Below are 72,089 nucleotides of genomic sequence, written 5' to 3'. Positions count from 1 at the left end.
GCAGTTCCCTAAATACGATGGAGGGGCTTCTTACAGAGTCGCCTGATGGTCCAAGTGAGTTAAGGAAGCCACTTAGATACCCAAGACCGAGGACAGGCCAGAGGATCACCTGGACTAGTGTCTCTTTCCACAAGCTGACAGGTGGGGTCAGATGAGAAAAGTGGAAGGATCTGTCCAACAACTGACACCTCCGCCCCCACAACAAATATTTGTTGATGGATTAGAATGAAATGTATGAGATTTTTAAAATGAATATTGCCTGTACAAGACAAGATGTTGGTTAAATTCTGGAAAGGCAATAACATCAAAGGTATATGAAATCCAGCCCCAGTTCTGAACCCTGAGTTGTTACTTCTAAGAAGACCATTGTGATGTCATCAACCAATAATGGAATAATAAGTGAGTGTCCACTGGGTGCTGAGCACTTGCCAGATGTCATGGGTCCCATAGAAACAAAAGAGAAATTTTCTGCCTAGTGCTGCTGCTGCTGCTGCTGCTAAGTTGCTTCAGTCGTAACCTAGTCTCAATAAGGGAGTAATATAACAAGGGTATATTTGATAGGTTTATAAATGATAAGAATGATTCCACCAGCCAAGACATCCATTACCAAATGGTGGGGAACCAGCTAAAAGTAGTAGCAGGAAGCAGAGATGAGAGGCATAGTTAAGAACTTCTTAGAGGTATTAGATCTTACACCAGGTCATATGGGTAGATTTCATATGAGTATCACAGATGAGATATAATAAATATAATATAATACAGTACAATACAATATAGGTGATAGTATTCTGAAGCCAGATGGACCAGGAATCAATCCTAACTCCTAAACACACTCGCTGTGCCTGTAACCTTGACTAAATTACTTAACTTCTCTCCTGAGCCCTAGAGTTCTCATATAGAAAACAAGGGTAATATAAACAGCAGAATCTATATAATAGGATTTTGTGAAGATTAAATGAGACAAAACACATAAGGTACTTAACTTACAGTAATGCTACTGGATCTTAGGTCTTGTCATGTAGTAACGATGTAATAACAAGCCTTAAGCTAAAGGTTGTAGCAAATACATGTTCAATTAATCATTGATTCACTCAACAACTATTTATTGAGTACCAACTTTGGGGCCAGGCCCTGGGAATACAGTGATGAGTGGAAAAGGATGAAGGATCTGCTCTCACCAGGCTTATAGCGTAAAGGAGAGACACACACCAATCAACAATGACACTAATGGATGCATAAGCATAAACGGAGAGAATACTTTAAAGGAAAGAACCAGTTTTGTGAGAGCTACAGCCAAGGAACCTGACCACAAGAGGGGGTATCCAGGAAGGCTTCCCAGGTGAAGTGAGGATTGAGCTACTATCTGAAGAATGAGAGGAAGTTTGCAAGCAGAGCGGAGAAGAGAGCAAGTTGCAAAGGTAGAAAGACAGGCAGGAGGAAGACAGGTGGGAAGGTGAGGTACAGTCCAGGGAGGGGGCAGGTAGTGGGAGGAGAGTTACAACTAGGGCTGGGAGGTGAGGAGGTGTCCAAGGGATAGTCAGAGAGTGGGATCAGCAGAAGGGCTCTTGAAGGTAGAGATGGGGTTGGCAGGAAGGAGATGTCCAAGCCACACTGATTGTTGGAAACCACATTAGGGATGTCGATCTTTTTTTATATATAATTTTTATTCATTTATTTTTGGCTATACTGGGTCTTCTTTGCTGTGCAGGCTGTTCTCTAGTTGCAGCAAGGGGGTCTACTCTCTAGTTTCAGTGTACAGGCTTCTCATTGCAGTGGCTTCTCTTGTTGCAGAGCATGGGCTCTAGGGCACGTGGGCTTCAGTAACTGCAGCACGTGAGCTCAACAGTTGCGGTTCCCGGACTCTAGAACACAGGCTCAATAGCTCTGGTGCATGGGCTTCATAGCTCCGTGGCATGTGGGATCTTATCAGATCAGGGATCCAACCTGTGTCTCCTGCAATAGAAGGCAGATTCTTCACCACTGAGTCACCAGGGAAGCCCTGGGGATGTCGATCTTTAATCCTGAGTAGGGCACACACATCTGATTGTGAGTTTCAAGAAGTTCATCTGGAAGCATCTCTCAAAGATCATCCTGCCTCCTCCTCCCAGCACATCATCTGAACCACTTACCTGGAGCCAAATCACACTGAGTTATGTGGAAGCTGCTTCTCCTGCTTCTGTCTGATTTTCCCACAGAGATCATAAGCTCTTGGGGACCAGAAACATGTGCTCCAAGTGTTATTCTGACTCACACAGAGTCTTAAAAACAGTAAATGCTTCAACTGAGTATATGTCTGAGGATAAGGCTAGTGATAAAGAACTTGCCTCCCAATGCAGGAGCCTCAGGAGATGTAGGTTTGATCCCTGGGTCAGGAAGATCCCCTGGAGAAGAGCATGGCAACCCACTCCAGTATTCATGTCTGGAGAATCCCATGGACAGAGGAATGTGGTGGACTACAGTTTATAGGGTCACACAGAGTTGGACATGACTGAAGCAACTTAGCATGCATGGAATACAGGGCAAGTTCAGTTCAGTTCAGTCACTCAGTCTTGTCTGACTCTTTGCGACCCCATGAACCATAGCACGCCAGGCCTCCCTGTCCATCACCAACTCCTGGAGTCTACCCAAACCCGTGTCCATTGAGTCGGTGATGCCATCCAACCATCTCATCCTCTGTCGTCCCCTTCTTCTCTTGCCCTCAATCTTTCCCAGCATCAGGGTCTTTTCCAATGAGTCAGCTCTTCCCATCAGGTAGCCAAAATATTGGAGTTTCAGCTTCAACATCAGTCCTTCCAATGAACATCCAGGACTGATCTCCTTTAGGATGGACTGGTTGGATCTCCTTGTGGTCCAAGGGACTCTCAAGAGTCTTCTCCAACACCACAGTTCAAAAGCATCAATTCTTCAGCGCTCAGCTTTCTTTATAGGCCAACTCTCATATCTATACATGATCACTGGAAAAACCATAGCCTTGACTAGATGGGCCTTTGTTGACAAAGTAATGTCTCTGCTTTTTAATATGCTGTCTAGGTTGGTCACAGAGAAGGCAACGGCACCCCACTCCAGTACTCTTGACTGGAAAATCCCGTGGATGGAGGAGCCTGGTTGGCTACAGTCCATGGGGTCGCTAAGAGTCAGACACGACTGAGCGACTTCACTTTCACTTTTCCCTTTCATGCACTGGAAAAGGAAATGGCAACCCACTCCAGTATTCTTGCCTGGAGAATCCCAGGGACGGCGGAGCCTGGTGGGCTGCCATCTATGGGGTAGCACAGACTCGGACACGACTGAAGTGACTTAGCAGCAGCAGCAGCAGCAGCTAGGTTGGTCATAACTTTCCTTCCAAGGAGTAAGCATCTTTTAATTTCATGGCTGCAATCACCATCTTCAGTCATTTTTGAGCCAAGAAAAATAAAGTCAGCCACTGTTTCCACTGTTTCCCCATCTATTTCCCATGAAGTGATGGGACTGGATGCCATGATCTTAGTTTTCTGAATGTTGAGCTTTAAGCCAACTTTTTCACTCTCCTCTTTCACTTTCATCAAGAGGCTCTTTAGTTCTTCTTCACCTTCTGCCATAAGGGTGGTGTCATCTGCATATCTGAGGTTATTGGTATTTCTCCCGGCAATCTTGATTCCAGCTTGTGCTTCATCCAGCCCAGCATTTCTCATGATGTACTCTGCATATAAGTTAAATAAGCAGGGTGACAATATACAGCCTTGATGTACTCCTTTTTCTATTTGGAACCAGTCTGTTGTTCCATGTCCAGTTCTAACTGTTGCTTCCTGACCTGCATACAGGTTTCTCAAGAGGCAGGTCAGGTGGTCTGGTATTCCCATCTCTTTCAGAATTTTCCACAGTTTATTGTGATCCACACAGTCAAAGGCTTTGGCCTAATCAATAAAGCAGAAATAGATGGTTTTCTGGTACTCTCTTGCTTTTTCGATGATCCAGTGGATGTTGGCAATTTGATCTCTGGTTCCTCTGCCTTTTCTAAAACCAGCTTGAACATCTGGAAGTTCACGGTTCACGTATTGTTGAAGCCTGGCTTGGAGAATTTTAAGCATTACTTTATTAGCGTGTGAGATGAGCCCAACTGTATGGTAGTTTGAGCATTCTTTGGCATTGCCTTTCTTTGGGATTGGAATGAAAACTGACCTTTTCCAGTTCTATGGCCACTGCTGAGTTTTCCAAATTTGCTGGTATATAGAGTCCATAGGGTTACAAAAAGTTGGACATGACTGAAGTGACTTAGCACGCAATACAGAGCAGCGCCTCTCTGTCCAAAGAGAGAACCAACCCTACTATACAAACTTCTAGGAAACAGTAAGATGTTTGCTTCCATACTTCATTGATCACTTTATTTGCATCTGTGTCATATTACATAAGGAGAAGGCAATGGCACCCCACTCCCTACTCTTGCCTGGAGAATCCCAGGGACGGGGGAGCCTGGTGGACTGCTGTCTATGGAGTCGCACAGAGTCGGACACGACTGAAGCAACTTAGCAGCATATTACATAAAATAGTGAAAACACTGAGAAATATGTCCCCCGATCTTTAAAATAAAGTTAAGGCCATCGAATAATCGTATTCGGATTCTTCCTGTGCACCTTTGTCATTTGTCTTCACCACCACCAAAGCCGCTTTTGAATCATTGAACATAATTCCCTATCACACATCACCTGCACTTCAAGTTGTTCAAAAAAGAGCACTTTGAATCCATCTAAGATGCTGTTACTGAAAATTTTATTTTAATCCCTAAGAGGTTTTCTCACTTGTTCTCTGGGTGGATATTTATGATACCTAGATGGTTACCACTTAAAATATGCCCTTTTTTTTGATAAAACGAATGTTGAAAGACTTGCTTTAAATACCTTCAATATTTTTTAATGATGAAGTCATATCTTCAAAAATAAACCCCATATCTGTGTTATGTATTTTTACCTCTCTTTCTTCCCCTGGTGTTATCAGATGCCATCTCTAAGCCTCCCCCATCATCACCAAGATCATCATCATTGGTTGAGGTCCTTTGGGGCTAATGTCTTCCCCCCAAAACTTTCTTTTTTAATTTTTTTGGGGGGCCATACTATGTGGCTTGCAGGATCTTTGTTCCCTAACCAGGGATGGAACCAGAGACCCCTGCAGGGGAAGTATGGAGTCTTAACCACTGAACCACCAGGGAAGTCGCCCCCAAACACTTCCTTGATATTCAAAATAAGGTAACTGAGAAAACATCAGGAATGAGAAACTTCGTAAGGACTTACATTAGAGACCAGTTTAGGGGGAAATACGTTGCGTTACAATCAGCTTTGTACAGTAATTACTTGTCAAATGAAGATACCTGCTTATCTCACCTTGTGGCCATGGCCAAGGGACACAGGACAGTGTGGAAACTTTTGCTGAGAGAAGTATTCTACAACTTTTGAGAATACATTTCATTTAGCTTATGCCAGTGATTCTCGAATGGACATTTTTGCCTCCCAGGGGACATCTGGCAGTGTCTGGAGACATTCTCGGTTGTCACAACGAGGGGAAGGGTGCCACTGGCATCTGGTGGGTAGAAGTCGGGGAGTATTGGTGTATGGTCCTAGGTCAGGTGGTCTGCATTAGGCTCACCTGAGGAAGATTTCTGGGTTTCACCCATGCGTGTACCTGTGTGTTTCTCCAGTTTAGGTTGCTGCTTAACCAATTGAGAGACCCATTTTTTGTCACAGCAACTCATCACAGAACACTTCTTGGCTGGGATTAGGAGAAGATAGTAGCATATTGTGAGGGCCAACTAGTCACCAGGCATAGTGTCATGATGGATTCCTGAAAGCCCAGCAACCCATGAAAGTAGATACTCTCATGCTAATTTTTGCTCGGAGGAAACTGAGGTACAGAGAGATCTAGAAATTGGTAGTGATGGAACTGGCACAGACTTCATTCAACCTCACTGATTCCAGAACTCATACCCTTGAAGCCACCCCATGCTGCCTGGATAACGATGGATTATGAGTGTCTTGGATCATTTCCAGTAACTCTTCGATTGACCGGGCCATTGCATTGTGCAGTAACCCCTTCCCTCAAAACCCCTCATGAATTTTTGGTCTTTAGAATTTCGAACTTCTAAGATCAAAGTTTTGCCTGACTGCAGGTCTTAAGGTACAAGGTGAGAAGAAAAAGTAAGGGAGCTTACGGGAAGACAGATCATGATCACTCCATCAACCTCCTCCAAAAGGTGAACCAAGGAGCCCACCCTACAAATCCCACCGCAGGCATCATTTCACTGTTTGCTATTTTGGTTGCTCTTCACTGACAATCAACAATCCAGGGCTGTTCAGCCAGTGCTTAGAGCTAGCTGGGGAATACTCAAATAGTCATTTAAAGTTCGTCATCCTAGACTTCTCAAAGTCCCAAGAAACATATCCTCATGCCATAAAAAACTATGTAGTGCTAAACTCCCCATCCCTCCCCTGCCCTCCATGTTGTGGATAAACATACAACCTGTCACCGTGAAGGTTGGAATACTCTGCAGGTGTGGTTGCTTGCTTCCCACCACGCAGGCTTATGTGAGCTTCCAGCCGGCCTGTCCTCTACCATGAATGGACGGGGAAGCAGAGAGATCTATCCATCATCAGACTCGAGTTAACCCCCCTTTCATGTCAACATTGGTCTCAGACAATTTGAACACACTTTTAGGAAAAACTGCCTCTCTCTTTCCACAGTGATCCTGATGGATACTGATGTTTTTATGATTATTAATAAAATCTCTGAGACAGAATTTTATGGGCACAGAGAGACTCTAAAAAGTCATTCTTTGTCTCGGAAAATTGTATATGTTAAGGATGAAGGAAATTTTTAACAAGAATATTTAAGTGACCAGGGTGTGAAAGACAGAATTTTAAGTATCTGCTGTCTCCTTTTGACGCTGAACTTGCTTCCTTGCCTTCATGGGATGTGTTTCCTGGAGGCAGTCCCCCCCCAAAAAGTGACTGCCTCGAGAATGTCCCAGCGATGGTTTCTGTTTACCTGGGAGGCCAGGTGGCTCTTTGGGAAAATGCATCATGGTTAACAATTCTCTGGCTTGGTTTTATATCAAGCTTTGCTTTCTCTGCTATCTGCTTTGCTTTCTCCCTCCGCTCCTTCCTTACCTCTCCACTTGTTCTGTCAACATTCTCTTTGGAGGTGCATGGATCTGTTCACCCAAACTGTGTAAAATCAGAGTGACTTACAAAGAAACCCCCACTCCTTTTGACCCTCCTAATGAGAACGGGTTGAAAAGGAGGCAAACACGAGGAGCATGCAACATGATGAGCAAATATCAATACACCCTGGATGAACAGAAAGGACAGAGCGCCCAGCATCTGGTTGGAAGTCAGCTTCATAATTCATGCAGAAGAAAATTCCTCGGCCAAGCCCAGAAAATGTAGCTTTGCTCAATGCAAAGGAAAAACCTGGCACTGTTCCTATGTGTTGTCTTTGCTGAAGCCAGGAGAGGAGCCAGAGCAAGCCTGAGTGCTACCTGCAAATTCTCCAAACATTTCTGCTGCGTCCACCTTCCCCTCAGCTCCCAGCTTTAGGACTCCTATCAACACTGGATTTAAAAACGAGAATCCTGGAAAATTCGGCCATCCCCAGCACATAATGACTGCTTGGTTAATGAAAGGTGTGCCTTCAAAAATGGGAGCTGGATGGATAAGGCAGTTAATTTTGATGAGGAGGAGATTCGAAGCAACCACACAACAGGGTCCTTTGCCTATAGTTCCACACTGGCCGTGTTTTTGTTTGCATTCTGTGTTAATTTTAGAAACTGGAAAACACAACACGCCAAATGGGTTGATTGAAATAGTACTGCTTCCCAGAGGCTGACAATCTGTTGTCTCTTACAGGAAGTTGTCCAGTGAGTGTTTGCTCTGTTGTAGGCGGGAGTTTCGTGGAGAACTGAGTTAACTAGAAGCTTTGAGTACTGTGATTCTGCTTCACGTCTGCCTGGGTATCCCTCTGTTCATGCGTTCCTGCTTCTATTCACTATTTACTGGCTCTAGTTTCCTTGCCATTGTAGAGCTGGACTATATTTTGATCTGGAACATTGCTTTTTTAGCCAGTTAATATAGAGTATTCTCTCTAAAGACCTGTCAAGGAAGTTGGTCATTTCTTTTTTTTTTTTAAATAAATTTATTTATTTTAGTTGGGGGCTAATTACTTTACAATATTGTAGTAGTTTTTGCCATACATTGACATGAATCAGCCATGGGTTTACATGTGTTCCCCTTCCTGGACCCCCCTCCCACCTCCCTCCCCATCCCATCCCTCTGGGTCATCCCATTGCCCCAGTCCTGAGCATTTGTCTCATGCATCGAACCTGGAATGGTGTTCTGTTTCACATATGATAATATACATGTTTCAGTGCTATTCTCCCAGAACGTCCCACCCTCACCTTCTCCCTGAGTCCATAAGACTGTTCTATGCATCTGTGTCTCTTATTCTGTCTTGCATATAGGGTTATCGTTACGGAAGTTGGTCATTTCAACTAATCTTGAAGAGAAGTTGAATTTTTTATGGAACATTTAGACCCAACAACATTCAGTTACTGGGTTTTAAAATGAATGTATCGAAGGAAGGAAAGGAGGGAGGAAGCAAGGAAAAGAGGGAAGGAAGAAGGGAGGAAGGGAGGGAAGAAAAAGAATGAAGAAGGGAAGAGAGATGGTTTGGCTTATGATTTTAAATTTAGACAAACTCTGAAGAAACACTTACCCTTTCTTTAAATAAATAAATACTGACTGCTAAGTTATATTGTTGAATTTTAAATCATATGATAAAGAGGTACTTAACAGGGCCATAAACAATAAAGATAAACATTTTTGCTCTCATGGGACTTCTATTTAAAAATAGGAAAGATGATTTTTAACAGAGCATGATACAATAGCAAATATGATAGCTGGCCTATTATAAAATGATAAATGTTAATTTTTGAATCACATTTACAAAAGTTGCCACTGAGCATGGTTATATTTGTCAATTTTTTATTGTCACTGTCGCTAAAAGAAGCCATTCACTAGTAACAGACTCAACACTGACCAATATTTAATGGGAACTGAAACAAGTCTCTGTTTTCAGGGGAGCTTTTGCTTGAGAGAAAAGTCCCCTTAGAGTATGAGTGAGATAATTCAGATAAACATTTAGATTTATCTCTAGCAAAGCAAGCAAGCTGTGGGGGGACGGGAGGGAGGGGAAAAAAAGAAAGAATGTAAAAACCCTAAACCAGGACCCCCATGGCCAGTAGGAAGAACTTGGAAAGGCTAATAATTTGGGTTTTTAGCTGTTTTGCTAGGTTTTTAGTATTTGATTTTATTCAAGAGCAATTCTGGGTTTTAAGGCATCCTTCCTTGCTGCAAAATAAACAGAAATTCAGACATTCAAGGAAACTGGACTTTGATTTCCTTCTTCATTAGAACCTGTTTGGACCCCCCACTCCCTTTACTTTTTCCTGCCTTTCCTTTTTGTTTCATGCTAACTCTTTTAGAAAGAAAATGAGGCACAAATCAAACAGCAGTGAGAACCTTGGGTGTGGGTTTTCTGCAACTGTTTTTAGAAATACAACATAACTCTTTCTTTCCCCTTCATGAGCAGTTTGGAGGCCCTATTATCAGGCCATCAGTAATGAGAAAGAGGCACGATGTTGATTTACTATTGTAGTTTAAATAGAGTTAGAACCCGGGGACATTGTTTTGTTCTAATTGTTCTCTCTCTCTTTTTTTCTCAGTTCACCGACTTCTCAAAGAAAGACTTTCCCAAAGTATCTGACAGTTTACAGTGCAATAAGGTAAAGTGAGGAGAAAGTTTTGTTGTGGTTTTCTTTGTCCTGTGTTTTCCCCACCTCAAGAATCTGAGGCCCCATGGAAATCCTTGGAGTATGCTTGGCGAGTATGAGCCATTGTAAATGAAACACCAATCCAAAGCATCATTCCACCGGCTCCTTCAGGTTCTAAAGCAGAAGAATGTTCTGATCACTGAAGCCATTTCAGGGCTCAAAATTAGAAAGTAATAAAAAATATCACACTCTCCCTGGTGGGTAGTACATTTAATTGGTTCCCCAGCAGGAGGCCAGCCTGAAGTCAGAAACGCTTACTCTCTAGAACTCTGCTTTGGAAGGGCTGCCTGCAAACACAACCAAAGAAGTAAGCAATTGAGCGAGCAAAGGGAAACTAGGAAACCAGAGCCAAATGCACAAACAAATAGCTTGGGGTTAGAAAGAATAAAGAAAAAATTGCACTAGCTCCAAATTTCCTTAAACACAAAAATTTAGGTGTCACCACACCAGACCAGATGGCACTTTATGTGTTTAGATCAGCTTGGAGCAACGTCCCTGTTTAGGACTGAAGTTATTCTTGGGATTAAATTCTGGCTGCAGGACCTACTTTGGGAGAAAAAGGACCGTGCTCACAGAATCCTGACTGTTTGGGATTTGACTTAAAAGACTGGGCAGAGCCTTGATTCCAGCTTACTCTTGGCTAAAGTGCAGCTTTCTCGGCCAGTCCCATTAAACGTGCCCTCCGAGTGAGAATGTTGGGACTTGAGTTATCCGGAAGGACCGCTCGGCCCACGGAGCCTGATACTCTGCTGCCACCTTCTGTCCCAGCCGTCACGTCAGGAGGCTGTTAAACTTTGGAAAACCCGGTGACTGTCCCCTCTGCCTTTAAGAGTCAGGCCCTCGGTACCCTGCACGTTTCCGAGGCATTAACGATCCCTCATGTCCACCTGGAGGCTCAAGACTTTGGGTCTGGCCTTTGGAAATGAGCTCATCCAGAATGAACATCAGCTTGATTGCCTCCCCTTTTCCCAGATCTCCACGTTGCCATAGGTAGAGGGGTCTGGAAAACGAAGTTGAAGGCAAAGACAGGGCTTTTTGTTTTCAGACGTCAGCACACTCTTGTCTAAATCATTGCCAAAGACAAATGGGATGAAGTGGAGAAAAGGAAGAGTGAGATTGAATAGCAGGAAAAAAGCCCTGACAGCAAGATCTATCGCCCGTGGAGAGGTGTCCCCAGGGGCGAGCTATCGGTAGAGATATTTAAAACCTGAGTGGACAAAACATTAGACCCTTCACTGCAGGGAATAATTCGACAGCAGCTCCTGGGACCTGACCCTTGTGAGCACAGAGGTCCTTCCCAACTGTAATTTTTTGTGATTTCTCAATTGACTTCCCTTTCTATAAAAAGTATTCAGTTGCTGCTGAGGAATCCAACTGCTCTAACATTCGGTTTGAGGTGAGGATGTTTTCAGTATACTTTCATTTTTGTGCAGCATGAAAAATGCCTCTACACCCACTCTCTTTGAGCCAAAGGAAAGCAAAATTCAGATGATTAAGCCTATAAATACGTATTTTAGGCAGGGGATGGAGGAATCTGCCCTTAACAACCAGCCAAGACACGATCAGAGCAGCTGTGGCTTTGCTGTACAGCCTTTAGCAAATGCTCATCCTTTCCAAGTCTCCAATTTTGTTGCTTGTCTCGTAGGTCAGGATAATGATATCTGATGCCAGCGGTGAACATTTTGGAAGGACCATGAGGCAGAAGAAATGGCTTAGCCTTGCCTCTCATTGCTAACCATCCCATTGTGTGGATTTTATATTTCTCAGCTTGCAGGCTTGGACTGGGGGAGACAAAAGGGAGGAGAGAGGCGGGCTGCCTAGTTGTGTGCTTTGCTTGCAGTCTCTTCTTCTTTAGGGTGACTTGGTTCAGCCATCTAGCCAGTAATAATTAGGCTCCCATTAATGCCAAGGTGCTGAGAGCCTGGAGCTGGTGTGTCAGAGTGGAGGTGAACAAAGGGAAGAAGAGCAATGGAGACTTGGTGTAAGTCTCTCAGTGGTTTGTAACTGTTCTTAGGGGAAGGTGAACATCCCATATTTTGCAAAGCATCACACGATCTGGCCCCTGCCTGCTTCTTGGATCTCGTCTTAGCCCTTCCGCTGGGTCAACTTCTCCTTTCATGGGTGAGCTCTGTTCCCTCTCATTGCAGTGCCGGCTTGAGTGCTCAGCCCAACACTCAACTCATCTTCCTCCCACCCTTTCACCTAGTTAATACTTCTCATCTCTTAGTTCCCAGCTGTAAGGTCACTTGGACAGAGAAAGCCTGGTCACTTTCTCAGGCTTCCTGGGTCATGCCAGGTCTCTAGAGTGTATGCTACTTTGGCCCTGTCCCTTCTCCATCAGAGCTCACAACACAAGGACAGCTAAAGAATCCAGGGCTGGCCAGGGGAGGAAGGCGGGGGCGAGGAGGGTGTCACTGTCCATCTTCCCCATCAAAGCAAGCTCTGACAAGAAGGCACCTGGCCTGTCTTACTGACCTTAACTCCTCAGAGCCTCCCCCAGGACCTTATTCATAGAGCAGCTGTTGAATAGGTGAACAGATGAAAGGCTGAATTAATGAAGTGTCAGAATGCTGGTGGGCTTCCCTGGTGGCTCAGATGGTGAGGAATCCACCTGCAATGCAGGAGCCCTGGTTCTATCCCTGGGTCCGGCAGATCCCCTGGAGGAAGAAATGGGAACCCACTCCAGTATTCTTGCCTGGAGAATTCCATGGACAGAAAAGTCTGGTGGGCTACAGTCCATGGGGTTGCAAAGATTTGGACATGACTGAGTGACTAATACTTTCATGTCTGTACTTTTCTAGAACACCGGTGGCACAAAGTACTATTGGATCACAGAAGAAAGAATGAATTTCACCTGGAATGGCTTCCTAGAGGAACTAACGGTTGAGCTAGGTACTTTTTAACCTTCTGTTTCATGGAGATATTATCGACGCATAACATTGTTCAAGGTGTACAGCAGAATGACTTGGCTTACATATATTGTGATACAACAACCACAGTAAGTTTACTTCACATCTATCATCTCATATAAATATAAAAGAAAAGGAAAAAAAGATTTTTTTTTTCCTTTGTGATAGAACTTATGATTTGTCCCCTCAATACCTTGCATGCATGTGTGCCAAGTCACTTCAGTCGTATCTGGCTCTTCTCAACCCTATGGACGTTAGCGCACCAGGCTCCTCTGTCCATGGGACTCTCCAGGCAAGAATATTGGAAGGGGTTGCCATGCTCTCCTCCAGGGGATCTTCCCGACCCAGGGATTGCAATCTGTGTCTGAAACATCTCTTGACTTGGCAGGTGGGTTCTTTAGCACTAGCTCCACCTAGGAAGCCCCTTAATACCTTGAATGTCATCTTAAGGATAAACTTAAGAGTTTCCTTGTTGAGAAGGGCCTAGGGCCAGTTCCTACAGGGTTCCTCTAGCCAGCCTAGGAAAAAGCCACCTTTTAATTTTTTATTACAAAAGAATGCCTATTGGCGGTAAGAAATCCAAACACTGCTGAATGTACAAATGCTACAAATTACCATCCTAACTTTCTGTCCACTTGCTCCAGGCTTCACTACCAGTCACACCAGATGTTCCCTTCTTCTTGTCCAAACTTTTTTTAAAAAAACACCTTCCTTCCTCTCCCGTATGAAATTTTTTTAAATAAAGTTTTATTCCACCAAAAAAGGTATATCTGTGTTGTCCCAGGGAAGAGCTTGACTCCTTCTTTCACTTAATTAGCATCTTGGGCAAGCCTGGAGGAGTGTAGACTGCGGCTTATTTCCTCCAAGCTATGGTGAACGCCTTGGAAGAGATTTTTACATTATTGCAATAAAGCAGGTCTGGCCCGGATGTCCGACCTCTAAGAAACAGAGATTTTGGTCTGGAGAGAACTTTTCATAGGTACCGTCACTATTGGGTTCTATTACAAAGATAATTGAAAAACAAGATGTATCAGGAAATCTGAATAGAATGCATTACTCTTAATAATCCCCCAGTTCAGGGATCTGATATACGCTGAGTGTCTGGCATTAGGCTAAGTGCTTTACCTGTGTTGTTTCATTGAATCCCCATGAGAACCTTGCAAAGGGGATCTTATTATTATCATTCCTATTTTACAGATAAGGGAGTTGAGAGTGAGAGAATTTCTGTATCTTTCCCTAGGGTCAGCAAAACAAGCATCAGATCTGGGACTTGAACCAGACAACCTGGGAGGAGAGCCTGCAAGCTTCCCTACTGGGCTCCTTTGACTTCTGCTAAGTCTAAGAATGGGAGACGTGGACTTGGAAGGTTTAGCTCTAGTTCTTGTTGTTTTTGTCACTAAGTTGTGTCCGACTCTTTTGCGGCCCTGTGGACTGTAGCCCACCAGGCTCCTCTGTCAATGGGATTTCCCAGGCAAGAATATTGGAGTGGGTTGCCATTTCTCCCAAGGATCTTCCTGACTTAGGGATCAGACCCTTATTTCTTGCTTGACAGGAGATTCTACCACTGAGCCACCTGGGAAAGAGATCAAACCAGTTAATCCTAAAGGAAATCAGCTCTGAATATGCACTGGAAGGACTGATGCTGAAGCTCCAATACTTTGGCCACCTGACGCAAAAAGACCTCGATGCTGGGAAAGACAGAAGGCAAATGGAGAAGAGGGCAGCAGAGGATGAGATGGTCAGATAACATCAACAACTCAATGGACATGAATTTGAGCAAACGCCAGGAGATAGTGAACTCAGGGAAGCCTGGCATGCTATAGTCCACGGGATCACAAAGAGTTGGAGACGGCTTAGTGACTGAACAGCGACCACAACAGGGTTGCTTGGGATGTAAATGGAATCATTTGTGGAGGTATTTGGTCAACTCTAGGACATTCTAGCCTGGTGGGCTGCTGTCTATGGGGTCACACAGAGTCGGACACGACTGAAGTGACATAGCAGCAGCAGCAGCAGCAGCACATTCTAGCGTCTTAATGAATGCCTCTTAGCTGATTTCACGTGGCACTCTTCAAGACAGTTAAAGTTGGCTCAGAATGATGCTGAATGAGAGGAATCACCCATATCAAAGTTGGAGGTAGGTGGAAGTGAGAGTTCTCCTTCCTGCCACGCTATCCACTCCAGCTCTCGTCCCCATCGCCCCCATCTCCAGCTGCATACTGATGTAGATTGTGCCCATTTTTTAAAAAACAATTATCTTACTGTCTTTGACAAGTAATTTATGGTTATTGTGAAAAGTCCAGAAGTTCAGAAAAGTAAAAATGGCCCTATTTTTTAAATGTTCACCTCTGTGTTTTCAAGGTACTTAATCTTTCGGTTCTTGGCATATGGGTAACAGAATCTGTATTACCCAGAACAGGTTTTTTAAATAGCAGATGAATCTTATCCTACTCCTGAGTCTTGTGGAGGAAAGTCTCATTGTGAAATGTTAGTAAGCAGAATAAATATGGCAAGAGAACTCCTTTTTTTAAAAAAAAAACAAACTTTTTATTTTGTATTGGAGTATAGCCAATTAACAACGCTGTGATAGTTTCCAAAGTACTCAGCCATACATGTACATGGATCCATTCTCCCTCAAACTCCCCTCCCATCCAGGCTGGCACATAACATTGACCAAAGTTCCCTGTGCTATACAGTAGGTTCTTGTTGGTTATCTATTTTAAATATAGCAGTCTGTACCTGTCCATCCCCAACTCCCTAACTAACTATCCCTTCCCCTCATCCTTCCCTCCAGTAACCATAAGAAAAAGAACTTCTTGAATGAACCAGGTGGTCATTCCAAGCCGTAGTAGCTCAGAGTCAGATTTTTCTCCTGCTTGTTCATGTCTCTTCAATATCATGCAGGGGGAAAGCTGACATTGGTTTATAACATGCCCTGTGAAATGTCTATTTTTTTTCTTTAAAAATCCAAACACTCGCAGAGAATGTAAATATGCCTCCTCTCCTGCACCATGGCCCCTCTCCTCCAGTGAACATGTGTGAAATCTCACACGTATTCTTGCGCACCCAGGCCGACTGTCTGATTCAAGACGACAAGGCTGTTCTGCATGTGTCTGTCAGAGGTGCCAAACCCCAAAAGCCCAACGAGACCAGATGGGAAACCACAAGACCGGCCCCTTGCCCTCCACAGCGTGTTGTCACCTCATTTGAGTGTGCATCAAGTGAGAAGGCTGAGGGGGTCAACCTCATTTGTGAGCTGAGCTTAGCCAAGTAGACGGCTTTCCACACCTCGCTTGTCCTGCCGTCCTCACACTCCCCTTAGTCTGACCACCTGAAAGCCACTAGCTCTCTCCCTCCCCCACAGCTCACTGCTTCAACGTTTCTGAAACAGAACAGACCCTGGAAGAGAGTTCAGGGGCATGGTGGGGGGCAGGCAGGAGAGGCTGGTGGCAATGCTTCACCATGGGCTCGTGAGCTGCCTTCCTAGTTGCAGCTGAGGGAGGCCAGTAGAGACCGTGGAGTCTTTATACATGGGCTGTTTCGACATCTGGGTGGATGCCTTGTCTCCATGGAGACAGGGGTGTCGTCCTAGCAACACGCAGAACGTCTTCAGGGCTTTCAAGCTGTTTCCCATCTGTGATCTCCGCTACCCTCTCAACCATGGTAAGGAGAGCAAGGCAGAGACCGTCCCAAACTCCCAGAGGAAGATATTGGGGTCAGAAAGGTTGAGGGATTTGTCCATGTAGTGATGGGGTGAGCCTGCTACTTCTGTTCCCTCCTCAAAGCATGTCTTGAGAGTTCCCCAAAATGTGCCATTCTTAGAGCAGAAGATGAACTTGGAAGGATGACCTGAGATGGCTGGGCCCCCTGCATCCTTCATGTCCCCCTCCTCTTGTGGCCCCCTGATCAGTCCACTCCTGGGATCTGTGCGGGATGCTGTACCCAGTGCCTAGCTTGGCCGCGTGGCCTTCTTTCCATGCAATAGTCTGTCACTGTCTAAGCAGGAAGTTGACAGTGACTGGCGGCTGATGTGTCTCTTTGTAGAGCAGTCGGCCTGGCATTCTTTTACCAGCTGTCCCAAGTGATATTTTTCAAACTTGTTTTTGAAAAACCGAAAAATCAGATCTGGTTATGGTCTGGCTGTTCCAGAAGGGGTGGCTGTAGGTAGCATCAGACAAGGTGATTCTGAATTGCCCCAGGGTAGAAACTATCGCTGAGACAGAAACGTGGTTTTTGACCTGCAGGAATTTGAAGAAGTGACACGCAAGAGTGGTGCTGGCCCTTGGTGCCAGCACTCGGGGCTGATCAAAGACCCTGGTGTTTGCGGTGACCCTGGCCACTCATTTCCACTTGAATTTGTTAGTGGACTACAATCAAGTGCATAATATCTTGCTATGAAGGCCAGCCACTTGGTTGTAATTTGCATGAAATACTACCAACCCGTATCTGCCTTATTTAAACAGTCTTCTGTTTCTGGGAGAATCTCACCCTCTTTTTCCACAGCAGGCTTTTTTCCAGCCCCTTCTGGTCATCACTGTCTGCATCTATCAGAGGCAGCAGGCTGAGGGCCAGAAGATTGCTGGGCTAGAGGGTGACAGCAAGTTTATTCGTTTGCTTGTTGACTGAATTTGAAAATATATACATATTCCTTTCATATGAGTAATAATAATGACCCAAGCATTATGCTAAAAACTTTATAATGTGATCTCATTTAATTCTAAGGCTAATTAATTAGGTAGAGAGGTACAACTAACTCAACCCATAGGTGAGAAAATAGAAACACAAGAAAGTTCATTAATTTGTCTAGAATCGTACAATAGCGGGGAGAGCTGAGAGTCACACCCAGAACTATCACACTCTAGAATCTTGTACTCTGAGCCACTGCCCAACTTAAGCTGTGTGTGTGATCAGTCACTCAGTCGTGTCTGACTCTTTGTGACCCCATGGTCTGTAGCCCACCAGGCTCCTCTGTCCATGGGATTTTCCAGGCAAGAATACTGGAGTGGGTTGCCATTTCCTTCTCCAGAGGATCTTCCTGACCCAGGGATCAAACCATCTCTTGCGTCTCCTGCATCAGCAGGAGGATTCTTTACCACTGAGCCACCTGAGAAGCCTGCCCGTTATAGGCTAGTGATTCTCAGATTCTGGATGCAGGCTGGCAGTGGTATTTATATTTTGACCTCCTTTATGCGTCTGCAAATGAAATGTTACTAACAAGCCCCCATCAGTGACAGAGCCTGGGAAGTAGGACTTTTCTCCCAGTTAATTCTGGATTAGTTCTGCAGTCAGTGACTCAGCTACATTAGAGGTTCAGCCAGGACTATATGATGGCTTCATGCTAGCACAACAGGAAATTAAAGCCTTTGAGTACAGAAATCCTATTTCCTGAAACAAGGGTTGTCAGATAAAACACAAGTTCCCAGTTACTTTTGCATTTCAGATAAGCAGTGAATACATGTTTAGGGTAAGTATGTCTCAGGATATATTTGGGATATACTCACCCTTTAAAAATGATTCACTGTGTATCTGAGATACAAATTTAGTTGGGCAGCATGTATTTTTATTTGTTAAATCTGACAATTCTCCAAGAATTCAAACCAAATATATCTGAACCAGCCAAAAGATATGACATGAGTTTGGTATCCAAGTACATCTCAGAGACATAGTTAATATGGTTAAAATAATAATAATAGTAGGTAAGGACTGGAACATCAAAATTTTTGATAGGCTTCCATGGTTTACGTGGGATCAACTTGACAGATACTTGAATTTGAATATCTGGGGAAAATGCTTGCTGTGTGTATAGGAGGTGACTTTTGATCAGTGATTTTCAGTCCTAGCTATACTTTGGAATCATCTAGTAAGATTTTTAAAAAAGTACTCATGTCTGGGCCCCTCCCTAGATTCTGAGGCAAGTGGTCAGGAGTGTGGCCTAGGCATGGAGATGGCATGCTGAGGATAAAAGATCCCTAAGATCCCCTGACTTCATGAACGGTGTGTATACACTGTGGTGCAGGCGTTCAGGAGGGGGGGAATAGTCTGTGATTGGAAGGGACCCAGCAGCTTCCTGGAGGGGAAGGAAACCCAACCGAATGAAGGATAGGAAAGTTTAGGATAAGCAAGCAGGAAGAGCAAGCAGAGTATGCCAGGGAAGGGAATGATTTGTAACAGAAGATTTGCAAAAAAAAAAAAGTTCAAGCCAGGTACAGAGAACAGACCAGTCAGATAAAAATGGAGTGAATGTTTTTAGTTGAATAGGTTTTGTTTCTACGTATGAAAATTATACATGAAGTTGTAGGAATTTTAGAAAATACAGTAAAACTAGAGGAATAAAAGCCATTACCTATCAATCTACCATTAAAAGGAAATCACTTTTAAACTGTGGTTACTTTTCTGTGCCTTTTGGATGTTAATGAGAACATACATATGATAATTTTGTATCCTACATCTTTGATTTAGCATTATATCATAAGCATTTCCTCATGGTGTTAGAAATTGTTCATGAATATTTATACTGGCTGCAATTATTGCCATGAGACTGATGCAACATAAGCCTCTCAACCTTTCTTCTGGCGCTGGACATTCAGTTAGTGTCCAAGTTCTTCCATATTTAGAGGGTTGGTTTTAGACTTGTAAGACATAAATGGGAGAGCCTGAATACAGGGCTCTTCCTAGTAGTCCATGGACTGAAAGAATTTGCGGGACTCTTCTTCACCCTGTGCTCTCATGAACACTGAAGAAGAGATTTGAAGTCTTCAACACCCAAACCTGACATCAAGTTCATCCTCAAAGTTAAGATGATGCCCACCTTGGGGCATGCGAAGCAACGTGCCCCAAATCACAACTCCTAGCAAAGAGAGATGCTGCTTCTTCCCATTACAGACTGCCGTCTGGCCAAGGAACTACTGTTGGGGTCTAAGTTTTTTAACACCCAATTAAATTGGTGTAATTGGATAGAGTTGTAACTTCTTTGCCTCCAGCTGTGCACCATAATCTGTTCCACACCTGGGTGCTGTTTTGCCTGATTCTTGTACTGTTCCTACAGTTGTGGAGATGGGGTAGGAGAGAGTCTTTTCCCACTTTCTGATGTAGAGATGATTTTTCCTTTCTTGTGAAGGAGACACTGGCAGTTGGCTATCACTGTTAACCTCCCTTGGGCTAAGACTTTACTCTGACCCCGAGATTTTAGCATCCCACTTTCTCTGGGGTCTGCTATTTAAAATTTCTCAGCAATACAGAAATAGTCCAACCAAGAAAGAACAGTTGGTCAAGTTCAAGACTCAGCACATGTACCGGCTATGAACAAAATGGAATTTTGTTCATGTCTCTTTTGACCCATACCCAAGGCTATGGGAATGACAAGTAGATCATGCTACAATTCTGATAAGTTTTAAAAACATGAGCCAGATACATATTATGCAGGTCAGAAGATGAATTTCACTGAGCAAGACCAAAGAAGGCTGAAAAACACTCTTAATATTTAATGATTTTTTTTCAGAGTTCCACAGTTGAATAAAAGGGTACAAAAGGAAGAGTATTTGGTTTCAACCCAATTCTATTACCTGGACTCCTTTCACCCTTGGGACTGCCCCCCGCCCCCCAGCCCATCTCTCATGAAGAACCTGTGCTCATTCCTGACCTCAGCTGATAATCATCAATTTTATAGATGACTTGGATGTTGGATCAAAGGTGCTCACAATCTGAGTATGCACCAGAATCATCTGAAGAGTGGGAATTGGGCCAGATGAGGCTTAACAAAATTCCATTAAATTCCATGGTTAACTTCAGATTTCTGGAACCTACTTCTGACTCTGTGGGTGTGGGTTGCAGTCCAAGAACTTGGACCTCTAACAAATTCCTAGGTGATGCTAATCCTGCTGGCTAGGAGACCAACTTCGAGAATGCCTGTGTTGGACTTGGAAGATTCTTTAAGAACCATCTTGTCTGAGTATTGTCTTTTCACAGCCATTTAACATTTCCTTTATTTCTTTAGCAGGCATCACTATTCAGTCCTGCTGTTCTTTCCTCATGGGTCCAGACTATTCTCCAAATGTTTCCAACACAGAAGTTTAGAACCTTGCTCCCAAGGCATGCACCATGGACCAACAGCATCAGCATCACCTGGAAGTTTGAAAGAAATTTGGAATCTCAAATCCCACCCCAGGACTATTGAGCTGAAATATGCATTTAATGAGATCCTTAGATGAACTGTATACACAATAAAGTTTGAGAAGCATGGGTCTAAGCAACCAGAGATATTCAGTTAAGTTCAGTCACTCAGTTGTGTCCGACTCTTTGTGACCCCATGGACTGCAGCACGCCAGGCCTCCCTGTCCATCACCAACTCCTGGAGCTTACTCAAACTCATCTCCATTGAGTTGGTGATGCCATCCGATGATCTCATCCTCTGTTGTCCCCTTCTCCTCCCACCTTCAATCTTTCCCAGCATCAGGGTCTTTTCAAATGAGTCAGCTCTTGGCATCAGGTGGCCAAAGTATTGGAGTCAAAGTATTGGAGTTTCAGCTTCAGCATCAGTCCTTCCAATGAATATTCAGGAATGATTTCCTTTAGGATGGGTTGGTTGGATCTCCTTGCTGTCCAAGGGACTCTCAAGAATCTTTTCCAACACCACAGTTCAAAAGCATCAATTCTTCGGTGCTCAGTTTTCTTTATAGTCCAACTCTCACATCCATACATGACTACTGGAAAAACCATGGTTTGGACTATATGGACATTTGTTGGCAAAGTAATGTCTCTGCTTTTCAATATGCTGTCTAGGTTGGTCATAGCTTTTTCTTCCAAGGAGCAAGCATCTATTAATTTCATGGCTGCAGTCACCATCTGGAGTGATTTTGGAGCCCCCCAAAATAAAGTTTTTCACTGTTTCCATTGTTTCCCCATCTATTTGCCATGAAGTGATGGGACCAGATGCCATGATCTTAGTTTTCTGAATGTTGAGCTTTAAGCCAACATTTTTACTCTCCTCTTTCACTTTTATCAAGAGGCTCTTTAGTTCTTCTTCACTTTCTGCAATAAGGGTGGTGTCATCTGCCTATCTGAGGTTATTGATATTTCTCCCAGCAATCTTGATTCCAGCTTGTACTTCATCCAGTCCAGCATTTCTCATGATGATTTCTCATGATGTACTTTGCATATAAGTTAAATAAGCAGGGTGGTGATATACAGCCTTGATGTGCTCCTTTCCTAATTTGGAACCAGTCTGTTGCTCCATGGCCAGTTCTAACTGCTGCTTCTTGACCTGCATACAGATGTCTCAGGAGGCAGGTCAGGCAGTCTGGTATTCCCATCTCTTTAAAAATTTTCCAGTTTGTTATGATCCACAGTCAAAGTCTTTGGCATAGTCAATAAAGCAGAAGTAGTGTTTTTCTGGAACTTTCTTGCTTTTTCAATGATTCAACAGATGTTGGCAATTTGATCTCTGGCTCCTCTGCCTTTTCTAAATCCAGCTTGAACATCTGCAAGTTCATGGTTCATGTACTGTTGAAGCCTGGCTTGGAGAATTTTGAGCATTACTTTGTTAGCGTGTGAGATGAGTACAATTGTGTGGTAGTTTGAACATTCTTTGGCATTGCCTTTCTTTGGGATTGGAATGAAAACTGACCTTTTCCAGTCCTCTGGCCACTGCTGAATTTTCCAAATTTGCTGACATATTGAGTGCAACACTTTCACATCATCATCTTTTAGGATTTGAAGTAGCTCAACTGGAATTCCATCACCTCTACTAGCTTTGTTCGTAGTGATGCTTCCTAAAGCCCATTTGACTTCACATCCCAGATGTCTGGTTCTAGGTGAGTGATCACACCACTGTGGTTATCTGGGTCATGAAGATCATTTTTGTATAGTTCTTCTGTGTATTCTTGCCACCTCTTCTTAATATCTTCTGCTTCTGTTAGGTCCACACTGTTTCTGTCCTTTTTTGTGCCCATTATTGCATGAAATGTTCCCTTGGTATCTCTGATTTTCTTGAAGAGATCTCTAGTCTTTCCCATTCTATTGTTTTCCTCTATTTCTTTGCATTGATCACTGAGGAAGTCTTTCTTATCTCTCCTTGCTCTTCTTTGGAACTCTGCATTCAAATGGGTATATCTTTCTTTTTCTCCTTTGCCTTTCACTTCTCTCCTTTTCACACCTATTTGTAAGGCCTCCTCAGACAACCATTTTGCCTTTTTGTATTTCTTTTTCTTGGGGATGGTCTTGATCTCTGCCTCCTGTACGATGTCACGAACCTCCATCCATAGTTCTTCAGGCACTCTATCAGATCTAACCCCTTGAATCTATTTCTCACTTTCACTGTATAATCATAAGGGATTTGATTTTTAGGTCATATCTAAATGGTATGGTGAATGGTCTAGAGATTTTCCCTACTTTCTTCAGTTTAAGTCTGAATTTGGCAATAAGCAGTTCATGATCTGAGCCACAGTCAGCTTCTAGTCTTGTTTTTGCTGACTGTATAGAGCTTCTCCATCCTTGGCTGCAAAGAATATAATCAATCTGATTTCACTTTTGACCATCTGGTGATGTCCATGTGTAGAGTCTTCTCTTGTGTTGTTGGAAGAGGGTGTTTGCTATGACCAGTGTGTTCTCTTGGCAAAACTCTGTTAGCTTTTGCCCTGCTTCATTCTCTACTCCAAGGCCAAATTTGCCTGTTGCTCCAGGTATTTCTTGACTTCCTACTTTTGCATTCCAGTCCCCTATAAGGAAAAGGACATCTTTTTGGGGTGTTAGTTCTAGAAGGTCTTGTAGGTCTTCATAGAACCATTCAACTTCAGCTTTTTCAGCATTCCTGGTAGGGGCATAGACTTGGATTACTGTGATATTGAGTGGTTTGCCTTGAAAATGAACGGAGATCATTCTGTCATTTTTGAGTTTGCATCCAAATACTGCATTTCAGACTCTTTTGTTGACCATGATGGCTACTCCATTTCTTCTAAGGGATTCTTGCCCACAGTAGTAGATATAATGGTCATCTGAGTTAAATTCACCCATTCTAGTCCATTTTAGTTTGCTGATTCCTAAAACGTCGATGTTCATTCTGGCCATCTCCTATTTGACCACTTCTAATTTGCCTTGATTCATGGACCTAACATTCCAGGTTCCTATGCAATACTGCTCTTTACAGCATCAGACTTTACTTCCATCACCAGTCACATCCACAACTGGGTGTTGTTTTTTGCTTTGGCTCCATCTCTTCATTCTTCCTGGAGTTATTTCTCCACGGATCTCCAGTAGCATATCGGGCACCTACCAACTGACCTGGAGAGTTCATCTTTCAGTGTCCTATCTTTTTGCCTTTTCATACAGTTCATGGGGTTCTCAGGGCAAGAATACTGAAGTGGTTTGCCATTCCCTTCTCCAGTGGACCACATTTTGTCAGAGATATACTGGAGTTTAAACCTCTTTGCTAAATATAGTCCAGTGATTTCATTTTAAAGATGAGAAAATAAGAATGTGCACAGTTCAAATGACTCACCTTCTTATGAGTAGCAGATTTCCCTGGACTTGCTAAAGTGACAACTTACTTAAGGTGTTAGCTAATAACCTTAAAAACACAACATCAATCCCAAACCCCACCGCCTCTAGTAACACCATTGTCTTTTCAAATGGGCCTTGAAAATGAGTCTTGGACTTGAAGGGAAGTGTGCTAATGATTGAACGACAGGCAGAAGGGTCAAGACATACACTGTCTTCACCAAATTGATACTGTACACAGTTACTAGAAGCTTCTAATAATGAGATTAAGTACTTCCTTCCCCCCACCCCCACCCCTACATACTTCTTGGCTAAAATTCTGGGCTACTAGGACCCAGACTTGACTCTATTTATGGCTGCACTCCACAGAAGGAGGTAATAGAACCAGGACTCCCTAGCCTCTTAATCCTAAAGAGACACTCGTGTTTCATTTCACAAAAACATTGCACAAAGCCAGCAGGGCATGCAGGTCCAGATAGAAGAAAGTATTGTTCTAGGATGTGGCAAAAAGGTTTGTACAATGTCATATACACTTTGTTAAAGATGAGAAAGGGTAAGACTGAGCACAGGAGTCATTGACCACAGAGCTGGAAGTGTCAATGGTGATGAGCCAATGTGCAGTCTTCTGTTTTGGCCAGCAAAGTCACTTCTTGTTGATTTGGAAGTATGGGGTGGGGATAGGAGGATGGTCTACTAGACTGGGGTAAGAACAAACCCCAGGCAGGGGTGTAGGCTGGAGGGGGTGTCCAGGGCTAGGAGTGGGGGGTATATGGTACAGGAAACCTTGATTGATATGTTAAGTCAGCCCGATATGATTTGTCTCACCACAGTCCACAAACATTAAGAAGACAGGAAATGGTGCTTACTTTTATTTGAATTATGGAGTCCTTAGAGAATCTTATTGAAGCTGTGGACTTTCTCCCACCCAATGTAAGTACCCATTTGTATCATGCACCTTTTTAAAACTTTTTAATTGGAGGATAATTGCTTTACAATGTTGTGTTGGTTTCTGCCATACAACAGCCTGAATCAGCCATATATATATATATATATGTATATCCATCCTCCCTTTTGAGCCTCCCTCTCACTCCCCACACCCATCCCACCATCTAGGTCATCACAGAGTTCCAGGCTGGGTTTCCTGTGTTATATATCAGCTTCCCACTAGCTACCTATTTTACCCGTGGTTGTGTATATATGTCAATGCTACTGTCTCAGTTGGTCCCACCCTCTTCTTCCCCGCTGTGTTCACAAGACAGTCCTCTACATCTGGGTCATGCACACCTATACATACAACTTCAGGGGTTTATAGCCCCTGCCGTCCACCTGTGGATCTCTAGGGGACCCAAAGACCCCAAGAAAATGACTCTTGATCAGTGGTCTAAGTAAGTGCTTGTTTAAAGTCACACAGCTGGTTAGTGGCAGAAAGGGCACGGGGCCTCGTAACTCTCTGCTTGGGACTCTTTAGAAGACCCCAAAGTCAACCGTTTGGGGAAACTTAGGGTACTATCTCAGATTTAGGAGCTTAATGTAGTTGAGTTTAAAGCTCAAAATAACATCTTCCTGGTGCCTCTTTGAAAGTCAAATGAAAGGCAAAAATCTAAGTTGATGTGGTCCATCTATAAATATGCGTTAAGCACCTACTATGTAAAAGGCTGTGTTCTAAGCACAGGATAAAGCAGCAAACCAGTCAGATGCCGGCCCTGCCCTTGAGACATCTATGGTCCAGCCAGGAAGATAGAAAAGGAACAAGTACTAATTATTACAAGTTACTGTTTAATGAGCATGATAAAGGTTATCTTGAACTCTTTTGGAGAAACGGTGCTAAATAAATGATTAACTTTAATACTATAAATAGTGTGAAACCCTCACGTTTATGAATAATTAAAAGTGCTTCCATTATGGAAACACAAAGCTCCAGCACCTCTGTTGAGCTGTGCCTTCTAGGAGCAGTGGTCCCTGGTGGCAGTGCCAGCGCCTGCCTATCCCCGTGGGGTTTTTTCTCTACGTATGTGCACTGGTGCCTGGCTTGCCTGTGGGAGGGTTGTGGGGTGAGCTGTTTGGAGTCAAAGCTAGACTCTCTGATCCGAGTCATCTGTAAATATTTACAGTGTTTGCAGCACTTCCTTCTCACATCAAATGCCGGGGATAATCAGAAAAACCGATGAACTCAAGCTGACCTCATGTTATGCTCTGATAAATATTTAGACAGTCAATTTGGGGAGGCTGGCAATGGAGCTGTGGGGAAGTGGCTGTGGCCACTGGGTCCTCAAGAAGAAATAATCAACTTCACTCTATTTCTGAACATACAGAATGTATTTCGGGGAGAGTGAAACATCCCATTTGGGGAATGATTGATGTCCGGCCCTTTTTGATTTTGGCTCTGGGGAGTCTGCTCTTTGAATGGGGTGGTGGATTCATTGCGCAGTTAGTGTTTCTGGTACAGCTGTTGAGTCCTCCAGACATGGGAGAGCTGGTGGATGGAAGCCTGTCCTTTAGACGCCTCAAAATATATTGCAAATGTTCTTGGCTTTTGCTGCTATGTTCCAGGTATATGTGAAGGTTGTTGGAGGAACCCACGCTCTGAATGGGTGTCCAGCCCGCAGTGTGAAGTGAGAGCTTGGCAGGTTATCATGGTAAATGTCTTAGTCTATTCAGCCTGCTGGAACAAAATACCACAGACTGAGGGATGTGGGGACAACAAAAATGTATTGCTCTCAGGCCTGGAGGCTGGAAGTCTGAGATCAGAGCCACTGTGGTGGGTAAAGTCCTCTTTGGGTTTGTAGACTTCTTGCCATGTCCTCACAGGGCAGAAGGCGCTGAAGGATCCCTCTGGAGTCTCTCTTATAAACCACTAATCCCATTCACGAGGTTCTACCCTCCTGACTTAAGCACCTCCAAAGGTCACAGCTCCTCATTCTATCACCTTCTGGGGTTAAGATTCCAACATGTGACTTTAAGGGGTACTTCTCTATCCATGGGATTCTCCAGGCAAGAACACTGGAGCAGTTTGTCATTTCCTATTCCAGGGGATCTTCCCAACCCAGGGATCAAATCTATGTCTCTTGTGTCTCCTGCATTGGCAGGCAAATTCTTTACCACTGCACCACCTGGGAATCCCTTTAGGGGGACATAAACACTTAAACCATAGCTGGAAAGAAAGACCCACAACCCAACCCTTGGGTTGGGAGGTATTTGCTGAGCCACGCTAAGAAAAGGGTCCACAGTTTCCAGGGAATTTCCTGCCTTTTATGAGATCCATGTGAGAGACTACGGTCTGCACGTGTCTGCCTGCCAAGCCAAATCTCAGCACACTCCCCCTGTCCGTCCTCAGAGGTGCAGGAGCCCACCCGGCATCCTTGCATCCCCACATCCCTGCTGTCCTCTTTATTCACCACATGGTCTGCTCTGGGTGTGGCTGCCCCAATCCTGGGCCATCCGGGAAAGCTGGCTGAGGTCTCTGCGATCCCTTCTCCTACCACCACGAGGACAGCACTAATACCAACATGCTCTCCAGATGGGGATGGTGGTCTGTTTTCACATCTGATATCTTATCTCAGATCTGAAAAGGAAATGTTGAAATAGCCAGGAAAGTTATATCTGAGATGGAGCAGAAATACCACCCTTTGAAACATCTCTTCTTCAGACTTTTTTTCCTAGGAAAGGTGCCCAAACTATCAGAATCCAAACCCTAGACTGGTCACTACTGGAGCCAAATCAACACAGGTGGGGCAGGTCCAGGACAATGAGAGGCACATACTCTGTGACTTCAAACCAGGTTGGATGTTGCTGTTGTTGTTCAGCCGCTCAGTCGTGTCTGACTCTTTGTGACCCAATGGACTGCAGTACCCCAGCTTTCCCTGCCTTCACTATCTCCTGGAGTTTGCTCAAACACATGTCCATTGAGTCAGTGATGCCATCCCGCCATCTCATCCTCTGTCACCCCCTTCTCCTCCTGCCCTCAATCTTTCCCAGCATCAGGGTCTTTTCCAACCTGTCAGCTCTTTGTATCAGGAGTCCAAATACTTAAATCCCTTCTTCCATCCCAGAAACAAGACAGTATTCTTGCCAATATTTAAAAAAATTCAATCACATCTTCATTCCGATCCATTCTGATCTGCATGCATGGACACCGGTATGTGTGTAAGTATACCTGACCAGCTTGGTTCTTTACTCACTCAGATCATTAAGACAATAGAAAGGTTGTTGTTTTTAATAAAATGTTGGAAAAAAAAATCTTGACTCTTGGAGAACTGAACCAATCCACAAAATCAGGCAAAAGAATTGAACCAGTTTAGAGAAAGACTCACCCTTTCTCACCAAGCTCCACACATGGAGAGATGGCCTATGTTGGCACATGCCCATCCACACTTTGGGATGAAGGCATCACCACTTGGCAGAGAGACCCGTTTTTATATTGTTTCCCTCATTCCATCCATCTCCCCAAGGTGTGTCTTTGCCATCTGGGACAACCCATTTCCTGCCAATGTCTTGGAGACTTTGTCTTGGAGTCTGTTTCATAATGTGCATCTAGGGTTTATTCCAATCTTTTTCCTGGATGGCTTGAGGAAGTTGCTCATGTACGAAAGGACTGTGCTCGGCCAAGTAAAAGGAAGCCAAGATTATCTCATGGAAGTGAGAAAAGGAGTCATCGCTCTGAGGCACACAAACGAGTAGATGTTCAGGCTTGGGCAATGACTTAGGCTGGACATTTCTAGCAGCAGAAGCCAAAAAGGAAATGCCCTGGGTGACATGGTGTCTCTCTTCTCCTAGCACAGAACTTACCCATTCATTGGCCTCATTTGCTGAATGGCTGGGGATGGAAAGGGAGAAGTGGGCACAGCAGGAATCAGCGGGAACAGTCTGTAACTAGATGAATGATGACAACACTTTCCATTATCACATGAAAAGCCAGGGGATGATTCCATTTCAATTCTGTCTCCTGAACCCTTATGACTCTGTGTTTAACAGAGTTACCTCCTCTCTGTGGCCAGGCTGTGACCTTTGTTGAAGACTCATCCCCACGATCTTGTGATTCTGGGGTTCTCAACTGACCCCCTGGTCAAATTAGTGAAGGTTTGTGGTCTCCTGAGATGCATACCTAGTAGGTGGGTGATGGAGGTCATCTGGCAGGAGGGAGCAAGAGAACCATTCTTTGGTTTCTTCACCTGCAAAGTGGAGATGACTTAGCTCGTCTCTTGAAGTGGCTGGCAGCAGAGAGGGAGGCAACACGTATGACCATGTAGAGGAGCGTCACTCAGGTACAGACGAGGCTCACAGGGATTCCAGCATCTTTCCTCTGTGGGAAGACAAGACACCATGCACAAATTACGGGGTGGAGGGTACTGGAGGAAGGGGAAGGAGCCCCGGGCTCTGCTGCCATCACCTGGGAGGAAAGACCTAAGGCAATGCTTCTTAACCCTTTTTTTTTGACATAGCCTATTTGAAAATCAAATGAAAGCCACGGTCCCTCTCCGTAGTAAATAAATAAACAAATTGGGAGGAAGAATGGCAATCTTTACTAAACACCTACTGTGTGCCAGGCACTGTGCTGATAGCTTCCATCTCTGAACAACCCTTGAAGGCAGACACTATCGATACTTATTATCACCAAATGCAAACATTGAGGCACAGAAAGTTTAGTTAACTTGGCCACTGCTCTATTTAGTGTATGAGTTTCCTAGGGCTTCCGTAACAAAATACAACCAAGGGATTTAAAACAACAGGAAGTTATTCTTTTCCAGTCCTGGAGGCTAGAAGTCCATAATCAAAGTGTTGGTGGCAGGGCCAGGCTGTCTCAAAAGCTTTAAGAGAGAATCTGTCTCATGCTTTTCTCTCAACTACCAGTGTTGCTGACAATTTTTGGCATTTATTGGTTTGCAACTGAATAACTTCCCCTTCTGCCTCTGTTGTCACTTGGCATTCTTCTCCATGTGCGTCTCTCTGTGTCATTTTCCTCTTTGGATGTCAGGAAATATTGGGCTGGGGACTGCCTTAACGACATCTTAACTAAATACATCTGAAGGACTTTGTTTCCAAATAAGATCACCTTCTAAAGTCCTGGACATTAGGACTTCAGCCTATCTTATTACAGAACACAATCAATACTTCAAAAGCTAGTAGTGAAGTCAGGATTTGCACCCAGGTAGTCTAGCTTCCTTTTTTTTTTTTTTTTTAAATAAATTTATTTATTTTAGTTGGGGGTTAATTACTTTACAATATTGTAGTGGTTTTTGCCATACATTGACATGAATCAGCCATGGGTTTACATGTGTTCCCCATCCTGAACCCCCCTCCCACCTCCCTCCCCATCCCATCCCTCTGGGTCATCCCATTGCCCCAGCCCTGAGCATTTGTCTCATGCATCGAACCTGGAATGGTGTTCTGTTTCACATATGATAATATACATGTTTCAATGCCATTCTCTCAGAACGTCCCACGCTCACCTTCTCCCTCAGAGTCCTTAAGACTATTCTATGCATCTGTGTCTCTTATTCTGTCTCGCATATAGGGTTATCGTTACCATCTTTCAAATTCCATATATATGCGTTAGTATACTGTATTAGTGTTTTTCTTTCTGGCCTACTTCACTCTGTATAATGGGCTCCAGTTTCATCCATCTCAATAGAACTGATTCAAATGTATTCTTTTTAATTGCTGAGTAATATTCCACTGTGTATATGTACCACAGCTTCCTTATCCATTTGTCTGCTGGCTGATGGACATCTAGGTTGCTTTCCAGCTTCCTTTTTATAAAGACATAACTTAGTGACTGAACAACAACATCGAGTCTAGCTTCCAGAATCTGACCCCTTAATCTCAATACTGAACTACTTCTGTAACAATACTAAAACACTAAACACACTCCAGTATCCTTGCCTGGAAAATCTCATGGATGCAGATCCTGGTGGGCTGCAGTCCATGGAGTTGCAAAGAGTCGGACATGACTGGGCAACTAACACTTACTTACTTACTTACTAAACACTAAAACACTATGTACCATGTCAAGGGCTCCAGACCCCTCACAACAAACCCCACCATGGCCTACCAGGTGGTAGAGTGGCCTTCTCTTTCCAGCTAGGAGATGTCGGCTCAGAAAGCCTGGGCTGCAGAGAGTACATCTTTAAGGCTACGAGACAAAGGAGAGGATAGGTGAGGGAGGGCAGTGGGGAGCACCCTGACTGCCATGGGCTCTGGTGGCAGAGTTCTGGAGCTCTCAGCCTGGGGGATGGTGCTGAGTGTGCTCTGCACACCTCTGTGGGCACCGACCACAGAGGACCAAGCAGACACCAGGAGGGACAGGTCTTCTTCACCGCCATTACTTTTTAAGTACCTTCTGCATGCCCAGCACGGTATTGGGGAGCAGAGATCCTAAGCTAGGTTGAAAAGCCATCTTGGCCCGCCAAAGTTTAGGACCCAGTAGCAGATAAGCCAAGAGATGCCATGAGTCAGAATCCTGTTGAGTCAACAGTCAAGGAGACACACCCATCCAAATCTCTGGAAGAGTCAGCTGCCTGTCACAACTAGAGATGCCCTGGAATCAAAGAAGGGGATTAGGAACAAGAGAGGTGAAAATGTAGGACAGCCCTGGGCGGGGGCTCTGAATGCAACCACAGGTCAGGCGATGCCTGAGCGCCAGGGTGCTCTTCTCATTGTTTTCAGACCTGCCCCGTCCTCTCCTGCCTCGGTACCACTGTACATGCCACGTCTTCAGCGTGAAATGCTCTTCCCTGCGCCTCCCTCCGTGTCTGGCAAACTCCCTGTCCTCCTTCACATCTCCTAGAGTTCCAGCTTCAGTGCCGTATCCTCGGGGGGCTACTCCCCTTTCTGTCCTGCCACCCTTTGTTCTGCTCTCATCTGGGGCCATTGTTTGCCTGTTTCTGGCTTCCCTCACCCCGCAGACAACGGGATCCTTGAAACCAGAACATCGTCTTCTTCTTCCTTGGGTCCCTGAAGCACTGGACAGTGCCTGCCTCCTACTTAGATAGTCCGTGGGTGGAGATGTTTCCCGACTGGATCCCTGAAGGTTTTCTAAGAGGCTAGAGCTCCTGGCTAAGAACAGAGAACTGGCCATATCTGATTGAAAAACGTGACTGGTGAGAGACAGGAAAATAGGTGGATATGCTTACATCCGAGTTCTAAGGATCTATGAGATCTTTTTTCATCAGTAGCTTCATGGTGAAGGGTACAGCTCAAAGGCACATATCTCAGGTTCAAAACCTGGCTCCTAAAGTTCTGTTTTCTCAGGCAAGTGACTTGACCTCTCAGATCCTCAATTTTCTCATCCTATTTGGCATCAGGGAGAGTGTGGAGGGTGCACGTGAAAGATGAAATCATGTAACATACTTAATACAATACCTGACATGTAAATCAGTGTTCAGTAAATATAGTTGTGAAGAATATCATTGTCTTTATGATAATAATGATTATAATTCAATTACGATTCGAATTGAAGGCACCTAAGCAGACCAGGGGGCTTCCCAGGTGGCACAGTGGTAAAGAATCTGCCTGCCAAAGCAGAAGACGCAGGAGATGCAAGTCCAGTCCCTGGGTTATGAAGATCCCCTGCAGGAGGAAATGGCAACCCATTCCAGTATTCTTGCCTGCAAAATCCCATGGACAGAGGAACCTGGAGGGCTACAGTCCACGGCGTCAGAAAAGAGTCAGACACGACTGAGCGGCTAAACAACAACAAAGTAGACTGGGATGAGGCTGTCAGGTTAGCTTAATAAGGAGCCTTTAACCCAGTCCCTTTCCTTGAGCATGGCTCTAGACAACAGCCACCAAGATCCTGTCAGGATTGGCGAGAAGGTTCTTTCAAACGATGTGGCCTCTTGACACAAGGAATATTTTCAAAACACAAATATTCCTTGAAAAATTACATTTTCCGGGGCATATTACCCTTTTGACAATAGTTCACAAATCCTGGAAGTGATATGTTTGATCCTTTCTTCTCAGAAGGACCGAGCTGAGGAAACGATATTCATCGTCAGCACGGGCCGCGATATCGGCTGAGAGCAGAGGGAGGGTGGAGCTTTCCCAGAAGGCATGCCCCCTGACGCAGGTTGAAAAAGAAGCCTGGAAAAGATGGTTCACCCGAACTTCTCACCAAGAGACCCCTGGAACTTTCTTCCTGTATGTTTTAAAGATCGCTTTCTCTTCTGAATCCAGGTCTGTGTTTCTGAGCTGTAAGAGTTCGGAGGCCATTTTGACGCGACTCAGCACGAGGATGTAGATGGGAGCTCTGGTCCTCGTCTGTGTGTCCCTGGGCAAGTTACTCAACCTCTCTGAGCCTGATTTCCTCATCTGCAAACAGAGAATAGGACTCACTGATGAAGATACTTTCCAGTTCCAGTCTTTGTTGATGTTTAGGTCAGGGAGGTAGCTTTCCTCCCAACCAGCTTTGTGTCCATCTCACGATTGAAACTCCCATTCACGTTCAGAAGTTTGGCCAGAGCTGAGTTCAAATCTCAACACAACCCCTTAGTCAACTAAGAGACTTGGGGCACGTCTCCTATGATCGTCAAACTTCAGCTTCCTCTTCTGCAAAATGGGAGAAACCTTACCTGCTCTGCTGGGCAAGGGGAGGACCTAATAAACAGCATCTAAGTTTCTAGTTCAGCACCCAACACCAGTCAGGCTTTGTTTCTCGTTCCCTTCTAACCCACATCATCTCCAGCTCCCTTTCTGGGTCTGGATTCTCTGTCATAGTCTCCCCATTTCTGCAAAGCAAAAACTAGGAAGGCAAAAGTCATGGGAAACCATTCTTCACCCATGAATCCTTTGGCCAATCATGTTTTCCATTCCCCTCCCCAAAATTACAGCTAAGTGCTGTTTTCAAGTTCACAGACATTTATTCCCCTTTATAATGCATGCATGTGTGCTAAGTTGCTTCAGTTGTATCCGACTCTTTGCGATCCTATGGATTATAGCCCACCAGGCTCCTCTGTCCATGGAATTCTCCAGGCAAGAATACTGGAGTGGGTTGCCGTGACCTCCTCCAGGGGATGAGCCCAACCAAGGGATCAAGCCCAAGTCTCTTATGTCTCTTGCATTGGCGGGTGGGTTCTTTATCACTAGTGCCACCCAGGAAGCCCCTCCCCTCATAATGAGAACAATGAAAATTATATCCGTTTCTGTGATGGGCTTTGTGTGCTTTAGGGCCACTCTGAATTCTTTTGCATCTCACGATGAGGATGACATTATACCCATTTAACAGATGAGGAAACTGACGTTTGGGGAAGGCTTCATAACTTGCCCCGTCAGCAGGAAAACAGTCAACAAGCTGGGCAGGAGTCCAGACTCTTGATGGAAGATGCACTTCCCTGCTGTTCTGGTCACAGACTTCCTGCCTGGTGAGACCCTGAGGATGCAGAGAGGTTAAGTCCAAGCCTTTTCAGCCAGGCAGGAAGAAGAGGATGTGTGAGCTTGGTGGGACAGGGGAGGGTGGGCAGTCAGAAGCGCTGGTTTCTCTGGGTGGGGTGGGGGCGAGGGTGGGGAAACAGTATCCTGCCAGCCCCCTCCCCGCAGAGCCCAGTTCTACAGCGACCCACATAGAGAAGGGTGACCGCCCAGTGGCACTGACAGTGTACAGCCCTGATTGGCACTCAAGCTGTTAGCTCCAGCAGTGCTGGTGGTGGTACACCGAGCGAGCAGCTGAGGGTAGCGAGGCCCGAGGCCCCAGGGGACCTGGCCATCAGCAGTGACCCCGGTGGCTCTGCTTACACCCCTGCATGATTCTGCCTGGGAACGAGGAGAAACCTGGCTTGAGCTCTCACTCTCCTTTGTGTGTGTGTGTGTGTGTGCATGCGCTTTTTGTTGTTGTTGTTGTTGGCTGCCAGGTGCTCCTGAGGCCGCAATGTGAGGAGGGTCTGGAAATGACTGTGGTTCCTCCCTGGGTGTGAAGAGTGGAAGAGAGGAAGCAGGGGCCTGTGAACCCAGAGGTTGGAGAACAGCACCAGCTGGGGTTGAGCTGAGCTCACCAGGCCTGGGCAAGGGCCTTTCCTCCTTCAGGTGTATGTGTCCTGCCATGGATCCCATGCTCCCCATGTGATCAGCTTATTTCCTGAGGCCAAGGGGAGAATTGTTCCACTCCAGACCCAGATTTTCTTCAAGAGACGATCCTGGGATGGGGCTTTCACGGCAGTAGAACTTAGGAGTTTAGGGTTAGTTTTGCCTGGGTTTGAAGCCTGGTGCCACAGGGGCTCTGTGTAACCTGCACAAGTTACTGAAGTGCTCTGGGCCTCAATTTCCTCATCTGTCAAATGGGGACATAAATAGGACCTACATTTTTAGGTTCATCATGTACGAAGATGAGGAATGTAAAATGCTTGGTCCCAGCTGTGACACACAATAGGGGATCATTAGATGTCACTAAGCATTCTCATTCTTATTGGCAGCAGATCCTGCCCAATCTCTAAGATGTGTCGTTGGGTCATAACATTAATCCGACTTTGCAACTTTGCAGAAATCTACTAATCTACACCCCTAGACCCAACAGTGCACCTTCCCTGACCAGCAGAGACAAATAGAATCTTCTGCCCAGCATGGGATTTGGCATCTCCATGCTGCCCCACACCGGGTAACGTGTATGTCTGCTAATGACAACCATTAAACTTTATCTAACCCTTACTGAGTTCCAGGCAAAACAACAAGAGCATTTATTGTTTATGAACTCATTTGATCCTCACTATAACCCTATGAGGCAAGTGCTATGTTATCTTCATCCTTCCTCAGTTTATGGGATGAAGTAATGTGCTCAAGGTTACACAGCTAGAGTGAAGCAAAGTCAGAAAAAAACATGGTCCAAAAGGATATGTGCACCTCAGTGTTCATAGCTGCACTATTTACAATAGTCAAGACATGGAAGCAACCTAAATATCCATCAACATGAATGGATCAAGAAGGTGTGGTACATATATATATATATAATGGACTATTAGCCACTAAAAATAATGACATAATGCCATTTGCACTAACATGGATGGACCTAGAGATTGCCAAATTGAGTGAAGTCAGAGAAGGGGAGCTACCATACGACATCCGTTACATGCCGAATCTAAAAAGAAAAGATACAAATGAGTTTATCTACAAAACAGAAGCAGACTCACAGACTTAGAGAACGAACTTATGGTTGCCAAGGAGGGAGAGTCGGGGGGAAGGGATAGTTAGGGAGTTTGAGATTGACATGAACACACTGCTGTATTTAAAATGGATAACCAACAAGATCCTACTGTATAGCATAGGGAACTCTGCTCAGTGTTATGTGGAAGTCTGGATGGGAGGGGAGTTTGGGGAGAATGGATACATATATATGTGTGGCCGAGTCCTTCATCGTCCACCTAAAACTATCACAACAGTTTTAATTGGTTATACTCCAATATAAAATAAAAAGTTAAAAAAAGGTAAAACAGGACTGGTAACAGAGTGCCCTGGGCCACTAGATGCTTCTCTCCCCTAGTTGTAGCTATGCAAACTCAAGTCATCTTGTAGAGCAGATTCTAGAAAGTCTGAAGAAGATTCTTGAAAAAAAGGTGAGGGGCGTTTTGTAAAAGTTACTCTCCATTTGGGGCACAGAAGTCTGAATCTCTGTAGACGTGGCTTAACTTTTCTCCTTGGCCTAGAAGACAAAGTGCGTCTGCTTAACATTGCTTGTGGTCCCCTGGAAGCCAACACAAATGCTGATTTCTGCTTCAAAATCCACAGATCAGTGCAATGGAAGGGAAATGTACAGCATCTATCCTGAGTTTCATGAAAGTGTGTTAGTTGCTCAGTCATGTCCAACTATTTGTGACCTCATGGACTGTAGCTCCCTAGGCTCCTTTGTCCATGGGATTCTCCAGGCAAAAATACTGGAGTGGGTTGCCGTGCCTTCCTCCAGGGGATCTTCCCGACCCAGGATTGAACTAGGGTCTCCTGCTTTGCAGGGGGATTCTTTACCATTAGAGCCACTGATACATTCCTAAACATATTGTTGTTAACTCTGACTGTCACCTTATTTGGAAATGGGGTCTTTGCAGATATCATCAAGGGATGATGAGGTCATATTGGAATTGGGGATCCTAACCCAATGACTGGTATCCTTGTAAAAAGAGAAGGTCTGGAGAGAGACATTAACACAGAGAGAGGAAGACGTGAGAAGAGAAGTGGAGTCTAGAGGGATGCAGCTGCAGGCCAAGCAATGCCAAGGACTCCTGCGGCCACCACCAGCCATTCCCCAGGAATGGCAAGGGGGGATTCTCCCCCTGGAGCCTTCAGAGGGAGCATGGCCATGCTGACCTGTTGATTTTGGACTTCTGGCTTCCAGAAAGCATTTCTGTTGTTTGAAGTCACCCAGATTGTGGTCATTTGTTACAGCCCAGCCCTATGGAATCAGTATGGTTGGCCAGAAGGGAAATGCATGCTGGGGTTGCCTTGAAAATCATTTCATCTAAACATGTCTGACAGGTGGGGAAACAGGCCCAGAGCTGCACACAGGGCCGTGGGCTCAGGGCAGAGCAGCAGTCATACCGTGGAGGACCGCGTCAGGGTCAGGACAGGTGGCAGCTTGGTGTCCTCAAGTGCTCAATGGACACGGCTATTGCTCAGTGTCACCAGACAGAATGAACCTTCTGCCCAGCATGGGGCTCCAGGTCTTCACAACACCGCACATGCAGCAGGCGTGCTGCAGGGCCTCTGCGAGGGGCCTCCTCCTTGGGGACACACCACTGCCCCCGTCTCAGCACAGCGCTCCCTCCCCAGGCAGACCAAGGTCCAAGCAGACCAAGTTTCAGATGTTAAGCAGGCTTCACAGGCTCCATTTTTTCATGCTGTGGGGCGTGCCCTGGCTGGGATGAGCATATTTCGTGCAGCTATGCATTGGAAAGGCTTCCACGTGAAAAGATGCCAGGCATGGAATTGGCTCTTCTTGCTCTCGTAAGTTGAAAATATTGAATGCACCTGAAGACTCAGCTAACGATCTTTGGATAGGAGGCATCAGAAATCTCGAAGAGATTCCCCAGTGCGCTGAAGGCAGGCATGTCAATAACCTCCTAAGCCCCCTCTACCCCACTCCCACCCTGCCAGCAGACTGCGGGGGAGGGGTCCCGGCTCATTGTTCTGCCAGGTAGGGGTAACTGCAGGTCAGGCAGCTGCTGGCAGGTTACCATCCCACAAGAACCAAGCCCTCAGGAATAGAGATGCAGCTGGAGAGAACAGACACTTGAACAGGGGGAGGGGGGCGGGGAGGATGGGACAAACTGGGAGATTACGATTGACATGTGTACACTACCACGTGTAAAACAAATAGCTAGTGGGAACCTGCTGTATAGAACAGGGAGCTCAGCTCTGTGCTCTGTGGTGACATAGATGGGTGGGAGGGAGATTCAAGAGGGAGGGAACATACATATACATATAGCTGATTCCCTTGTACAGCAGAAACTAATGCAACATTGCAAAGCAATTATATGCCAATAAAAAGAAAAAGAATCAAGCCCTCTCCCCTGTTTAGGGCAATACACTTTGTGGCTACAATTATCTGAATATTGGGGGGAATGGGATTTAGCACACAGATAGTTGTCTCATTTGTTCAATTTTGTAGGAGTACATACAGCCCTGCCCCGTGCCAACACAGCATCCACCTTCTTTGGGACATGGAAAATTCACCTACTTTCCCTCTCATTTACTTACTTATGATTATTCATCTGTGAGTTGTTACATTTTTATTTTTCATGCAAATGTATGAGCTGTTCATTTGGAAAATTCACTGTGAGTAGTTGAAGTTTTCCCTTTTTATTACATTTTGCCATCTTGTCAACCCATTATGAGTCATGTTTTCTTCATCAAAAATCTCTATTGAAATATGAAATTACTACTAATTTTCCTCTTAATAAAGATTACAGTCAATTCAATGACTGACTTTAAGATCAGAAACTCTTATTTGAGGTTCAGATCACTGTGTGAGACCCGTAATCAGAGAATTAACTGTGCTGAGCATGCAGAGGGCTGGAGTGGTTCCAGGAGTTTCTCTCCTGGACTAGGGAGAGTCTGAGGAGCAGAGGTGGGCAGGGACTCTGACAGCTTCTACCACTCTCTTTTCTACTTTGTAGTGTAGTCTTAAAAAAAAGTAACTGCCTTTGTTTTCAATGTGGAGGAAATGCCATGCTTCCCCTGCAGACAATGGCTGGGGGAGGCTTCCAGAAACACAGATATCACATAGGGTGTTGCTTTCCTTAGCCCTTTAGGGAGAGTGCATCAATCACCTTGACTGCATTGATTAGACTATCAGAAAAACAAGTATTTTGACTCGGTCTGGGTCTTCCCCATTAACTGACTGGCTATTTGCCTGAATTGCTTTTTCCAGCTACACACAGGTGGGTTAGCCTCTGCCTTCCCATGAGGATAGTATATCCAGAAATACCATGGATTTCTCCAGATACCTCTCTCTTCCTCTCTCTCTTCTTCCCTGCTTTCCTCACTAAGAGATGACAATCTGGCAGGAACAGCCTCATCGAGCCCAGCCCCATCCAGGGCCACGGAGAAGATGCTTCAGGGAGGAGCTGACTCCTGGTGGTCCTGGTAAACCCAAGGCTATATCCAGCCTAGCTACCTTTACCCTAATATCAGTTCAGTTCAGTTCAGTTCAGTCGCTCAGTTGTGTCTGACTCTTTGCGACCCCATGAATAGCAGCACGCCAGGCCTCCCTATCCATCACCAACTCCTGGAGTCTACCCAAACCCATCTCCATTGAGTCGGTGATGCCATCCAGCCTTCTCATCCTCTGTCATCCCCTTCTCCTCCTGCCCTCAATCCTTCCCAGCATCAGGGTCTTTTCCAGTGAGTCAACTCTTCGCATGAGGTGGCCAAAGGATTGCAGTTTCAGCCTCAACATCAGTCCTTCCAATGAACACCCAGGACTGATCTCCTTTAGGATGGACTGGTTGTATCTTCTTGCAGTGCGAGGGACTCTCAAGAGTCTTCTCCAACAACACAGTTCAAAAGCATCAATTCTTTGGCGCTCAGCTTTCTTCACCGTCCAACTCTCACATCCATACATGACTACTGGAAAAACCATAGCCTTGACTAGACGGACCTTTGTTGACAAAGTAATGTCTCTGCTTTTAAATATGCTATCTAGGTTGGTCGTAACTTTCCTTCCAAGGAGTAAGCGTCTTTTAATTTCATGGCTGCAGTCACCATCTGAAGTGATTTTGGAACCCAAGAAAATAAAGTCTGACACTGTATCCACTGTTTCCCCATCTATCTGCCATGAAGTGATGGGACTGGATGCCATGATCTTAGTTTTCTGAATGTTGAGCTTTAAGCCAACTTTTTCACTCTCCACTTTCACTTTCTTCAAGAGGCTCTCTAGCTCTTCTTCACTTTCTGCCGTAAGGGTGATGTCATCCGCATATCTGAAGTTATTGATATTTCTCCCGGCAATCTTGATTCCAGCTTGTGCTTCATCCAGCCCAGCATTTCTCATGATGTACTCTGCTTACAAGCTAAATAAGCAGGGTGACAATATACAGCCTTGACATACTCCTTTTCCTATTTGCAACCAGTCTGTTGTTCCATGTCCAGTTCTAACTGACCTGCTTCCTGACCTGCATACAGGTTTCTCAAGAGACAGGTCAGATGGTCTGGTATTCCCATCTCTTTCAGAATTTTCCACAGTTTATTGTGATCCACACAGTCAAAGGCTTTGGCATAGTCAGTAAAGCAGAAATAGATGTTTTTCTGGTACTCTCTTGATTTTTCAATGATCCAGCGGATGTTGGCAATTTGATCTCTGGTTTCTCTGCCTTTTCTAAATCCAGCTTGAACATCTGGAAGTTCACGGTTCACGTATTGCTGAAGCCTGGCTTGGAGAATTTTGAGAATTACTTTACTAGTGTGTGAGATGAGTGCAATTGTGCGGTAGTTTGAGCATTCTTTGGCATTGCCTTTCTTTGGGATTGGAATGAAAACTGACCTTTTCCAGTCCTGTGGCCACTGCTGAGTTTTCCATATTTGCTGCCATATTGAGTGCAGCACTTTCACAGCATCATCTTTCAGAATTTGAAATAGCTCAACTGGAATTCCATCACCTCCACTAGCTTTGTTCGTAGTGATGCTTCCTAAGGCCCACTTGACTTCACATTCCAGGATGTCTGGCTCTAGGTGAGTGATCACACCATCGTGATTATCTGGGTCATGAAGATCTTTTTTGTACAGTTCTTCTGTGTATTCTTGCCACCTCTTCTTAGTATCTTCTGCTTCTGTTAGGTCTCTACCATTTCTGTCCTTTATTGAGCCCATCTTTGCATGAAATGTTCCCTTGATATCTCTAATTTTTTGAAGAGATCTCTAGTCCTTCCCATTCTATTGTTGTCCTCTATTTTTTTGCATTGATCGCTGAGAAAGTCTTTCTTATCTCTCCTTGCTCTTCTTTGGAACTCTGCATTCAGATGGGAATATCTTTCCTTTTCTCCTTTGCTTTTCACTTCTCTTCTTTTCACAGCTATTTGTAAGGCCTCCTCAGACAGCCATTTTGCTCTTTTGCATGTCTTTTCCATGGGGATGGTCTTGATCCCTGTCTCCTGTACAATGTCACAAACTTCTGTCCATAGTTCATCAGGCACTCTGTCTATCAGATCTAGTCCCTTAAATCTATTTGTCACTTCCACTGTATAATCATAAAGGATTTGGTTTAGGTCATACCTGAATGGTCTAGTGGTTTTCCCTACTTTCTTCAATTTCAGTCTGAATTTGGCAATAAGGAGTTCATGATCTGAGCCACAATCTGCTCCTGGTCTTGTTTTTGCTGACTGTATAGAGCTTCTCCATATTTGGCTGCAAAGAATATAATCAGTCTGATTTCGGTGTTGACCATCTGGTGATGTCCACGTGTAGAGTCTTCTCTTGTGTTGTTGGAAGAAGGTGTTTGCTATGACCAGTGCATTCTCTTGACAAAACTCTATTAGCCTTTGCCCTGCTTCATTCTGTACTCCAAGGCCAAATTTGCCTGTTACTCCAGGTGTTTCCTGACTTCCTACTTTTGCATTCCAGTCCCCTATAAGGAAAGGGACATCTTTTTTGTGTGTTAGTTCTAAAGGGTCTTGTAGTCTTCATAGAACTGTTCAAGTTCAGCTTCTTTAGCATTATTGGTCAGGGCATAGACTTGGATTACCATGATATTGAATGGTTTGCCTTGGAAACAAACAGAGATCATTCTGTCATTTTTGAGATTGCATCCAAGTACTGCATTTCGGACTCTTTTGTTGACCATGATGGCTACTCCATTTCTTCTAAGGGATTCCTGCCCACAGTAGTAGATGTAATGGTCATCTGAGTTAAATTCACCCATTCCAGTCCATCTTAGTTTGCTGATTCCTAGAAGGTCGACGTTCACTCTTGCCATCTCCTGTGTGATCACTTCCAATTTGCCTTGATTCATGGACTTAACATTGCAAGTTCCTATGCAATGTTGCTCTTTACAGCATCAGACTTGCTTCCGTTACCATTCACATTCACAACTGGGTATCGTTTTTGCTTTGGCTCCATCCCATCATTCTTTCTGGAGTTATTTTCCACTGATCTCCAGTAGCATATTGGGCACCTACCAACCTGGGGAGTTCATCTTTCAGTGTCCTATCTTTTTGCTTTTTCATACTGTTCATGGGGTTCTCAAGGCAAGAATACTGAAGTGGTTTACCACTCCCTTCTCCAGTGGACCACATTCTGTCAGACCTCTCCACCATGACCCGCACCCTAATATATGCCCTGGATAAAAACAATGCCCCTGCCTCAAACATGTCCAACCAGCCCTAAGTTCCAAGCCACTGAAATTCTGGTGTTTCCTTGGAGTTCATGCTGTATCCTTGTGTCAGGACCTGACAAATAATTTTCTAAGGCAGGTAGGAAGCCCTGGGGGGCATTTAGGTCCCAGAGCAAAAGAGAAGCAGCATCTCTGCTCCCTGCACCCACTAAGCACACCTACAGGTCCTCTGGAAGGCTGGCCACACAGCCTTCCCCAGCTCAGCTTCCTGTTCCATGGGGACCTTGGAGCCCAAGGGCCCTGCTCTCTGCTCGCCATCCACGTTTCTGAGTACCAGGCATGGCTCCGGGGCTCTGACATCAACTCCAGCCCACTCTTGCCTCTCTGCAGCCAAGAGCCTGAGACACAAACTGCCTCCTCCCTGTGCGTGCATGCTAAGTCGCTTCAGTCATGTCCGACTCTTTGTGACTCCATGACTGTAGCCCACCAGGCTCCTTTGTTCATGGGATTCTACAGGCAAGAATACTAGAGTGGGTTGCCATGCTCTTTTCCAGGGGATCCTCCCAACCGAGGGATCGAACCCGCATCTCTTACATCTCCTGCCCACCACTAGTGTCACCTAGGAAGCCTCCTCCCTGGGACGTCTCTAAATCCCCTCAGAGGCATCTCTTTCAGGAGATCCCAAGGAGAGTGTCATCTCTCAAATGCTGGAGAAGACGTTAAAATTTTTTGATAGCAATGCTTTATTCTTAAATACAAAACCAGCCCCTTTCAAAGGCCCCCTGACAGGCCAAGAACATGCCCTGACTATAGACAGGGAAATATTTTAACCCAGTGATTTTTAAACAGGGAAACATCCAATTGATTGGGCTGCCAGAGTGTGAAATCGTTTACACAGCATGCCGGTGGGGGCAGCGGTGGGGCTCCCCAGGCCGAACTTGGGCCTAGCCGGCTCTTCAGCATCCTGGCCTCTGTGCTCTCAGATTTAGTTCATTAGCGAGCCCAGCACTGGGAGGGGAGGGCACGGAACTGCCTTGCAAATTAATCGCATGCCCACAGCTCTGCGGAAACATCCACTTTGGCTCTGGAATCTTCCTTCTGACACCTATGGAGATCCAGGCCTGGCTTCTGAGATGTTCAGACTAAAAACAGGACAAAGTTAGGGTGAGGGAGTTAGGAAGTAGGGGCAGAACTGGACTTGAACTACCCATGAGCTAGCTGTGTGTCTTGGGGCAAGTTACTTAACCTCTCTGAGCATTGTTTCCCTGTCTGTAAATTGGGAATAATGGGAGATAGGAGTGCCTATCTCCTAGGGTTGTGAAGATTAAATGACACAAGATGGGTCCAGTGTTTAATATAGTGCATGTACATGGTATGTGCTAAATGTTATATATGTTCGTATTCTTCAGTACCATTCCAAATGTAGTTTCAAGGCTCTTGAGGTAGAAAAAGCTGTATGTCAATATGATGACCCTCCCTGCATCCTGCTCAATGCAGTGAGTGTTGGCTCAGGTAAGTTACCACAAAGGCTTTTAAGAAACGTCTAGCCAGTGTTTTTTTATGGAGATTCAAAATAGCTTTGTGGAAAATGGGCTCCCATGGCCAACAAGACTAATGTCACCTGAGTTGTTCTAGCAGAGGCAGGGGACACTCATTTATAACCTTGCAGAAGGGGTTTTAACATGGCAAGAGGTATAGGCTACCTCCCTTCACTCTCCTTTGATCTGTGCAGCTAGGGGAACAGTGTAGTTGTTGTTCAATCTCTTACTCATGTCAGACTCTTTGCAACCCCAGGACTATAGCACGTCAGGCTTCCCTGTCCTCCACTATCTCCCGGAGTTTGCTCAAATATGTCTATTGAGTTGGTGATGCTATCTAACCATCTCATCCTCTGCCGCCTTCTCCTTTGACCTTCAATCTTTCCCAGCATCAGGGTCTTTTCCAATGAGTTGGCTCTTTGCATCAGGTCGTGGCCAGAGTATTGGGGCTTCAGCTTCAGCATCAGTCCTTCCAATGAATATTCAGGGTTGATTTCAAAACAGTAGCTTTGAATACTGTATCAGTCCATTAACTCAGGGCTATTGGTCTTTTGTCAACTTATTCATTTTATCATTTTTTTAAATTGAGTGCCTACTTGTGTTGTACTTGGTACCAGCGAACTTGCCATGGAAAGAGAGAAACTATTCAAAACTTCAATTGTGAATGAAAAGATGGCCTGAAGGAATGAAACAGGAAGAAACCAAGCAGTTAAGGAAGATCTCTCCCAGGAGATGACACTGGACCTAAGACGATGCAAAAAGGCCACCCACGCAAAGAGCAGAGAGAACAAGATCTCAGGCAGAAGGAACAGCAAACACCAACCCCAAGAGGCAGAAATAGTTCCTTGGAGTCCAAGAACAGCTGTAAGGCCTGTGAGCTGAACTGCAGAGCCAAGGACAGCAGGCAACGAGATGAGGATGGACATGATGGACATGCAGGTGGGGCCCAAGCCCTGCAGGGCCTTGTGGGTGGTGACAGGACCTGGGATTTTATTCTAATGCAACAGGAGGGTTTTAAGTAGGGGTGACATCATTGGATTGACCCAGGGTAAACTCTTTCCAATCCAGGACCACCCTTTGTCATTCTGTTTCAAACGCCGAGAAATTTTTTTGCAGAGGGCGGGGCTCCCCAGGTGGTGCAATGGTAAAGAATCTGCCTGTCAATGCAGGAGATGCAAGAGACACAGGTTCGATCCCTGGGTCCAGAAGATCCCCTGGAGTAGGAAATGGCAACCTACTCCAGTATTCTTGCCTGGAAAACTCCATGGACAAAGGATCCTGACTGGATATAGTCCACGGGGTTGCAAAGAATCAGACACAGCTGAGCACAGTCCTTTATATATATAGACGAAAAACTCTGCTAATGAGTCCAGAGAAGGAAATGTAGAGACCAGAATCTTGTTTCACAATATAATGTGCTTTTGAAATGCTGGGAAAATATTCCCAAGCGATTCCTGAGTCTTTGGGACTGCTTTCAGCTCACTTGAGCTGTAATGAAGGTGGCCCTTATCAGTCTGAGCTTGAGCTGCCTTAATTAGACCCAGATTCTCTATCTTTAAATTGGTCTTACATCAAAGCTAGAGTTATAATTGCAGGTGATGCATTTGCGAGCTGCATTGTTATGTAGAATACGGCTGCCAGCAGGTTGTGTTGGGATTATTGAAAAGCAATTTGCAGGGGAGGTCTACAGGGGAAAGATAGTTCACCTCACTAAGCCTAAAAAAAAGAGCAATAGATAGCTGGAGGTCTTAGAAAAAACATGCTTAACAAGAGGTATTAAAAAAAAAAAAAAACTCTAAGCATTTGCTAGCTCTATTTTGCATGCACATATGGCTTAAGCCACTCTTGACACATGGCTGTTAAGGTCTGAGTTGTTACAGGTCATTGCTGGTCTGCATTCAATATGGCTGTGGGATTGGCTTATGGGGTCAAAGCAGGTTATCGGGAAAGCTCAGGCAGCTAGAGGCAATTCCCCACTCTAAATTTTGGAACTGGGAGATTTTAGGTTTATGAAGTGCTCATAGGAGACGCTTGTCTTGATTTCTTTGCTTTGAAGGGAAGCTGTTTTTTTTTTTGTGACCAGATGTAAAGCTTCATGGGAAAGTCTTTTCCTGGCAGTGAAGTAAGATTGCCAGTCAAGCCCTGACATGTTTCTAGGTTTAGAGGGAGTGGGGCGACAAGGGGGGTGGGGTGCTGGGATTGTGACTGGCTAGATTTCAGGAGAGGAGAGTGTCTTAGAACTTAGAAGAGGCCACCCAAGTTAAAGGGTCACTCAACTTTCAAAGCATAGTTTCTAAAATTTCTGGGTTGGTGTTATTCAGTCACTAAGTTGTGTCTGAGTCTCTGTGATCCCACAGACTGCAGCACACCAGACTTTCCTGTCCTTCACTATCTCCCAGAGTTTGCAAAAACTCATGTCCACTGAGTTAGTGATGCCGTCCAACCATCTCATCCTCCGTCACCCTCTTCTCCTCTTGCCCTCAATCTTCCCCAGCATCAAGGTCTTTTCCAATGAGTCAGCTCTTCCCATCAGGTGGCCATAGTATTGGAACTTCAGCTTCAGCATCAGTCCTTCCAATGATTATTCAGGGTTGATTTCTTTAGGATTGACTGGTTTGATCTCCTTGCTGTCCAAGGAACTCTCAAAAGTCTTCTCCAGCACCGCAATTCAAAAGCATCAATTCTTCAGTGCTCAGCTTTCTTTATAGTCCAACTCTCACATCTATACATGACTACTGGAAAAACCATAGCTTTGACTATGCGGACCTTTGTCGGCAAAGTGATCGGCAAAATTTCTGGGTGGAAACACCATTAGAGAAGAGCCATGTTCCATCACTAACTACTGCTAAGTATTTCTTTGCATCTTAGCTGAGGATGACCAAGAAGAGAGGATGGGACCTAAGATGGGTTGTGAGGAGTTTGCCTAACTCCTTGATTTGCTGTGAAGTGGAACTTTGCAAACTAATTGCTCCCACCACCCAGACCTGATCTGACATTTTGTTGTTGTTCAGCTGCTGAGGTGTGTCCAACTCTCAGTTACTGCTAAATTAAGAGCCATGCATCTGATTGCCCAGAAAATACTCAGAAAGGCATCCCAAGAAACCCTTTACATACTCCCTCCCTTTTTTCCTATAACATCCTTTCTGGAGCTACTTTGTAATCATGAAATAGTTTTTCATAGCAAACTCTGATCCATGAGGTCATTGATGAAATTGTGTCATCTGCAGAGGTACAGTTACAGCCTACCCAAACAACTGGTCACGTCTATGGGGTGAGGGTGAGAGTGGGGGGATGAGGAGGGGCAGCTGTGGGTCAAAGGTTTGGAAACACCTTGTCAGCTTGTGTGGCTGAATGTTTGACTTTTCAACTGACTGTTCTGCCGGTGAATGGTCTTGGCCTCTGGGGGAGTAGGCGACCTCTTGCCTCTTAAATGGGATCAGGTCTCTGGGCAAGTAGGCAGTTTTATCTCTAAAGAGTTTAGGCCCATGGAAGGTGAGGTCAAGTTGGTCACCAAGGGCAGGGAATCTGGGCCTTCCCTCCAAACCACATTCGCTTTTCTAATCAAACTGACTCATATGATTCCAATTATTTCTCCATCCTCTCCAAGGGCAGTGGGCCATGGGGTAGGCTGATGACCTGTGAAATTTCAGTTTTAAAGAATGGAACTGGTTTTGATTTATTCAAAAGTCAGCCCATTCCTTTGGTTCTGTGTGGAGGCAGAGAGGGCAGGAAGAGCCACCGAAAGGCAGGTCACATCTGAGGATCTTGGCAGCCCCTCAGGCTAATTTTCTTTGCCCAGGACACATGGCAGACTCCTCTGTGGCTGACAGAGAGGAGGGTCTCAGCCATAGAGCCACACATACACTCCTAACAAGGCCAGCATCGCCAGCTGGGAAGGTTTGCTTGAGGCTGGGCACCACAGACATCCGAGAAGATGCGGGTTTGTCGAAGCCAAAGTGACCAGGTCAGGGTCCAATGTGCTTGATCTCTACTCCTTGTTTCTTTACGCTCTCCATTTCTGGTTGGCTTCACTGAATGTGCTGTCTGTGGGCATCCATTCTGACTTCCATTCAGGGAGATAGCCTAGAGCTGTTTCACTTGGTGGAACTTTCCCCTATATCCTCTCAGACTCCTACATGGACTCACTGATGAAACAGCCCGCGTGCCCTTTGTCTTATTTGCCTTCACCCTTCCCTTGGAAAGCTACCAGACTGTTCAAATAAGTGGATTCAGCATAGGTGCACATTCACCAACATGGTTGGATCTTAAAAACATGATCCTGAGTTTTAAAAAAAGAGAAATAGAATGAGATGCATAAGACACTATGATTTCCCTAAATCAAAAGTAAATGCTCATAAAGCAGCAATACATGTAAAATAAAAAGATCACATTAAACATATTAGAAGTGCCTATGGGAGGAGAGGAATAGAAATGGAAAATAAGGATCAAAAGAAATAAATAAAGTAAATAAATGAATGAGTCAATCTATCAATGATGATAATAGACCATGAGCTGAAGAGTATGATTAACTCAACACCCTGTTTTTAAAGAAAACCATGAAAAGCAATATAATTTGGGTGATGCTAGACCTGAGGCTAAGGACCCAAGAGACATGATGACACCAAGATGTCTGGCTCAGCCTGAATCCTACCGGGCTCATGGGCTTCAGATCCAGATGCTAAGGACCTACCAGGAGAAGACAGAAGACACTCTCCCAGATAAGGTGCCTCCCAGAGGAGGATGACAGCATCAGAGGAAGCTGCCTTCTCCTTCTCTGACCTCAGTCGCTTCTCCCCCACCTGGAGATGTGTATTGTTATGGGACCAGGAGCAGGCTGAGCTTCAGATTTATCATCTGTAAAATGGGGTAATGCCAGTACCTCTCTCATCAGGCTGTTGTGAGAAATGTGTAAATGTCTGCTCTGCTCTCAGCGTAGTGCTGGGTTCATAGAGTTGCTGTCATGATCAGAATCATAGTCATAAGTATAATAATAACCAGAACAGTAATATGATAAAAATGATGAATCATGTCATTTGTTTTTATTCGGTTGCTAAGTCTTGTCTGACTCTTTTGATCCCCTGGACCGCAGCATGCCAGGCTTCCCTGTCCTTCACTATCTCTTCACTTTGCTCAAACTCATGTCCATTAAGTCAGTGATGCCATCCAGCCATCTCATCCTCTGTTGCCCCCTTCTTCTGTCCTCAATCTTTCCTGACATCTGGGTCTTTTCCAATGAGTCAGCTTTTCGCATCAGGTGGCCAAAGTATTGGAGCTTCAGCTTCAGCATCAGTCCTTCCAGTGAATATCCACGTCATAGGGAACATTTTTTTTGCCTTCTTGTGCAAGTCTTGCTCAGAAGGTCCAGTTTTGGAATTATTTTAAACAGCTTGGTTTTCAGCGAGACAACATAAAATAAATGAAGTTAAGGAAGTCTTCTGAGATTCTGGAAGATAGAATGTTCGTCATCATCTCTACATCTCCTGAGGATCCTAAAAGGCTGGAGCCACAGCAGAGGAAATCCTGGCCATCACATCAGACACTTCTGTGTGAGCAATCTGAGTCCAGAATCTCAGCAAGAAGGAAGAGTTGGGAGAGAGGAGAGTCCCCTGTGATGCTCTAGAGGAGTACAGACAAGCCAGAGACCCAAAATGCATGTGGCGGTTGCCTGCTTCTTCCTGATGGTGCCTTACAACTCAGAGGTGTTCACTGTCCAAAGTACTTTAATACTTGTCTCATTTAAGCCTTACGACACTTTCCTAAGGAAGTACAGAACTCCCACTTCCACTTTACAAATGGCAAAACTGAGGTCCACGGTGTTCCAATACCAGGATGAACGTTAATTGTAGTCCTGGGCCTAAAATTCAGGCTTACCGACTCCCAGTCCAGTGCATTCTAGAGTAATAATGATGATAATGATAATAACAATTGCTACTCATAAGCAGCTGTATGAGCCAGGGGTTTTACATTCATCCAGCCCTTACAATAGGCCTATGATGTGAGTATTCGCCTCGTTTCATAAATGAAACAGCTAAGGCACAGAGACACTAAGTAACCTGCCTAAGGCCGCACAGCCCACAAGTGGTAGAGGCAGGATGTTATCACTCTTCTTGTCTTCTGTTGCCATGCTTGTCTTGAGGACCAGTTTCTGCAGCTCTGGGTCCTCTCAAGATAAGGATCTCCTACAGACCCAAGGGTGGTTAGTGTCCACATCTTAATCCTAAGACTAAAGAACAAAATCTTGTTCCTTGGGAGAAGGAATCATGGAAGAAGAGGGGACTATGAAGTCTGCCAGAAAAGACTCACATTGCAGCTGGATTCTTTACCAGCTGAGCCACAAGGGAAGCCCTCTGAACTTGGAAGCCTGACCAACCACAGATCTCTCTGCTGTACTCAGGACTCATTTCAAGTTTGGCTGGGAGTCTAGGGAATTTTTAGGGGAGGTGATAACTTACTTAATGCCCAGTGTCCCTTTTATTGACTCTTTGATGTTCACTGAAGTTTAGCCTGCCACCAAAGCCTATCTACCCTTTGGCCCAGGCTTCATAAAACATATACTTCAGACTGTGGATTCATCACAGGAGCTGGTATGAATGGCAAGAGCAGAGGTAAAAACAAATCCCTATCAAGAGAACTTATGTTTGTGTCATCTATGTCTTGTTCCTTTGCTTGATACTCATCCCTTGCTTTTTCTCTTTCTTATCATCCTGTTACCTTCAGTCTGGAAATGCATGGAGATGACCAGGCAGCAGGAGCCCCGTTGAAAGAAGGTGAAAGTTCAATGTCCATATCTGAGAACACAGTCTGTCCAAGAGGGCCTAAGAGATGGTAGGAGGTGACCACAGAAGATTACCTCCCTCTGTATCCCTCCTACCCCAGGATAATTTTATTTTGCATCTGCTCTTTGTTGGAAAGTCTTTGTGGAAGAAAGGAGGGATGGTGGCTAGCGCTAACCTTTGATGTGACTTAGATCACCAGGAGGACAGGGAAGAGTCTAAAGGGAGAGAGTAGCATCATGTGCATGGAAGCAAGAAGCAGGGAAGGGCAAGGTGTGATGGGTTTAGCCTGGGCACCATGTTTGATGGAAAATGTGAAGGAGAGCCAGAAGGTAAGACTTGAGTGCCAAGAAGTACTTTAGACTTTGACTTTCTTTGCTTCCCCCAAAGCATGTGTGGTCGAACTCCAGTTAAGTGGCATGTAAGAGAAGTTCTGGGGAAGAGTGAAGTCTGCTCAAATAACTTTTAGAAACTCTAGGTTAACTTAACTTAAATGCTACGTTAGCAGGATTTGTCAGAGCCTTTATCATAAAAATGTGCACTTCATCGGAGATTTATCTTCCATCTAGCATTTCCCAAATTTATTCTACCAATGAGCCCAGTTTTTCAAGGTGGAGTTTGTCAGCACTCTAGAAAATGGTTTCCCATATGAATAGGCTATGGGATGATGGGGCAGGGAACCAGTGAAAAAACAATTCCACTCTTGGTTGACTGTGAGACCCACATAAGCACCTTCTCTCCTCAAACTCAATTAGCATAGCTCTTCTTTACCTCTGCTGATCAAGGGCTGAGTTCTATGCTTAGTTCTCTGCTCTGTGAACTGCAGTAGGACCCCAAGCCTTGACATGGGGGTCTTTGGAGGCCACTGACTGTCATTACAGCTTTGAAATTATTATACCATTCAATGGTTCTAAAACATTTTGAGGCCAGCAATCCATTTGGAAATGTGCTGGAAGCTAAGAAATCTGTTCCTAGGTGGGCGGGTTGGTGTGGGGGGAGCTGACAGATTCAAAGTCCTCTTACAATATGCAGGATTTTCCAAACTCTTGAGACCATCTATGGAATATTCGCTTATATACACATTGGCGCATTGGCTCCTTTGTCCGGTCATCCCCATTTTCCTTTGTGCTGATTTCACTTGGTTGCTTAAATGGATGGCCCAGTTGGCCCACTCACAAAACTGGCTCTGTGGCCTGTATGTGACCTCTTTGCCTGGAAAATTATCCAGCTGGCCAGCTGGAAGCCATTTTCCAGGGGTGGTACTGAGAAGAAGCATGAGGACACTTCTGAACTTGTTTTTAATTAACATCATCACCTTTGTTTGGAAACAGAAAAGAGACTGATGGAATAGTCCATCCAAGAGACTTCTGTGCTTCTCTCAGCTTCTAAAATGGGGAGAGTTGGGGCATGAATGGAGAAGCTTTAACATGGAGTCTGCCCTGGAGATCCCAGTGAGACATGTTTTCCCTAAATGCTTTCCTTCAAGGTCATTCTGGGGATAAAGCCAAACAACATTTTTCTTTTTTTTAGAAATAGATTGTTTCTTGGAGAGTGGGGACAGGTCTGGTAGCCACTCTCCATTTTCCACTCACACTTCCCCAACTGTTTTGGGAGCCTGTTTTATCACCCCTTAATTTTTAACCTTCTTGTGTCATTTTATTTTAGATATTGTTCCTAACTACCAAAAAGTCATTTTGGGGTATTTTTTTTAAAATCCAGTCTGAAAGTCTTTATTCTTTAATACGATAGCTTTGATCCACTCACATTTATTATGATGGCTCAGCAGCTTGGATTTATTCAAACGATTTTCTTTTTGTGTTTTTTCATCAACTAAATCTTTCTATCTTCCCAACTTAGTTTGTATTAAGCATAAGGGGTGAGATAAAACATTCTGCTGCCTTTTTAGCTCACACAAAGGTTACACATGGGTTCTTCCATGACCTCTGTAGGCATTTCTGTCCTTTGCGACCTGAGTCTCCCAATTTATTTGTTTCCCTGTGCTGTGCTGTGCTCAGTCATGCCCGACTCTTTGCAGCCCCATGGACTGTAGCCTGCCAAGCTCTTCTGTCCATGGAATTTTACTGGAGTGGGGTGCTATTTTCCATTCCAGGGGATCTTCCTGACCCAGGGATGGAATCTGAATCTCTTGTATCTCCTGCTTTGGCAGGTGGAGTCTTTACCACTAGCACCACCTGAGAAGCCTGTTTGTTTTCCTGCAGCCTGGAGACTTAGAATAGGAAGGGAAGAACTGAGTGCTGAGCCAAGAAGAGAATGCAGTGTTGTTCCCTTGGTCTTACTCCTCACATAATAATAGGGGAAAAGGAGAGAAGGTGATATCAGAGAGAACAATAAGCAGAGAAGGTGGCAATAAGTGGCTTAGAGATCTACCAGGTATAGCCAGATGAAACTTCACTACTTCAGTGGTAGAACCTGATTCACTTGTCGGGAACTCTGCTTTGGTGGCAGAGGGATTCCATTCAGCCTTCTGAATCCTTGGGACCAGCAAGAAGGGAGTAGACTTTCTGTCCACCCTTGCCCTCACTATCAGCTTTTCTCTCCCATGACTGTGGAATGACCCAGCACTTTGGAACCCAATCCCATGGCATCCAGATGTCAGCAATTGCTTTTGGTTTCCAGAAGACTCAGCCAGTCCATTGCTAGCTTGTCCAATGGCTGGCCCAGCAAACCAGTGGCCACACACTTGCCCCAAATTTGGCTGAGTTCTGGGACAAGTGGTCAGGGCTGTGTGAAGCAGATTGTGTGTATATGTGTGGCCCAGCCGAAAGCTCTTAAAGCATGCCATGTGAGACACAACCTATAATAAGGAGTTATAAATTGTTCCATTCTGGTGCCTCCAGCTGGAGGTCAAAAGTTTTCACGGTTCTCTTAATGGAGAAGGAAGAGTCCAGTGCCCTGGTGCTCTCTGAAAGCCTGGGGGCTCCTCCCTGGCCTGGAAGAGCTACGTTTACAAAAACAAATACTTTAATGGACAGCATGAGGCAGAGAAACAGCAGAGCCGGGGGGTCAGGGTCCTTGAGCTTGCTTGTGTTAAAGAGAACCGAGCCAAGCCAGTCAGCCTGGGGCCCCGTGGCTGACCTCATCTCTAGTCAGATGGACACTGGGCTCCAGGCTCGAGTGACTGTCTGAAGCAGTGGCTTGCTTTAAGCTGGCTTGGCCAAGACATAGACTACACACAGGCTGGGCCAGGGGAGCCCCAGCGACCTCCACACGTGGGCTGCAGTGGGGCCATCCAGAGGCCCTGGATGCAGTTCAAGTCAAATGACATCTACTCGAGACAGGGATCTCTGCTGAGTGCAGGGGGCCCTGCAGTATAAAAACGCAACCCTTCCAGCCTTCAGAGCATTGTATGGCATGGAGGAGGTGAGATGGATACACGGACATTTGTAGACGACAGGGGAGCACAGACCAAGAGAGCAACCTTAGGGGGAGAGTCCTGTGGACCTCAGAAGCCTGGAAGGACATCCAGAGACATCCAGAGAGTGGCTAGGATGTCAGACTTCGGTGCCCCTGGGGGCTTGAATCTCTCTTCTGTTTCTGTTTATAGGTTATGTCGCCATTGGTAAGACATTTTATTCACCTATAAACCAACCTTATAAAATTTTGTAAACATTCAATGAGGTAATATCTGTGAAGCGCTTAGCACTGGGCAGGACATATAGTCAGTGTTCAATAAACGAATGAGAGCTATTATCACTCCTAGAGGAAGGGGTCATTTCCAGGCCACTGAGGCCTTTAAAGGAGTTGAGAGAAGGAGAGTGAACATTTAGAGCAAGAGGAACAGAGCCTGAGCACAAGTTAATAAAAAGGACTTGGAGAGGGGAAGATGCATGCATTCAATAAATATCGATTTTTACTATTGGCCAGGCAGTATGGATACAATGACGAATGAGGCAGAAGTAATCCCTGTTCCCGCTGGTCATTGTGGAGGAAGTCCCGGGGGAGGGTGCTGAAATATTCTATCTAATCACAGACAATATTTAGGTCAAAGCCGAGGGCTTATGTGTGGAGAGGACACACAGCAGACCTCGTGCTCACCAGGACATATCTTTAAAAATCTCATCTTCAGAACTCTATTCCTAGCAATCCCATCATGCAGAGTTCTATGAAATTAAATGACATCATAGAATTTTCTGGAACTCCTGGAAACTCATGCAACCTTGAATGTGAATTACCATCTAATGTGGGAGCACCTAAATTGCAGAATGATGAACAATGAGTCTGTCTGCTCCTGTCCTAATTAAGTAATGGCAGTGCTGTTTGTGATTAGACCACAGCTCTGGGGCTAATCCATTGGAGAAGGAAATGGCAACCCACTCCAGTGTTCTTGCCTGGAGAATCCCAGGGACAAGGGAACCTGGTGGGCTGCCGTCTATGGGGTCACACAGAGTCGGACACGACTGAAGCAACTTTGCAGAAGCAGTAGCTGGGGCTAATCCTATGCTTCTAGACAGTGACTTTGAGCATGCAACAATTGAAGGCAATACAATATGAGAAGAAGTGGACAGGAAGGCTTACAGAGAGTGTCTCCCTATTGTTATATCCTGATGAACATGACAGAGAAACACTTCACCTGATGTCCATTGCCAGACATATTATAATCGTGAGGGAAGCCTGACTTAGGATACAACAACCTCATGGTTGCTAGATGGAAAGACAGAAAGAACATAGGTCCTTGATGATCCAGTTGATGGGTCAGAACCAACATGGAAGCCCAGCTACCTCTCAACTTCCTGCATTTGAAGTGTAATACATTTTAGTGGTTGCATGTTAGTTGCTCAGTTGTGTCTGACTCTTTGCGACCCCGTGGACTGTAGCCTGCCAGGCTCCTCTGTCCATGGGATTCTCCAGGCAAGAATACTGCAGTGGGTTGCCATTTCCTTCTCCAGGGGATCTTCCTGACTCAGGGATCGAACCCAGGTCTCCTGCATTGTAGGCGGATGCTTTACCATCTGAGCTACTAGGCTTGTTTGAATGGAGATTTTTATTATTTGTGGCTTAATGAGTCCTAATGGAGACACTTGCTAAAACAGAACCAGGAATTTATTTAAATGATTGTACCTCCACTTGGCTTCATCAGGGCTTTGGCCTTTCCCAGGGGAGACATACTCAGTCCAATCTCTGCTCATCTGACAGCCTGTGCAATTGGAGGCCTGTTGGAAACACAAATTTTGGTAATGTCAACCTTCTGAATTACGTCAGATTTGATAATAGAAAGAGCTTGCTATAGACCAGGGACACTTCTGAACAGTTTACAGTCTTTATTTGCTCTTCTCAAAAAACCCTTTGAATTTGGTTCTACCATAACATACCTTTTTTGGTTGAGGAAACTGAGGTACAGAGACATTAAGGCACTTGTCCAGAGATGCACAACTAATAAGTGGCTAAAATTAGACTCAAATTCAAGGAGTAGCTTGACTTCAGAGTCTGTGCCCCTGGCTGAATTGTTTCTCCTTTAAGGTGGTCCATTCAGTTTCAGTTCAGTCGCTCAGTCATGTTCAACTCTTTGCGATCCCATGAATCGCAGCATGCCAGGCCTCCCTATCTATCACCAACTCCTGGAGTCTACCCAAACCCATCTCCATTGAGTCGGTGATGCCATCCAGCCATCTCATCCTCTGTCGTCCCCTTCTCCTCCTGCCCTCAATCCTTCCCAGCATCAGGGTGTTTTCCAGTGAGTCAACTCTTCGCATGAGGTAGCCAAAGGATTGCAGTTTCAGCCTCAACATCAGTCCTTCCAATGAACACCCAGGACTGATCTCCTTTAGGATGGACTGGTTGGATCTCCTTGCTGTCCAAGGGACTCTCAAGAGTCTTCTCCAACACCACAGTTCAAAAGCATCAATTCTGTGGCACTCAGCTTTCTTCACCGTCCAACTCTCACATCCATACATGACTACTGGAAAAACGATAGCCTTGACTAGACAGACCTTAGTTGGCAGAGTAATGTCTCTGCTTTTCAATATGCTATCTAGGTTGGTCATAACCTTCCTTCCAAGGAGTAAGCGTCTTTTAATTTCATGGCTGCAATCACCATCAGCAGTGATTTTGGAGCCCCCAAAAATAAAGCCTGACACTGTTTCCACTGTTTCCCCATCTATTTCCCATGAAGTGATGGGACCAGATGCCATAATCTTAGTTTTCTGAATGTTGAGCTTTAAGCCAACATAGACCACCTCAATTTTTATCCATAGATAAAAATTATGTAAAAGAAGAGGCAGAAATAATCAATTAAAATCAAGTTCATTAGAAATTATAAAATGGGAAAAACATACCTTTAGGATTTCATCAATCTCCGGGGAAGCCGTTGTAAGCTTTGGAGAACAGAGTATTAGTTTTAAGTAAATGCCCATGTTTCTCATGTTCTCTTTTCCTCATCTCATCTCATCATCATTTCTCTAGGACTGTGTCTCTTTTCATCTCTTCATCTGTGTTAAAAACCAGTGAAACAGCCACCTACCATATTGGATGAATTCTGCAACCTCTAAGCACAGTAACTTTGATAAGAATTCTGTATTTTGACCTACCACACAGGCAAAAAGAAAGTCCTGAATGTGAAAAGAAGCCCCATGTGAGCCTTCCATGTTCTCTGCCAAATGGCTTGAGCTCTCCCCACCTTTTTAATTTTGCAAAACGTTTGTGTTGTGTTTCCAGCTTCCCATGGTGCACTAGCGGGTCGGATGATGGGAGAAGGGCTGCAGGGATGAAGTGCCTGATGGGGCCCTGTGCTGGGCTGCAGGTGCTCAATAAGACTGGCCAATGGGAGCGACTTCTTGGAACCAGCCTTACAAGTTCCTGCTGGCCCAAGCCTGGGGCCTCATCTCCCTCCAGCTTGGCCCTGGGTCACCAAAAGGAAATGTATTTAATTTTCAAATCCCTCCTGGAGCCGAAGAGAATTCCAACAAAACAGCCATAAACATTGAAAGAGTCTTGTCTGATTTGAGAAAACATTCCATTGGATTTAAAATGAAATATCCTGTGACTAATCTCATGTAAGACTGGGAACGGGTCTAATTGTTCAATTTGGTGGTCAACGAGGGGACTCCGGAGAGAGACCTAGTCCCTCTCCCCTATCACTTTGGGATCGGCGGCAATAAATCAGCCAGGACTGAGTTTTCAAACAAGGATTGTGAAGGGTCTGCTGTTTGATCCTCAAGCCCCCTTCTTCTCAATTTGTCATTGATTTCTCATCAAGAGAGTTTGTGCAACCGAATCCCCCATGCAATTCTGGCACTTTGTAAGCTAGTAAATAAAACCCAAATGTTAATTCTTATGAGCACAGCATTCCCTGCCAAGAAATGAATAATGCACTGTGAAAAGCGACGGCATTGTGCATCCTTGGATGAGGGAGCGAGAAACAGTGAGGCAGCCTGGGGAGCCGGGAGTCATGAAGGTGGTTAAGCCAGGAAGAGAGATGCAAAGGGAAGAGGAAGAAATAAAACTATCTTGGAAGATCTTTGTCATCTCCTCGACTTGAGCGTAAGCTCCTATGGCCAGCGCCAGGCAATGACGTTAATGAAAGATTATTTGGCTCCTTGTGCCTGTTCTGTGGGCTTCCCAGGTGGCTCAGTGGGTAAAGAATCTGCCTGCAGTGCAGGAGATGCAGGCAGACATGGGTTCGATTCCTGGGTTGGGAAGATCCCCTGGAGGAGGGCATGGCAACTCACTCCAGTATTCTTGTCTGGGGAATCTCCATGGACAGAGGAGCCTGGAGGGTTACAGTCCATAGGGTCGCAAAGAATGAGACTTGACTGAGTGACTGAGAATGCACACACGCCTGTTCTGTATGGAGAAACTTCCAGACTTGTTTTCTCCTCACAATGATCTGTGAGGCAAGTTTGCTATTCTCCCCATTTACAGATGGAGAAACTAAGGCCTCAGAGAAGTAAACAAGTTGCCCACTTGAGAGAGAAGAGATGAGCCACTCGCTGAATACCACAGCTGACTCAGCACCACTGTGCTCTCCGCTCCAGAGGGGAAAAGCGTGGATAGACTAACTGACTATCCCAGGGTGCCCAGGATTGCAGGACTTACGGTGCTAAAACCAGGAAAGTCTCAGACAAACTGGAACAAGTTGTTCACTCTGGGTATGGGAGTTAGACTCCAACTCTGAGTAACCTCCTTAGGTGTTATGGCCAGAGTTTGTTTTTTTTTTTTCCAGAAAAGCATGCACTGGTGTCTGTAGCTCTGTCTCTATAGGGTGAGCCAGCACGTTGGTCTAGGGAAGGCAATCCCATTTCTTGCCTGCCCTTCCTCAAAATAGCATCCTGATATGTGACAGTGAAGAAGGAAAGAGTAATGATGACGCATGCTACTGTTGTTTAACAAGACAGCAATAGTCCCCTGGAACCATCTAGGCCAAGACAGGAGGAAATCATCTTAAATTCCAGTTCCAGAAAGTCTGTAAGTAAATTATGATTTTTGTTTATTATTTATTAGCCATCAGGTCACTTTCAAGGCCCAGAGGAACTCCTTCTGCTTACCATTGGATCTGTGTGAGGCAGAAAAAAGAATTTCTAAGCAGGGGCCTCATTCCCATTTCTGGGACCTAGTTTATAAGCGGAGATCTCTTGCTTGTGAATTGTGCTACATTCAATCTTCTGACTCCTGGAGGAGTTAAGTCAATCTAGGATTCCATCCAATAATAATACTGCCTACAACAAACAAAGCTGTGCATTAGTAAACAGAGTTTTCACCGTGTGTTACTTGACTTGAGGTCCTAGCAACCCCGTGAAACAAGGGAGATAAGATGAATTCCATGCTCCCTGGTTCAAGATGCGGGGCAGGTAGTGTATGGAAGATCCTACATCTAAAGACTGAGGCACCTTGCTAGTATGGTATCAGAAAGTATAATTATTTTAATACAAAATAAGTCAAGGGATATAGAAAAAGTAAATATATTTTTCTATTTCCCATACTGATCTCAGTGTTTGGCACGCAGTAGGTAATCAATTACGCTCCTTGAGACAGAGGCGGCAAGGGAAAGGTTTGGTTCCTGTGTTAACCAGATTGAAGTTTCCATCTTAGCTCATTCACCTACCTGTGAAACTCCAGATAAGTCACTTAATCTCTCTGAGCCAACAGAAACCTTCCAGGCAGAATGGCAAGTAAAAATACCCTCACAGCTGTTGTGAGAACTTGTGATTGTAGCCGAGGAGGGCTTGGCACACAGTAAGTGCTCCATAAGAGACAGTTGTAGTTGTTTTCAGGCCCCAGGATTCTGGGCACTTCTTTATGCCCAGGCTGGTGATGGAAATGGACAACCCGGGTCACAAGGCTCTAATGTCTGGAGGCAGGCACTGAACCAGATGTTTCCTGACCCCCTGTCATGTTTAACTCAACTTTCCTACCAAAATGAGAGGGAACGCTCTCAACTCACGCAACACAATTTCAGTGCCGTGGGTGACCCCTTCCGTACATGCCTGGGGCCAAGCTACAGGTGATAATTAGCTCTCAGAAAGCGGAAGGACATTAACTCCAGTAACTTGACTCTGTTCCAATTGCGATAATTAAATAAAGTGCCCACAGGTGGATCCCGTTAATGAGGCATCCACTGGGCTGCGGTGGAGCCATCCAGGCGGCAGGTCCGTGGAGCTGGGGCGTGGGCTGAGCATAGCTGGCTGAGCCGTTGGCCTTCACAGAAGCCGGAAGCGTCTTCCCTTCTCCCTTCCCAGTGGGTTCCTCCCTCCCCCAGGCCATTTGAGTGTCTTTAGGAGTGCTCTGCTGGGGTCAGGGACTTGTGCTTTGGGCTCTTCCATGAGCTTAATCTTAACCTTGAAAAAGTATCTTAGGTCTCCCTGGTTCAGTTTCCTGAATTGTGAAAAGAAGGCAACAGCTCAAAACATGGAAAGAGAAGCTTGGGGACAAGCGAGTTCAGTCTCACCATCACACTCCTCTCCATCACTGCTCGTTTCTGCTACCCTCTGCTTGGCCTTCTTTTCTCCTTCAATAGCCGGTTACCTCCTTCTTCTTCAGCCTTCAGCAACCCCGGATTCACAGCCTGTCCCTGATGAGATAGGAGGTAGAGGAGGCTGTTTCCAGTTTCCATTGTTTTGTTTTTGTGTTTTTAATCCTAGGGAAGGAACTGATTGGTCCAGCTTAAGTTACAAGTTCACCCTGTGGACCAATCACTGTGGCTGGGAGAAGACAAGCTCTCCCCTTAGTCCAGAGGCAGATTATTGATCTATCACCAGAAGCCACTCGTATTTGAACCTTTCACAGGGACAAAAGAGTCACACGTGTTGACTCTTCTCTCCACTAAGAAGTAGAAGCAGATTGTGTTCCTGAGGAGTGTGTGTGTGTGTGTGTTTGTTGGTCCTTTGCAGTGGGAATACAGCTGACCCTTGAACAACACAGGTTTGAACTGCATGGGTTCACTTATACGTGGATTTTTTTCAATTAGTGTATTGGAAAAAAATTCGGAGACTTGTGACAATTTGAAAAAATTCACAGATAAACCATGTAGCCTAGGAATATTGAAAAAAATTAAGAGAAAGCTAGATATTTCATGAATGCATAAAATTTATGTAGATATACAAAATATGTGTGAATTGACTGTTTATATTGTTGGAAGTCTTCAGGTCAGCCATAGGCTATTAGTAATTAAGTTTTGGAAGAGTCAAAGTTATGCATGGATTTTCAATAGCATGGGGAGTGGGGGAAGGTCAGGGTCCCTAACCCTTGTGTCATTTAAGGGTCAACTGTATATTTCTTCACAGAATGTTGTGAACGGCAATTATTCTTCCATATCAGTCTAAGAGGTTAACTGGATGACTAGGCAGGTTGCTTACTTTCTCTGAGTTTCCTCATCTGGAAAAATGGCGAATAATAATAGTACTAGCTCCGGAGTTGGTGATGGACAGGGAGGCCTAGAGTGCTGTAGTCCATGGGGTCACAAAGAGTTGGACATGACTGAGCGACTTAACTGAACTGAACTGAGCTCATGGGTTGTTGAAGTAACTGAATAATTCAGGCAGATTCAGTCCTTAGCACACTGTCTGGGCATCAGTAAGAGTTCAGTGAGCAGCAATCATTGCTATTATAAAGTGAAATACTATGTACTTGTTTTTTTGAAACAATGATTTGTAAAAAAAAAAAATAACCTGTTTATTTGTTCATTTGTTTTGGGCTTTTTTTTTTTTGGCTGTTCCATGTGGCATGTGGGATTTTTAGTTCCCCAGCCAGGGATTGAATCTGCACCCCTCTGCAGTGGGAGCGCAAAGTCTTAACCACTGGATATCCAGGGAAGTTTCTACATGCGTGTATTTAAAAAAAAAAAAAATAGTGGAGAACCTCACTTCTAACAAAAGGGACAAACAACACTCCAGATGAAAATATTTGTTTTCTATATCTCAAGCATTGGTGGGTGCAGAAAGGCAAGTTTCATTAAAGAATGGTGAGCAGCGTCTGAAATGAGTACTGGACACTTTCAAGGACCTCACACGGTGAATGTGCTCTCTTGGCTAATTCTGCTGGTCACTTTCTTTTTCCTTTTCTGTTACTGATAAGACTGATTTGCTTTTTAGTGGTGTTTGATAGCATTACAGGGAAAGAGAGGGCTCAAACATGAAACTGAGAGAGAAAAGACAAGGAGAGAGGAATAGAAATAAAAGTTATCTTTATGTGCCTGGGAAAGAGTGACACAAGATGGAGATGAAGAGTAGAATAGAAAAATTACAGACTTCCCTGGAGGTCCAGAGGCTAAGACTCTGAGCTCCCAGTGCAGGGGGCCTGGGTTCAATCCCTGTTCAGGGAACTAGATCACACATGCCACAGTGAAAAATCCTGCATGCTGCAAGGAGAACAAAGATCCTGTGTGCTGCACCTAAGACCCGGGGCAGCCAAATAAACAAATCAATCAATAAATATTTTTTAAAAAGAGAATAGAATAACTATTAGAATTACCTGTAGTAACTAATAGAATAATTGCTTCTTGATCTGGTACACTAGACAAGGAACTGGCTGAGATGCAGTCAAGAGAGTTCCACGCAGCGGAAAACAGTAGAGCAGGGGCATCATTTGCTTCGAGAACGTGCACGGAAGGACACATGTGGGGTTTCTGGTGCTGACTCCCAAATGATGTGAGAGGAAGGGCAGTTTATTGGCTCTTGAAGATATCAGTGGGAAGCAGTGGCCATGTGTAACTGAGTCTTTGTCCTGTGTGCTAGAGTTCCCTTCTTTGATCTGATGGATGCTCTGTCCTGTAATCTATCCTGTTGCCTTCTTGTCCACCATAGTGCTCGGTACCATGCTGAGCCCAGTAGGAAATCTATGGACATCAGAGGCAATGGGTATTTGCAAATCAAAGTTGATCCTAACACTTCTCTCTGTGGATAAATCAAGGTGCACCGAGTACTGATGCTTCAGAACATCCCAGAGAAGACAGTAGAGGGGAAAGGGAATTCCCTCTGAGTGCTTTCATTCATTCACTCACTCATTCATTCAAAAAATATTTTCTGAGGGCCTGCAGTCCATAAGGCTGTGGTGAATGCGGGGGACACATGAGTGAACAAGACAAGCAAAACCCTTACCCTCCTAGAGTCTACATTCTGTTGAAGAAGAGAGAGAAGGGACTACCAACTACATATAATGCTTGGTAAGTGGTACCAGTGAAAATACAGGAGCATAGGTGAGAGGGTCTCAGAGTGCCTGATGTAACAACAAGAGGACATTAACATCTCAGTCTTTGTTTCAAAATTAAGATCCATGTTCTTTTCAGAACTTCAATTATTTTTACAAACGTAGAGGAATTACCAAAAACCTGGAAAATGTAAAAAGCGTAAAGATACAAAAATCTCCCATAAACCACTGTTAAAACCACACTATTTTATGCCTCTTTGGGATCAGATTGCATATCGTTTTGGAACCTGCCTTTTCACTTCAAATTACATGTTGAATTTCTCCTCAGTTGTAAAAATTTAATTTAAAACATCATTTTAAATAACTGCATCATATGCCATTTATATAGATGTGCCATAAATTATTTAATCATTCCCTATTGTTAAACATTTGGTTTGTTTCCACTCTTACAAATAGGTTTCAATGACTCTCCTTGTTCTTAAGTCTTTAAGAGTCTGTTGGTTTCTTAGAATAGTTTCCTAGCCAGTCAGTCTACAAATTTCATGGAGTGATTATTATGTGCCAAGTAGATTTCCTTTTGCTTTCCTAGCTCGATCCTTTGGGTGCTGTTAGGAGTACTTGACTATGCTACCCTTTATTTTGTTCACCTGACAAGGTGGGCCTATTTACCACCATCTTGTGTTGACCTCAATTGTACCTCTGGGTCTAGGGCATGAGGGAGTCCCTGTATTAATTACTATTTGGTCTCCTCTCAGTATCAAGTCTGTTTGTCCCCTTGATTTTTCCTCTCCTGCTACCCAAACTTTCTGGGAGTATGTGCTGTGCTCTCATACCTTAACTTTATGCGTCTTGCCTATCCTTATAGTGACTGGGGACTGTGGCAGGAAGTGGCCCCAGAAACTGCACCAGGGTCTGTCCTTGAGTGTGTATGTCAATGGGGGTTGGGAGACAGCAGCAGTCCCAAAGTGCTATTGTAGGAAGACAGAAGATGGAAGTCCAGCTAGAGACAGCAGAAACTGGCCTGAATGCCTTCTGACCATGTCTTCAGATGGACTGAAATAGGACTTCAGTTTTCAGGGCATGTCATAAACCTGTTTCACTGACTCTTCCTAATCTGTGTACCTGAAAATCTCTGAGAAATGTCACAGATACTGTAGTAGAATGACTGCATGACCTCCCTTTGTCTTGTAACTTTGTAGTCCCTTCCTGCTCAGATTCTAGCTTAGCTGTGACACTGGCTTAGCCAGTGGGAAGCCAGTGGGATGCAAGTGGAAGTTCAAAAGTACAGGTTTATTTCCGCCAACTCTCTTGTCACAACTCCGACACTGGCAGAGGAATGTAGCCAGGCAAAAAAGCTGTTGGAGGACTGTAAGAGCTATGAGGACCGAAGGCGATCCAAGACCAGCCAGTCCTCTGCCAGTCTATCCGCTGATCACAGACATATGAGCAAGTCCAGCCAAGATAACTAGGTCTGAGTTGCCTCAGATCAACCGAATTGACACAGAGACTTGTGAGAAAAACAAATAAATAAAGCATATATTAAGTTTTGTTGGTTGTTTGTTACTCAGCAATAACTAACTGACAAATACATTAATATTGAAGAGTAGAGAAAAGGAGGGCAATGGAGTTGAAGAAGACAGGAAAAGGGTACAGTAACAGATCAAAACACTCGGAAAAACTGCAGCTCTAAATTCATAGTAAGCACTGCTGTACAGCAGGAATTCCACCCTGTGGTTGCCCTTTGACCTCCAGTGTTGAGCTTGGCTACCCCTTCACTGCATGTATACTCCCTCCTGGGTCTCCTGTTTAGCAGTCCTAGGGGCCAGAGTTGAGAACTCTTGGGAAGCAGGCGTCTCCAGAGACCAGCTTGTGCTAATTCTGAGGAAGGTTCTGGAACTGCACAAGCATCAGGAGAGAGCCCTGCAGTCCCCACCTGGGAACATTGGGGGCCTGCCCAGCAAGCAGCCTGGCTTCCTTTTTCCCTCGTCTACACTTCCGTCTTCCTCCTGCCCACATGGCTGACCTCCCGAGCTCAGGCTCCACTGGTCATCTCTCACCTGAAGCAGCCTGCAAGAGTGTGTCCCAGTATGATCCCAATACAGCCCTCCAAAGCCAGCAGCACCAGGTTGCGGGGAGGGGCAGGGGTCATTGAGCTCAACCAGTCTGCCTCTAGCACAAACCACCCCCATTCCTACCCTATTTGCCTCTCATTACACGGGTGTGCACAGGGTTGCAAGAGGCACTCCTTGCAGAATTTGTAACACAGAGATACAGCTCATTCGGTGCAAATAAATGGCCATCCTCTCTGCTTTCCTTTTCTTTCAAACTAGAGAAATGCAAGCTGCCCTCCACTCTTCCCTCAATATTACATGGTGGTTTCAATCTCATTATTATTGCATTATACGTAGCACATCTGTTACTGGTCAGGAGCCAACTATTTAATTCTATTAGATACATCTATACGGCGAAGTGATAATCTACACCAGGTTTGTGGAACAAGCACTTAATACTTGGCAGCAAGCAGCCAGAGGCTTGATGCGCAAGTAAGTGAGTGTAGGAGGCCCATTGTAGCCGAGGGTAGCAGGCAGCCAGAAAGCGCTGCGGCATCGTTCCCCAGGCCAGCATTCCATGTGGGAAAGGAGTCCGTCAGCGGCTTGTTCCAACATCTGCAAGATATTGATGGAGAAGGAGGGAGGTGAGGAGGGGAGGGAGAGGGGAAACGTTTACCTAACCAAATGCTAACTCTTCCAAGGGGATTCATGTCAGCGCAGACTAAATGATGTGAGGGTTTCAGCCACATGTGGTTGTATTTACCCCCCAAGAAATGGACACAGATTCGTGTCTTGTTCAGTAACTGCAGTGCCTTAGACGTGCCTTCTGCAGTTGCCCCTGAGTTCCTACTCGGGTTTCCTGGCTTCATCTCTGCACATCAGGGAATGGGCTTGCTCTCAGCACTGGGGCTCACAAACGGGTGCTGTGTGTGGGAATCTGGCTGGGGCTCTGACCTCCTGGAAATGCTGGCTGGATAGCACCCCTCTTTCCCAAATACCCCATCTTGCCCAGGAGCAGTCCACAGCCATGTGTGCTGCCTTGCTCCCGAACTGGCCACCTTTTGTCAGCAACGTCTCCTATGTTTTAACCTAGAGGGCTGGAGGAAAGAAAAAAGAATGATGATAGGATCTATGTCTGATTTCCCCTCCACCAAGGGGGAAGGATCACTTTTAAATCTCAAAATTGATGAAGGGAAGTGGGGAGGGGTGGATCAAGAAGAAATCAAGTCTCTTATTACATTGATTCTAAGTAAGATGTCATTAAATTTAAGAAGCCCTGTTATTTTATATACCACTAAAAAATATACTGATTCCTCAGCTATGATACACAGTCAATTAAAGACACATCCAAATTTCAGAGATGTTAAATTGTGGGGAGAAAAATGTGCAACTGTGGATGTTCAACCCCAGGGCTCCCCCAGTACTGGCCACTAATGAGCTGTGGGACAGTGGGCAAATTATTTAGCCTCTCTGTACCTCAATTTCCTCATCTGTGATATGGGCACAGTTATAATTCCTGCCTCATACAGTTGTTGCAAGGATTAAATATTACTGTATGTAAGTGCTTAAAGGAGATGCTGTGTGTTTACTTACTGTGTGACCTTGAACATCTTGCTTGTTTCCTTTAGCTTTCCTTAGCTAAAACGCAGGTAGCAATCCAATTGCATTTTGCTTCCCCAGTGGCACAGCCGTAATCTGCCTGCAGTGCAGGAGATCTGGATTCGATTGCAAAGATCCCCTGGAACAGGGCACGGTAACCCACTCCAGTATTCTTGCCTGGAGAATCCCATGGACAGAGAAGCCTAGCAGGCTACAGTCCATGGGGTTGCAAAGAGGTGGACCTGACTGAAGCAACTTAGCATGCACGTATCCTATTGCATTTACATCCCTTTAATGTGGATCAGTGTTTGGACCTGCACTAACCAGGTAACCAGGAAGGCAGGTGGATAAGAGAGTTGTTTAAAGGAAAAAGTCCATTACGGTGAGGAGACTAATGTGCCAGCAAGATGGCCTCTTCCTCCCCAGTCCTCCCAACTATCTAGGCTACACCTATGGGCACTGCCTTACTGAACCCACTCACCCACCAGGCTGCCTTCCTTTCCAACAGCTCAGGGGAAAGACATGGTTTGTCACTGGGCACCAGTCTTTGCTGTTGACATAAACTGCAATTTATATTCCAAATATGGTAAATGTATGCCCTTTGTCCCTGGGGTGCTTTAAGAATCATTCATCAAGCAATTTCATATTTAATCGCATGGTTAATTTTCTCCATGGCCCTGTAAGGAAGAAAGGGTAAGTGTTACGATTCCCATTTACTCAATGAAAAGGCTGAGGGCTAGAGAAATAAAATGACCACCCAACGTCACATAAAGCTGGTTCTCTCAGAAATATGTTATGAAGCTTATGCTCCCATGGTGGGTTGAACTCACATTCAGTGCCCCTCTGTGCAGTGGCCCCTCCCTGCAGGAGGATTACACATTCCTGCCTCAACTTCAGACGGGGCTAGGTAACTTCCCTGGGCCAGTGAAATGTGAGCTCTGTCCAAGAAGAAGCTCTAAGAGCTCTGAGTGACCTGCCATATGTCTCTTCCTTCTGCCATAAAGTTGGCCAGGTTCCAGCTAGAGGCTGCTTCATCACCTGCCTGGGTCCCCTGGAGCATTCAGCATGGAGCAGAGTGGCAGTGAGCTCAGAGTGGACACATACCTGAGCAAGAAGCAAACCTTCATGGCTGCAAGCCATAGCAATCATGGGGTTGTATGTTCCCCCAAACCTAGCGTCTTTTAATTGATGAAGTGTATTTTCTATTTTTTAAAAATTTTTATTGGAGTGTAGTTAATTTACAATATTGTGTTAGTTTCTTTACTTTTAAAAAATTTTATAATTGGAGTGTAGTTGATTTACAATGTTGTGCTAGTTTCTGCTGTATAGCAAAGTGAATCAGTAATGCATATACATGCATCCATGCTTTCTTAGGTTCTTTTCCCATATAGGTCATCACAGAGTATTGAGTCGAGTTCCCCATGCTGTACAGAACTCCTTATTATCTACTTTATATATAGTAGTGCATATATGTCAATCCCAATCTCCCAATTTATCCCTTCTCCATTTCTCCCCATGACCATAAGGTTGTTTTCTTCATCTGTGACTCTGTTTTGTAAATAAGCTCATTTGTATCATTTTTTTTAGATTCCACACATAATCAATGTCATCTGATATTTGACTTTCTCTGACTTATTTCATTCAGTACGACAATCTCTAGGTCCCATTCAGTTGCCACAAGCAGCGTTATTTCATTCTTTTCATGGCTGAGTAATATGACTTCCATTGTATACATGTACCCTCTGTGCACAAGACCTATACCTCCTGCCCTCCATGAAACATTTGCTCTCTTAGAAGATAATTGAAGTAGCCTGCTATCAGTGGTCTCTGCTTCCTATTTTAGCACACAGCTCTCTTTTTCATATTAGCCCTGATTAACCCTCTCTGAGTGCAAAATCAAATAATTCCGATCATGGACTAAAGCAGTATACTTTTTTCCACCAATTAAAAAAAAAAAAAAAAACTGTTATAGTTTTCCAAGGAAGAATTTTCTGGAGGATTTTGGGTTTGTCAATGGTCAAAATGTAATCAAGAATAAGTCCTAGTTCAGCAAAGGAAATTAGAAGTCGAGACATTTAGTAATAAAGTAATGAATGATTTTCTAGAGTGATTGGCTTTGCTGAAGTAAATAGAGCTCCTTCTGGCTACACAGTTGAGCATACTGCTTCCTGGGGACGCCACTTTGTTGGTCAAACTTCTGATCCATCTCATCTCTTGGCAGTGACACCTCAGTGAGCACCCCAGTAAGTGGCACTTGGGATCTTGGCAGGCTTGGAGGCACCTGGTTGGAGTCATCTCTCCAGATACCAACACCAGTCCTGTTCGTGAGTCAGTCCACCAGAGTCAGGCAGCATATTCAGTCTTAACTAGCCGGAAGGTGTGGTTTTCTGTGGAACTGTGCTACGCTAGACCTGCCGTGGGGGAGCCCAGCCTTAAAGTGATCTTGCTGTGTCTGGCCCTGGCCATACCCAGTGCTGGCCGTGCCCATGGACACACTTCTGTCCACCTTCCTGGTTTTCTGTTCAGTTTTCCCACCACTCTGAATTTGCCGCTCTGATTATCAGCCTCGTATCTTGGGCTCTGATGACCCTCCACTCCCAGATTCTGGCTGAGGTCCTCCTTCAGACGGTATGGACTTTGTGCCTTGGGAACATGTTCCACTCCCCAGATGCTGCACCATGACACCGACTCCATCGAGTCTGGGTTCACTTGGCCAGTTTGTATAATACAGAATAGGACCCTGGGTTGCCCTTCTGAAAGGCAGTCAGCAACTTCCCAGCCAGGTCAGTTTCCAGACAGCTGCCCTACCTGGACAGCCGAGGACCCCGAATACCTCACCTAAAGCTCTCTCCCCCAAGATTCAACCACAGTCTCTCATGTCCTTGGAGAACGGGGCAAGCAGGCTCCTTCCTGAAGCTCAAATGCATATGGCGGGCTAAGTGCCTAGTTTTGAAGTGCCTGGGGACCTGTAGATAAATGATGGCACTGGGAAGCTGGGGCTCATGTTACTGCTGAGCTGCCCACAACTGGCTTTCTTCGCTCTGAGCATCTTGGCAGCAGTGTCTTTTCCAGCTGTACGCCTCTTGCTTAATGGGGAGCCGGTCCAGAGCTCTGGAACAAAGGCCATGAGATCCAAATCCCATTCCAAGCGAGTGAGTGACAAGCAGCTAATTTCCAAAGCTGTGCAGCGGATATTTTTTCTTCCTTCAACCCTCTGGGAGAGAAGATGATGCAAATGAAATACCCCAAGGGGAAGTAGCTTGTTGTAACTTATGATTAATCTTGAAAAACCACATGAGTTAAGCATTCCAGTCCTGGAGCTAACATAAAGCCAGGAACATGATCCTTCTTACTCACATGCCCTCACCGCACCCCCACCCCCACATTCCCTCTGTAGCTCCCAGAAATCTTAGGTGCTTTTGCACAATGCGGATGCCCTGGCACTCAAGCCAGCAGAGGGTACCTTTGCTGGGACCAGCTAAGAAAAAGGCAGCCTTGGAATCTGTTTTAGGGGAAACTCCTCTCATCGGAACAATAGCCTAGGACATCTTTACAGCATTTGATGGCATTGTTCTTCATGACAGCCCAATATTGGGTCTATCTTACCTTATCTTTTCTTAAATCCAATACAATGCTTCTGGAAGCGTGTTGGGCTGTGACTGGCCCATGATAATGGTGAATGGTGTCTGGGGGCAAAACATGGCCCCCACATGCTGCTCTACAAAAGCAAGGCATCTAGGTGCACCCAAAACGATGCTCTGCTAGTTGTCTGCCTCTCACTGTGAAAAGTCATTTTTACCCCTTAGGCTTATGTTCTTCATCTCAAAAGTGGGACTAACATTATTTCCCTTCCAAGATCGCTTGGGGAAATAAAGTCATTGTGGCAATAACATCATCTCTCTTTGTACTTCAGCTTCCTCTCTTAGGGTTGTCATGAAAATTAAACAAGCTTATGTAGGTAAAGTGCCTAAGATAGTGTCTGGCACACAGTAAGTGCTGAATCAATGTTAGCTGTTATTTTTATTGGCTTTGAATGAAGCCTCACTAAGGATGGTGAAAAGGATAAAGCGTGGCACCAAAAGAACATGAAATACCTCCCTGTTGTTAACAGCTCTTAAGGTGTTTCTCCTGAGCAACTGGCAAGAGATTCTTTATCCCAAGACAACCAGCACCTGCCCTCACACACTTAGGTTGCCCAAGAGTGAGGTGGCACTTTGGACACAGCTGTTTTGAGATGGGACATTTCAGTGTGACCTTTTTGCTATTGATCCATCATAATGCAGAAAACATCCTTTTTTCCTTAATATATATATTTTATTGAAGTATAATTGACTTACAACGTTTCAGGTACACAGCAAGGTGATTCAATTATACACACACACATATATTATCTTTCAGATTATTTTCCATTGTAGGTTATTATAAGATATTGACTATAGTTCCCTGTGCTATATACTAAATCTTCATTGCTTGCTGTGTATCTGTTTTTTAAGTTAGAAATCTAGCATTCTATTTATACTAAGTCAAACAAGTGAAATCAAAA

General features: G+C 44.9%; 1 long non-coding RNA gene across 1 annotated transcript; it reads right to left on the bottom strand.

Annotated features, from left to right (window-relative positions):
- Window positions 1-28,449: 28,449 nt before the first annotated feature.
- Window positions 28,450-60,956, bottom strand: LOC145525630 (uncharacterized). The gene is made up of 4 exons (XR_014068334.1): window positions 60,358-60,956; window positions 59,801-59,971; window positions 56,379-56,470; window positions 28,450-29,551 (listed from the first exon to the last, which is right to left on the bottom strand). It is a non-coding gene; the product is annotated as an uncharacterized LOC145525630 (long non-coding RNA).
- Window positions 60,957-72,089: the final 11,133 nt, after the last annotated feature.

The sequence above is a fragment of the Giraffa tippelskirchi genome, chromosome 2 (assembly GCF_054371585.1).
Source record: "Giraffa tippelskirchi isolate mGirTip1 chromosome 2, T2T-mGirTip1v1.2.pri, whole genome shotgun sequence".
Classification (NCBI taxonomy): Eukaryota; Metazoa; Chordata; class Mammalia; order Artiodactyla; family Giraffidae; genus Giraffa; species Giraffa tippelskirchi.
The sequence above is the reverse complement of the archived record's forward strand: the minus strand, read 5'-3'. Positions and strand labels throughout refer to the sequence as shown.